We start from the raw sequence: 70,503 nt of genomic DNA, 5'->3' as shown, positions 1-70,503 counted from the left end.
AGAAGAAGAAGAGTTGGTTCTTATATGCCGCTTTCCCTTACCCAAAGGAGGCTCAAAGGGGCTTACAGATGCCTTCCCTTTCCTCTCCCCACAACAGACACCCTGTGGGGTGGGTGAGGCTGAGAGAGCCCTGACATTCCTGCTCAGTCAGAACAGTTTTATCAGTGCCGTGGCGAGCCCAAGGTCACCCAGCTGGCTGCATGTGGGGGAGCGCAAAATCGAACCCGGCATGCCAGATTAGAAGTCCGCACTCCTATCCATTACACCAAGCTGGCTCTCAGGTGCTGAAAAACTAGGCTCATATGCGAGTATATAGGGTAATTGCTGGAGAGATGGGAACAGGCTGCAATGGGGGGGGGGGACAGGCTCCCACTCTGACCACAGCCCTGAGGGAGGAACAAGGCTCTCTATACCAGGGGTAGTCAAACTGCGGCCCTCCAGATGTCCATGGACTACAATTCCCAGAAGCCCCTGCCAGCATTTGCTGGCAGGGGCTCCTGGGAATTGTAGTCCATGGACATCTGGAGGGCCGCAGTTTGACTACCCCTGCTCTATACCCTCCTGAGCGTATCCCAGGGAGAAGCATCACGATCGAATTTTCTGGCCAGCAAGAAAGGCACGCTGTTGAACCATGACCTCAGGAGAACTATCCAGAAGGACACTGTTGCTTCTGGCCACAGACGAGAGTTATTTTTAAAAATGTCTTCTTGGTCCGTTTATAAGAAATGACAGTGGCCTCATAATGCCCGGGGGGCCATTCCGCAAGGTCCTTTGTCCGCTCAGGACAGCCAAGGGGCCGAAACGCATCCAATCACGGTCAACAATGGTCATTTGGGGTTTTCACCGTGCAACCCCACCGTACATTACTGAGTCTGTGTAATGAACGCAGGAATAGTTTCAAATATCTCTCAAGATGGAATGTTTTTAAGTTGACTAACAGAATGATTGGGCCTACGCACTGAGATCTTGTCAAACTTTAGGCCCTTAATGCAATTCAGTTTGGGTTCCTCCCCGTTGTCTTTTGCCCTGAGCACCTGAGCGGAAGAAAGGACTCAACAGGACCCAAGAGGGGGCTTTCAAAGGACTCCATCCTCCTGTGTTGTCCCTCCCAAGCCAAGCACACTGTATCTTTCCCTTCCGGGATGGGGTGGGTTGCAGTCAGAGACAGGGCCTTTTTGCTGCTGGCACCTTGCATGCAGAATACCTTTTCCCACATGGCTTTCTTATGGGCTGAAATGTTTCTCTTCACCCGGGTTCCTTCAGCTCTATTTTAGTCTGGAAATTAATCCAGGAGTTCAGTCGTTTTGGCCTGAGGCAGGAGAACAGAGTCCAGGGGTGCCTTCCCTTTCTTGGCCCACAACAGGCACCCTGCGAGGCAGGTGGGGTGGAGAAAGCTCTGAGAGAACTGCACTACGAAAATAGTCCTAAGAGAACAGTGACAAGCCCCAGCTGGCTGCACGCGGAAGAAGAGTGGGGAATCAAACCTGTCTCTCCAGATTAGAAGCCGCTGCTCTTAACTACGACACCTGAGTCTTCGGGGAGAGTGGCATATAAATATAATAATAAATAAATAGGCAGACAATTTTGTAAACCACTTCTGTCAAGTTCCTGAAGGGATGGCCTAAGAGAGAGATTTAGAGAGAGGCCTGCCCATCGAGACCTGCCACCCCTGTGAGCCAGCAGGGCCTTCTGTTGTGTTGGGCCCACTCTGGCACCGCACCCAGGGTTGCCAACTCTGGGTTGGACCATTCCAGGAGATCTGGGGGTGGAGCTGGGGAGGGGAGGGGGCTCAGTAGTAGACTCCACCCTCCGAAGCAGCCATTTTGTCCCCAGCGGGACAGATTTCGGTCGCCTGGAGACCCAGTCGTCATTCGGGGAGATCTCCAGGCCACCCCCGGAGGTTGGCAACCCTGCGGAAACAGACTCGCTTCTTTCTGCTTCTCCATCTCCTGCCTCGAACCGCATCGTGTCAGATGGAAACCTGGTTCTGCCCCAGCAAAACGGGCTTCCAGCAGGGGAGCTGAGGCTTCATCGCCGCCACGTAGGCCTGACTCAAAAGAGAAAGCGGAGACTCCCGCAGGGCCTCCAGACGCCCCAAGTGCTCAGCGGCCCCCGGGTGGGAAGGGTCCTGGTTGCCAGGCGTATCTTCCAGAGGGCATCCGAGTGGAGGGTCTAATGGGCCTGCAGGGAGACAGAGACGTGGGCTGTCTGGAACCGGCCTTTTAGCGCGTCTCTCGTGTCCGACCCCTTCCCGGCAAGGTTAGATGAGATTCCCCGGGAAGGGAGAAAGGTTTTCTGCCCAGCCACACACCAGAGACAGAAGCAGGGAGGGAAGGAAGGAATGCAGTTCCATTTGCTTTTGAATGCTTCCCCGTCCGGAAGGAAAGCAGTCTTCTGTAAAAGGAAAAGAAGAAGAGTTGGGTTTCATACCCCGCTTTTCACTGCCCGGAGGAGTCTCAAAAGCCTCTTGCGGTTGCCTTCCCTTCTTCTCCCCACAACAGACACCCTGTGAGGGAGGAGAGGATGAAAGAGCCCTGAGATTACTGAAGAAGAAGAAGAAGAGTTGGTTCTTATATGCCGCTTTTCCCTACCCAAAGGAGTCTCAAAGCGGCTTCCAATCGCCTTCCCTTTCCTCTCCCCACAACCGACACCCTGTGAGGGAGAGGAGGCTGAGAGAGCCCTGAGATTACTGAAGAAGAAGAAGAGTTGGTTCTTATATGCCGCTTTTCTCTACCCGAAGGAGTCTCAAAGCAGCTTTCAATCGCCTTCCCTTTCCTCTCCCCACAACAGACACCCTGTGAGGAAGGGGAGGCTGAGAGAGCCCTGAGATTACTGAAGAAGAAGAAGACTTGGTTCTTAGATGCCACTTTTGTCTACCTGAAGGAGTGTCAAAGTGGCTTCCAATCGCCTTCCCTTCTTCCTTCCCCATAACAGACACCCTGTGAGGGAGGTGGGGCTGACAGAGCTCTGAGAGAACAGGTCTAACAGATCTGTGCCTAGCCCAAGGTCACCCAGCTGGCTGCATGTGGAGGAGTGGGGAATCAAACCTGGTTCACCAGATTAGAAGCCACTGCTCTTAACTGCTACACCAAATTGAGAGAGAGAGAGAGAGAATTTTGTAAACCACTGCTAATACGTTTGTGAAGAGATGGCCATAGAAATGCATCAAGCGAGTCAGAGAGCAAGCCTGCCCCTCTTGAAAAAGGAGGCCAGTTGGGGAGGGGGGGATTGCCTTTCCAAAATTATTGCTCTGCTTTTTAAATCAAGCCTCGCCAGGCAGCTAGATTTGAGTTCAGGAGCAACTTAAAGACCAACCCAAATGTTTTAGGGCATACGCTTTCAACAGTCAAAACTCGCTTCATCAGATACTAACAGGAATGAAGATCTCTGTGTCCTTATATCTCCGTCTGGAGGAAGGAACGATGCAGGTGGTGACCAGCTTGAGGACTGACTTTCTCGGGAGAGAAGGTGGAGGAGGAAAGTCCCATCGAGTCGCAGTCAACTCAGAGCAAACCTGTAGGGAGACCAAGATGAGAGACGTAGCAACCGCCCAATCACTACAGGACCTCCCCTGCTGAGCTTCCAAGACAGGACAAGATCAGGCTAGCCTGAGCTACCCAGGTCACTGTTAAGTGCCTGCCTTTGTGTAGCATCCCAGGACCATGAGAGAAGCCAAGCTGGAAGAGACTGGGCGAGGCTGGGCCACCTGGGCCAAGGCATGAGAAGCCCTGCCTGCCATCCTTCCTCATCCCATCCAAGTGGTCCCCAGAGTCCAGCCTATCCAGGTCAGGTCACCACTGGGGCCACCACCTTTAGAAGGCTGGACTGGCAGGTGAAGCAAGTAAAACTGTGGCCAGTGGGCCAAGATGCCTCAAGATGCCCTTTGGGGCGTGTAGAGTTCTCAACCTCCAGGTGGGGCCTGGAGAGGTCTTAGGATCAGGGCAGATCTCCCGGCGACCAAGATCGGCTCCCCCACGAAAAAGGCTGCCTCAGAGGGCAGACTCCCTGGCCCGAGGAGGCTGCTGAGATCCCTCTCCAAGTTAAAGCCCCAGATCTCCATGAATTTCCTCACCAGAGTATCCGAGGAAGCGCGCGTGCACATGAAAGCTCAGGCCTCGAATAAATCTTTGTTGGTCTTAAAGGTGCTGCTGCTTCAGACCAATATGACGGCCCACTTGAATCTCACCCAGAGATGTCAACCCTAGGGCCTCCTGAGCCCTGAGTCTCTGGGGAGGGTGGTATATAAATAGAATGAATGAATGAATGAATGAATGAATGAATGAATGAAAGGCTGTATCTCGACCCAAGAGGTTAAGGCTGACCCCATTGTCAGGGCCTTCCATCTCGAAGGTTCCCCACCAAGGAAAAGGACAAAGAGGATTCTCTGAGCCCTGGCAGCTGTCCCCCACCACGGCAGAAGCAGCAGCAGCACAAGACCTGAGTTTTTGTACCCCACTTTAGCTTTTGACTATCCGAAGGAGCCTCAAAGCAGCTTGCAATATCCTTCCCTCCCTTCCTTTCCCCACAACAGACACCCTGTGAGGTCAGTGGTGCTGAGAGAGCTCTAAGAGAACTGGGACTGGCCTGAGGTCGCTCAGCCTGTGTGGAGGAAGAGAGGGGAATCAAGCCCAGTTCTCCAGATTGGAGGCTGCCGCTGTTGACCATGACTCCAAGCAGAACAGGTGTGACTCCAGGATTCTGCAATGCCCTCATCCCCCTCCCAAGCAGCTGTTTTCTGCAGGGCAAGTGGTGGATCGGAGCCCAGCTGTAATTCCAGGAAATATCCAGGCACAGCCAAGAGGTTGGCAACAGTGATCCCTGCCTCTCAGACGTACGTTCCCTGCCCCCTCCCACGCTCCTCTGGCTGCAAGAAGGTGACTTCATCCCCCCCCACCCCACCCCCTTTCTTCATTCTCTTTCTATGCAATTGAGACCCCATCAATATTTCATTGGCCTGAAATTCTCCCTCCATTGCACAGGGAGGGAGGGGGAAAAGCTCCCAGTGGCAAGACAGATTGGATCAGCATTTATCTGCGCTACCCAAGTCTGCTCGGGGTGGGGAAAACAGCCAAGCTGCCTTTTTAATCGGCAGAGGCCTGTGGCTTTGAGAGCCAGAGAGCGGCAGCTTGTGCGCCTGGGAGAATGGGGCGGCAGCCTGAAGGGGCAGGGGGTCGATTCTACCTGTCCCTTCCCCCCAAAGCCCCAACAACCTCTCTGCAAGTGGGAAACGGGTGGGGCAGCAAGAAGCATCTTGATGCCTCTCTTTGCTGGCAGGTTTTCTAGCTGCGGGGAGATTTTAACGGAAGGGAGCCTTCCAGAAGGCGATTTTCCACCTGCAGTCTGGCCCGGCCCGGCCCATTCTGTCCTCTGGGGCCTCAGCGCCCTCACACACATGAAGTTGCTTTCTACTGAGCCTGGCCCTCAGATCCTCCAGCTCCGACTGGCAGCTGCTCTCCAGAGTCTCAGGCCAAGGTCTTTCCCATCACCTCCTGCCTGGTGTAGCCAGTTTGGTGTCGTGGTTAAGAGTGGCAGCTTCTAATCTGGTGAGCCGGGTTGAATCCCCCACTCCTCCACAGGCAGCTGGTTGGGTGACCTTGGGGCAGTCCAGTTCTCTTAGAGCTCTCTCACCTACCTCACAGGGTGTCTGTTGTGGGGAGAGGAAAGGAAAGGTGACTGTAAGCCTCTTTGAGACTCCTTCAGGTAGAGAAAATCAGCATCTAACCTCCTCCTCCTCCTCCTCCTCCTCCTCCTCCTCCTCCTCCTCCTCCTCCTCCTCCTTCTTCTTCTTCTTCTTCTTCTTCTTCTTCTTCTTCTTCTTCTTCTTCTTCTTCAGTAATCTCAGGGCTCTCTCAGCCTCACCCACCTCACAGGGTGTCTGTTGTGGGGAGAGGAAAGGGAAGGCGACTGTAAGCTGCTTTGAGACTCCTTCAGGTAGAGAAAATAGGCATATAAGAACCAACTCTTCTTCTCCTTCTTCAGTAATCTCAGGGCTCTCTGAGCATCCCCTCCCTCCCAGGGTGTCTCACAGGAGGCTGGACTAGAGGGACCTTCACTGGTCTGATCCAGCAGGGCTCTTCTGAAGTCCATATATACAGAGCTGTAGTAAAGATTCCCAGTGACAAACTGCTTTGAATGCAAGGTCTCATCTCCTATTATTTTAACTTGTCTCATTTATTCGGTTCCCTTAATCCGGACCCTCCTGGTGCAGAACGCTTGACCAGGGGCCGTGGAGGCTGAAGCAGCAAGCGCTGGATCCTTCCAATGGGGACCCCTGTGCCATCCCCCAATTGCAGTCTGGGTGGCATGGGGCCAGTGGCCCTTCAGGGCAAGGGTCCTCCGGGAACCTTCCCCCGTGCAGTGACGGGCCAATCTGCCCCCCTGCTCATCCAAAAGCAACCTGTGCCCCCCTTTTCCGGAGCCCCCCTGTTCCTTGCCCCCCTCCGCACTTCATGCATTAATAATGGCCACTGATCTGACCCTCCATGGGGGCTTTTTTCCCCGCTGGGCGAAAGGTTGCAGAGTGGAACCCGAGCCCCTTGGACTGGAACCGGCTCGAGTGTTACGGTGCGTCTCAGTTTCCAGGCTGGGCCGGAGCCAAGGGGCATGTGAGCGTGGAGGCCTGGCACACCAGTACCCTGGTCCGGTGGAGAGAGAAGAACGGGCAACAGGCCGGCGTGAAGCTCTGGCGGAGGGGGAAGGTCTTGAAATTCTAGGGGGGCACGAAGATGAGGGGATGGGTTTGGAGCCCCTTCACTGGGAGGAGAGCCTGGAGAGTTAGGGACTTCCCTAACTGTTTGGAAAAGAGACAACGGAGGTGGGAAGACATGAAGGACGTTTTTCAAATAATGCATTTTTTAGGGTGGGGAGCTGACCAAGAGAACTTGCTCTCCTTCTCCCTAAAGACTGGAGAGGATCCGATGAAATGAATGGGCAGTAGGCTCAGGAAGGACCAAAGGGAAGGTGGCTGTTCACAACAGCTGGTTAAAATGTTGAAGGAGCTGCCAGAAGGTGCAGTGATGGCCACCAGAAGAAACAGCTTGAAAGGGGGATTTGACACACTTCTAGGTAGCTGGATGTGTCAACGTGATCTTGGGCTATGTGTGGACTGTAAGCTAATTATGGGCAGACAGTGTGATGTGGCTGTAAAGAGGGCAAATGCAATCTTGAGCTGTATCCACAGAAGCATCATGTCGAAATTGCAAGATGTCACAGTCCCTCTGCATACTGCATTGGCTGGACCTCACCTGGAGTCCAAGAGCAGTTCTGGAGGCCTCACTACAAAAGGACGTGGACAGAATGGAGAGGGGGCAGAAGAGGAGGATCCGGGTCAGGGGACCAAGCTCTGTGAGGAAGGGCTGAGGGACTTGGGGGGGGGGTCTTCAGCCCGGAGAAGAGGAGGCTGAGAGGGGACAGGGTGGCTCTCTTGAAGGATTTGAAAAATGGTCACGTAGTGGAAGACAGGGAAAAGTTCCTGTTGGAAGCAGAGGAGAGGACCTGCGGCCATGGCTTTAAACTACATGGAGGGCTGGCTGGCTGGATACCTATTAGGTAGAAATCAAGGGGGAGAAATTCAGAGTCTGAGTATTTCAGCAGTGGAATGGGCTGCCTAAGGAGGAGGTGGGGAGCTCCCCCTCACTGGGGGTCTTCAAGCAGCGGCTGGACAGATCCTTCTCCTGGATGCTTGAGGCTGACCCTGCCCTGAGCAGGGGGGTGAGACTAGATGGCCTCCATGGCCCCTTCCCACTCTAGGATTCCATGAGTCTAGTTAAGCAGTGGGAGGGGCTGCCTAAGGAGGTGGGAAGCTCAGGCCAGCTGGGGCCATCCAGGCTCTGCTCTGAGTAAGCCAGGGGTCTTTATTCAACCTTCCAAGGTCTCAGGTGAGCCCTTGGTTGTCTGAATGCCGCTTGGTCCAGCCCTGCCGCCGTTTCTTCTGTCCTCGCATCTGTGATCCAGCCGAAACCACCTGGCTTCACCTCACTAAGCCAGTAAGCTGCCTTCACACCTCCCGCTGTTCATTAGACAGGGCTGGACAAAATAACCCAGTTAAGCTCCCCCCCCCCCGCCTCTGCCTTTACGCAACCACGAATTTGGGGCAACCACAGAATGTGTGGATCTTTCTCCTCCTTCCCTGTCCTGGGAGAGAACCGGCCTGTCCAAAGAAGGGTGGCCGACCTAGGAATTCACCGTATAGACCTCTGCACAATTTGCCACTGAGAAACTTTCAGAGAAGGCGCACATGTCTATTACTTCTAATTATGATTGATTTTATGGACACGATCCATCAAGCAGCAAAAATGCCCCGGGTCATTTGCAAAGAGCCGCCTCCAGAGAAGCGCATTTTAACGATCTTAACGTCATTCCATTCCAAAAGGAGGAAATCAGGACGACAGATGGTCAGCAGGCCGTCCAGAGCAGCAGGCTGGCAGTGTGGTGAGGGGTTTACGGGGTCAAACTAGGATCTGGGGAGACCCAGGTTCAAACCCTCCCTCTGTCACGGAGCTCGCTGGGTGATTGGGGGCTGTGCACACTCTTTCTAACCCGCCTCACAGGGTCGTTGTGAGGATAAGATTGGAGGGAAGGAAGGGAGGGAGGGAGGGAAGGGAGGGAGGGATAAGAATGTCCTAGAGCAGGGGTAGTCAAACTGCGGGCCTCCAGATGTCCATGGACTACAATTCCCAGGAGCCCCTGCCAGCATTCGCTGGCAGGGGCTCCTGGGAATTGTAGTCCATGGACATCTGGAGGGCCGCAGTTTGACTACCCCTGTCCTAGAGGAATCAGAGGGCAGTGCGTTTACAACCCACTTGTTAAAATGCTATGAGGAAACACTTCAGAATGAGGCAGTCAAGAGAATGTTGTAAGCCCAAGAACGAAGAAACAGGCATCTATAGGAAGACCTGCAGAATGCCTAGGCGGATGGGGAAGTTTCACACTCGAGCCTTAAACATGAACCAATAAAACCACTGCAAACCCCCCCCCCCAGCCAAGGAGCCACCAGGAACAAGGCCCTGCTCTGGCTGTTGGCCGCGTGAATACAGGAGGGAACGAAGCACACGGCCAGGTGCCTGTGGAGGTCGGAAGACCTTCAAGCCTCCTCAAATCAAGCAGGTATCAGGACTGCATTTCCCCTGGCCGGGATGGCCCAGCCGAGCCTGGCTTCAGAAGCTAGTCAGGGTCAGCCCTGGTCGGGATTTGGAAAGGAGACCATGAAGGAAGCGCAGGGTTGCCCTGCAGAGGCAGGCGAGGGAAGAGGGAATCCTAGAACCATAGAGTTGGAAGGGGACATAGAGGCCATCTAGTCCAACCCCCTGCTCAACGCAGGATCAGCCCTAAGCATCCTAAAGCACCCAAGAAAAGTGTGTATCCAACCTTTGCTTGAAGACTGCCAGTGAGGGGGAGCTCACCACCTCCTTAGGCAGCCTATTCCACTGCTGAACTACTCTGACTGTGAAAAACTTTTTCCTGATATCTAGCCTATATCGTTGTGCTTGTAGTTTAAACCCATTACTGCGTGTCCTCTCCTCTGCAGCCAACAGAAACAGCATCCTGCCCTCCTCCAAGTGACAACCTTTCAGATACTTAAAGAGGGCTATCATGTCCCCTCTCAACCTCCTTTTCTCCAGGCTGAACATTCCCAAGTCCCTCAACCTATCTTCATAGGGCTTGGTCCCTTCCCTTGCCTTGGATGGCCCAGATCCGAGAAGCTGAGGGAGGTGAGCTCTGGTGAGCATTGAGATGGGAGGCTGCTGAGGGAGACCAGGGTGGCTACGCAGAGGCAGGGGAGGGGCAGCCCTCTGGCCCGGAGGACCACCCCGCACAGAACAGCATCTCTCCCCTCTTCCTCCCTCCTCTGTCAAAGGAACCGCCACAGCTGTCCGAAGAGGGGCACAATGCAGGGTCCCTCCCATTTGGGGGGAACGAGGGGCTTGCTGACCCACGTTAGGGAACGTGGGCGTTGCTGTTAACATCTTTAATCCCTTGCCCCTCTGCCCGAACAGCCAACAGCCGGCTCTGCACCTTATAAATATCCCACCGAGCTATGAATTAACAATGGCCCCTGAAACTCTAGCCCCCTCGAAATTCCTTTCCAGGTGTTTTCACCTGAGGAGGGCGGGGAGGGGGCTGACATCTTGGAAGGGGGCCAGCGTCTGTCCTGGACCATGCGGCGGTGCGGCTCAAAGCCCAGAACTGGCCTCACCCAAAAACGTCTCCATCAGCTGCTTGGGATATCAGGGAAGGGGCCAGAATTAGCTGTGCGATGGAGGAGGAGCCCAGTTCATCTGGGGTTTCTTTGCGTCCCTTACAAGCGATGATCCTGGGCTATCTTGCAGAAGGGAGCAAAAAACTCGTTTATCTCCTCCCAGGGGAGGATTCACCAGTGAATATCAGGGCTCCCTCAGCCTCACCCACCTCACAGGGTGTCTGTTGTGGGGAGAGGAAGGGGAAGGGCTCTCTCAGCCTCCCCTCCCTCACAGGGTGTCTGTTGTGGGGAGAGGAAAGGGGAGGAGAATGGAAGCCACTTTGAGACTCCTTTCGGGTAGGGAAAAGCAGCATATAAGAACCAACTCTTCTTCTTCTTCAGTAATATCAGGGCTCTCTCAGCCTCACCCACCTCACAGGGTGTCTGTTGTGGGGAGAGGAAGGGGAAGGCGACTGTAAGCCACTTTGAGACTCCTTCGGGTGGAGAAAAGCAGCATATAAGAACCAACTCTTCTTATTCTTCAGTGATATCAGGGCTCCCTCAGCCTCCCCTCCCTCACAGGGTGTCTGTTGTAGGGAGAGGAAGGGGAAGGCGACTGTAAGCCACTTTGAGACTCCTTCGGGTGGAGAAAAGCAGCATATAAGAACCAACTCTTCTTATTCTTCAGTGATATCAGGGCTCTCTCAGCCTCCCCTCCCTCACAGGGTGTCTGTTGTGGGGAGAGGAAAGGGGAGGAGAATGGAAGCCACTTTGAGACTCCGTCTTGGTAGAGAAAAGCGGCATCTAAGAAGATGGCATCTAAGAAGCGGCATCTAAGAAGTAGAGAAAAGCGGCATCTATCATGATCCTGGGCATGGTACTTTTTGAGTCATCTGGAGGTCATGGATAACAGTAGTGGCCTCTAATTTGGGGTACCCGGTTTGATTCCTCACTCCTCCTCCTCCATCTGCAGCCAGCCAGATGACCTTGGGCCCGCCACAGTTCTCTCACAGCTCTCTCAGCCTCACCTACCTCACAGGGTGTCCTTTGTCAGAAGAGGAACTAGGTTATTTTAAGTCAAAAATGGGGTAGTGAAAATCAGGCTACAACCCTCCCCTCCAAAAAAATCTACTTCATCCTGTAGCTCTGGAGGAATCCTCTTCTTCAAATATTTGCTGAATTCAGGCTGGGAAACAGAGATGCCAACGTCCAGGTGGATCCTGGAGACCTCCCAGTATTCCAACTCGTCAGGCTGCAGAGAGCCCTTCCCCCAGAGGAAAGGGATGCTTTAGAGCAGGGGTAGTCAAACTGCGGCCCTCCAGATGTCCGTGGATTACAATTCCCATGAGCCCCTGCCAGCATTTGCTGGCAGGGGCTCATGGGAATTGTAGTCCACTGACATCTGGAGGGCCGCAGTTTGACAACCCCTGCTTTAGAGGCATCTTGCAAATTACTCTGGGGGTGAATCTGGGTGGCCTTTCATCAGGAGGTAGAACTGGGTGACATGAGCATATCGAGGGCACCCCAACCATAAAGTTGTTGAATCAAGCTGGGGAGAGGATCACACCCTCTGGCAGACCACAAGGGAGTTGGCAGTTCTGTGACTGTTCCTCCTCAACAACAGCCCTGGAGATCAGCTGCTGTAGGGCTGCCCCACAGATCCCCACCTTGGCAAGGGGGCAAGCCAAAAGCTCAGGACTGAATATGTCGAATGCAGCCATGAGGTCTAGCATCATGAACAGATCCTCATCCAAATGATTCTGCGGTTCATTTCTGATCGACTGAGTTACCCTCCCCAGTTCATTTGTGGGGGAACACTGTGTAAAACAAAGGCTTGCATGTTGTTAAGACTGGGGGATATTTGGCCCATAAAAGAACTCCCCCCCCCAATTCTGGGCATTACATTTCCAAAAGGAAGCAGGCCTAAATACAGAGCTGAGTAAATGGAGCTTGACTGCCATCTGCTGGCTATTGGGACTCCTGCAGGTGAACTTTGGGGGCCATTCCGCACCAGGATCTATGTAGCGAATTGGTTGCGGAACGAAAAATCGCCATTTTAAATAGTGGAATTCGTCATTATGCATACCTGCCTTTGTAGTGGGATCCAGTTGCGTTTCTATCGTTTCCCACAGGTTTCTGGTCTCTGTAAAAATCGCTAGCCAGGAAACGATATTGCCGAGCTTTGTCCCGCCCCTGGCCGTCAATCAAACGAGCAGCCAATGGGCGGCCGTTATCATGCTCCCAAAAAGCCCCTTTCCCTTTAAGGCAGGTAAAAAAAAAACATGTTGCAACGAATCTTCGTTGATTCGTTGCAACGGAGAGACCCATCTAGCTAGCAGGTGGTGTTTGAGCTGCCGTTTCATCGTTGCCATGCTCCCCCCGAGTGAAAAAAAAATACCCCCCCCCGCACGGGCGCGATTTTCGGCCGAAAATAGACTGAAAAATAAAGGGAAAATAAACCAGCAAACGGGGCTGTGTGTTGCTTGGTGCTTGGTGACTTAAAACAGCTCCGGAGAGGGACTGAAGCTGCGGAAGCCTCGCTGGGTAAACGAAGGCTCGCTGGTGCGTTGATCTCCGCTCGCTTGGAGAGAAAAAAAATGGCGATCGCTTTGCCGGAAGATCAGAGGAGAGAGCCAGGGGGAGGGACTTTGCAGAAACCGCAACAATGGTAGCGCACAGAACTTTCCCGCTAGTGTTGCAGATTGGTTGCAAGAGTGTAGCGCTTTCCGGAGGGTGAATCCACTTTTTGGGATTTCCCTGAAAACGCTACAATGAAGCGCTTTTTGCGGATCGGTTTCAGGAGTGTGGCAGATTGTCAACGATGTTGTGCATAACAGCAAATTAGTAGCGATTTCAATTTGCAACCATTGTGCAATTTTGAAGAAGTGTGGAATGGCCCTGGGTCTTCCACTGAACTCAAGAACATCAGAGGAGCCCTGCTGGGTCAGGCCAGTGAGGGTCCCTCCAGTCCAGCTTCCCATCTCATGCAGGTACCAGCCAGGTCCTCTGCAGGGCCGTATTCCTAATTTCTACTAATTTAGGCTGGTATTCCTAATTTCTACTCAGCCCCTCTTTCACGCTGAATATTTTTGCACACAAAATACTGTGCAGCCATGTAGGGATCTAACTCCCCTGGCAGAGCATTACGCATGGTGCCATCGCAGTTATGCTGCCTTTGGAATGGGCCTTTCAGTGCATGCGAGCAAGCCTCCCCTTGTCCGTGCTGCAACCAAGGGACAGGTGTGGTTTTCGGTCAGGCTCCAGAAGTTTGCACCCTGCCCTCGACCAAAGATGCTTCTTTTTCAGGGTTTTGTGGGGAAACAGCACCCCCTGGTGGCCGAGGGGGGGCAAACACAGGTATATTTGCACACCTTGAGTGCCCCTCCCCAAAAAAAGGATGGCGTTCCTGGCTGGGGCAGGTTCCCCAGGCCAGGGGTAGTCAACCTGTGGTCCTCCAGATGTTCATGGACTACAATTCCCATGAGCCCCTGGCAGGGGCTCATGGGAATTGTAGTCCATGAACATCTGGAGGACCACAGGTTGACTACCCCTGCCCCAGGTGACTCCTTGGGGGGCACAATGCGGGAGGAGACTGGCATCCTCAGCTGGGCCCATGCCACCATCGGATATGCCTTCGAGGGGGAAGTGCTCAATACACCTGGCTAGGGGAAATAAAACACCATGAGCAGGACTTGGGTGCCCACCCAGCATGGTCTACCCCATTTTACTGTCATCAGTGCTGACATCTGGACAGACTCCAGTTGTTTCACTGCAGGGAGAGGACTTTTAGCATTTTTACCACCGTCTTATAGAGTCACAGAGGTCTTAGCGGTAGGAATTGTTTTTCGGTTTGTTGTGATCATTGTGGCTTTAGGGAGTTGGATATTGTATGATTATGAGATTGTGAACCGCCAATAAATGATGAGACCGGGACATTTCAAATCTCCCTTTGGAGGAAGAGGAGTCAGGGTTTATTATACCTAGGGCCGGATTTTCCTATAGGCTAACTGGGCTTCAGCCTAGGGCAGGGGTAGTCAAACTGCGGCCCTCCAGATGTCCATGGACTACAATTCCCAGGAGCCCCTGCCAGCGAATGCTGGCAGGGGCTCCTGGGAATTGTAGTCCATGGACATCTGGAGGGCCGCAGTTTGACTACCCCTGCCCTAGGGCCTATATTCCACATTTGTAATAAAGGTTAGTACCAATCACAACATGTTTCATTTAACATATTGATATATATCACAGTAATGATGTATTTTATTATCTCTCATGTCATTTACAAACTTAAAAATGGGAGGTGACAGGGCCACATAAGTGGAATAGCCTAGGGCCTCTTTTCGTGTAAATCTGGCCCTGTTTATACCCCACTTTTCACTGCCCAAAGGAGTCTCAAAGAAACTTCCAATCGCCTTCCCTTTCCTCTCCCCACAACAGACACCCTGTGAGGGCGGTGAGGCTGAGAGAGCCCTGAGATTACTGAAGAAGAAGAAGAGTTGGTTCTTATATTCCACTTTTCTCTACCCGAAGGAGTCTCAAAGCGGCTTATATTTGCCTTCCCTTTCCTCTCTCCACAACAGACACCCTGTGAATTAAGTGAGGCTGAGAGAGCTCTAAGAGAACTGGACGGCCTCAAGGTCACCCAACCAGCTGCCTGTGGAGGAGTGGGGGATCAAACCTGGCTCACCAGATTAGAAGCCAACGCTCTTAACCTTTGCATGGCTTTTCTTCTTGTGTGAGCTGAGTGATTCTCACGTTACTTGCAACCCATTTACTGCCCACATCGATCCAGGTGCTGATCCAGGTGCTGAATTCGTTTCGTAGGCTGAGCAAACATACGCAGGTTCATTCTTACGAACAGGTGGGCAAATAGGCACACAGGGGGCACCTGCATTTACTAAGATGTAACTTTTAAAACGCTATTTATATAAAAAAAACAAAATCACAAAGTTACAAAATCGGTTTGCCGAATGCCAGCTCTTATCTGGAGAAAGAAAAACATGAAAACGTCATCCTTCAATTGAGGGTCATCTTGGCGGATTTAGGCAGGCGGATCGGCTGAAAGTCTGCCCAGGCCTCAACCAGGCAGGCCCTTCGAAACTGCTGAGGTTTCCGCAGGTCCTTGAGCTCGCCAGGCAGAGCGTCCCTCCAGGCCGGAGCCATGGACAAAACAGTCCTGGCCCTGGTTGAGGCTGATTGGATTGCTTTCGGTCTAGGGATCCTGAGCGCTCTTTGCAGGATGTCATCGGTTGGGCGGTCCCAGACTGTTTAAGGCAGCTGTCCCCAACCCCCAGTCCAGGGACCGGTACTGGTCTGTAGATCAGTTGGTACCGGGCCATGGCTCCTTGTCCTCCTCCCCAGCTGCTGCCTCGGGGGCTGCCCTGCCACTCTGCTGCCAGCTCACCTTTGGTGCTCTCCGGTGGCCGCCATGGCTGGGGCTCCCCATCGGCAGCGCCCCCCCAGTGGGCAGCGGGAAGTCAGGGGCGCCGGCAGGAAAGCAAGTGGAGCAGGGGCTCAGGCGGCGGTGATGTCCCTCGGCAAAAGACTACCCCCCCCTCAGGCCTCAGTAAAATGGTCAAGCGTTGACCGGTCCCCGGTGATAAAAAGGTTGGGGACCACTGGCCTAAGGCTTAGAAGGTTAGAGCTTGATCCAGATTTCAATCTGGAGCCACAGCAAAGCTTTGAGAGCACAGGTCAAGCGTGAGCCTGGGAACACCTTGGGAATTCCAAAATGGGATAACCATAGCCCCCAAATGGCTGCTGCGGGATTTTAAGGACTTACCCACCTCTTGACTCATGGTGGGGCTGAGGCAGGAGACATGCAGAGGTGGCTTTGCTATCACCTGCCTCTGCGAGGAGACCCTGGACCTCCCTGGAGGTCTCCCGTCTAAATGCCGACTATATCTGACCCTGTTTAGCCTCTGGCAGGCCAGAGACCTTCTGGACCAACTGCAATGATTTGCAGCGTGAGTTTTCTGTGCAGAACTCACTTCCTCAGATACGGCAGGAAGAAAGAAAATCACATACCTCATTTTAAAGGGGTGAATAAGTTCCTCACTTTTATCTAAAGAAAATGCACTCTGATTCACAGAAGTTGATGCAGGGATAGAATAATAGAATAATGAGAGTTGGAAGGGGCCTCATGGGTCATCTAGTCTAGATGGAGAACCCACCACCTCCAGAGGAAGCCTGCTCCACTGAGAAACCACTCTGTCTGGAACTTCTTCCAGAGGTTGAGAGGGAATTTAGAATCACAGAGTTGGGAGGAACCTCCTGGGTCATCTAGTCCAACCCCCTGCACTATGCAGGACACTCACAACCCTTTCGCTCACCCACTGTCACCTGCCACCCCCTTGAGCCTTCACAGAATCAGCCTCTCCGTCAGATGGCTCTCCAGCCTCTGCTTAAAAATCTCCAAAGATGGAGAACCCACCACCTCCCGAGGAAGCCTGTTCCACCGAGAAACCACTCTGTCAGGAACTTCTTCCAGTTGTTTAGACAGGATTTCTTTGGAATTAATTTCATTCTCCGGGTTCTGGCCCATACCTCCAAAGCAAGAGAGAACAACTCTGCTCCATCCTCTGCATGACAGCCTTTTAAAGACTTGAAGATGGTTCTCAGATCCCCTTTTCAGTCGTCTCCTCTCCAGGCTAAACAGCCCAAGCTCCCCCAACCTTTCTTCCTATGCCTTGGTGCTTTGTTGCCTTCCTCTCCTTTTCTCTCCTGCTTTGCTTTGCTAGAACTGACGAACACAGCTGCCTCTGGACCTAGGGAATGGCTTTCAAAGCATTTAACCAGCATGTGGAAGTTACCCCCCCCCAGGCCTGGCTTTCTCCATCTCCCCTTTCTCCCTGACCCCTCCTGTGGCATCTCCAAAGCAAGGACCAGCTGTCAATCACCAGGGGCACATCAGCTGTGCCCCTACAGATGCACTGGGTCAAGGTGATAAGAAAGGGAAACCTTTTAACCTAGGAAGCCTTTTAAGCAGAACACCCATGTGGTGTAGCACTTAAAGAGTGGCAGCCTCTAAACCTGGAGAACCAGGTTCAATTCCCCACTCTTCCTCTTGGGTGACCTTGGCCCATGCAGTTCTCTCAGAGCTCTCAGCTCTGCCTACCTCACAGGGCATCTGCTGTGGGGAGAGGACGTGTTGGACAATTGCAAGCTGCCCTGAGACTCCTTCGGGTAAAAAGAAAAGCCAACCCCAGCTCTCTTAAAACCCCAAGACCTCCTCTCAGCAGGTCAAATATCAGTCGAGGGCCCAAGGTATATACATCTTTTATTTTAAAAAAAGTTGTACAGTTTCTTTTAATTATACACAACTATTTTGAGAGGTTATAGTTCTTAGAAGAGGCATCTGCTTTGGCGCCAGACATGCCCACTACATCATCACAATGCAAAGAGAGGAGGAGGAGGGGGGGGCAGAGGAGGGGGGGGAGCGCTCAGGCTCCAGGGGAAGGGCCGGACGAGCCCCTGTGGTTGGTTGTTTTCTTAAAAAATCTTCTCTAGTATTCACACAATATGTACCAAATACAGTCAGTAAAATAAATGGCCATTTCTCATGCGGCACAGAGGAAATCACCGAGTGCCAGCAAAACTCAAGACGAGCAAGAGGAAGCCAAAAAAGAAGAAGAAAAAAAATAGAGATATTTTTATATATATATATATATATATATATTATATTTATAAAACAAAGTCCCCAATCGACTGCCCGCCCCCCAGGGTGGTAGGCTGGTGGGGCTGCCAGCGTCACCCACGAACACTCCCAGAGCCAAGTCTCCCGACAGAACCCGCCCGGCAGCCAGGGGCTGGAAGCTACCCCCGGCCCAAGATGAGAGGTCTCCCCCGTGCCTTTCGCTGCAAACAAATCCCCCCCCCTTTTGCTGTGACGGTCGGAGAACGCCAAGTGACGGCATACACAAGTGATTCTGCGCAGGTGACCGTGAGCCTTGTCAATACGCTCGAAGCAGGGCCGGTGCCAAGGTGTGGATGTGACCCTCCCAGGCGGTAGACTTCCCGTCTCTGTGACCTGTCGGCGCTCGCCAGGGTGCTCCAACCAGCGCCCGGCGCGTCTTAGGTGACCTTGGCTCATGCAACGGAGAAAGAGCTGGTAGAGAGGCTCGGAGGCCAGCAAGGAGGAAAGGGGACAAGGAATCCGTGGGCTCCGTTGGTTAATGAGACGTCAAAGGGGCTGGATGCCGTGGGTCAAGTGGAAGGTTCCCCATCCCCAAAGGAAGATTTTTTTTGGGGGGGGGGGTCGAGACGCAGCATAGGGTGAAAACACCTTGGGCGAGACTCCCCGGGGAGAAATGGGGAGCGACTTCAGAAACCAGAGTTTTGGAACCTGCAGCAGTGGGTCGGATGTCTAACCAGAGCGTTGGCTTTTTCTCATTCAGCTGGTTAAGGTGGGAGTGCAGCAAATGTGTGAACGAGGAAAACTTCACAACCACAGGGGGGTTGGGGTTAATGTGGGCCGGGGAAGAGAGTGTCGGGGGTGGGGGGGGAATGGCTGTAAGAGCAGATCGTGGGCACACCAATCCGTGGGAAAGACACAAGGCCACAAAACTGATCCGAGACTGTTCAGCTCTGGGGTCTTTTTGCCGGGGGGGGGGCAGATCTGCAGCAAATTAAGCTGCTGGGGTCCAAGTGCGAAGCTTGGAGAAGCTGCCACCGGGCCACGTCTCGTCCCAGCCTGCTGTTGCTTCCCCTGAGCCCTTCAAATCAACAGCTCAGCTGAAAAGCGACAGGCTGGGCCGTTGCTGCTGGGGATGTGCAGAGAGGAGAGGAGTCGCTTTGGGGCAGAATGGGTCACGGCTCGAGTCTCTGCTGGACATTTCTTTTGCAAGCTTAAATCCAAAATTGTGTGCGTTTGGGGAAGGGCTGCGTCAAGAAACGGGGACATCCGATCACGCTTTTGGACTGACTTTTTTTTTTTTTTTTGTAAGTTACCTGAATGAAGAAAAAGGAATTAGAATGCTAATGGTTTTTATACACAATACTGAAAAAATACAATTTATTTAGTTTAAACCGGTATCGCCACCATCACACCACCGCCACCTCGGCGCTTACGTCGAGGATCATGGCTCAGCGCAGGGCGCCCACGGGGACCCGTGGCAGGAGCCCAGTCCTCACTCCCCCCACCCTACCCAGTCAAACCACGGTACACCTTTGTAAGTCCAACTCCCTGGCAAGCCCTGCCAGCTCAAGCAGAGGAGTTCTGCTCTGCAGTTAACCACAAGCCCTCCTGGTGCTGCTTTTTTAATGAGAAAGAAAGGAAAGAGCTTCACTTTTTTGGGTGGTTTTGTTTTTTTGCTTCATGCCTGTAATTCCGATTCTTGGTATGCTTCTTGCTTTATTAAAGGAAAATAATCATGCCAAATGAAAAGTCTACTTTACATAAAGGTGTTTCCAAAAGGAAGAGGGGAGGAAAAGGCAAATTGATTAATGCTTTCGGATTATACTCTTTGCCTCCCCCCGCCCCGCCCCACCCCGCCCCTCTTCAAAGAGGAAAACAGAGAGGGAGACGATGACAGCGCATTGAGCGGAGAGCAACATTCCGTGTTCTGTTCAAGCCGACCGCCGGTTCAATTCCAGGCTGAGCCCCAAAACTCCCTCCACTTCCCTCCCTCCAAGCACACCCCGCGCAAAAAACATCTATCAGAAGAAAAGAAGCAACAATCCAGACTGGAAATCCAGCATCTCTTGCAGGGTGTTTTTGCAACATTCAAGTATCACCAAACATCTCAGGTAGGCAATTTTGATAATCATTCAGTGGGAAGAGGAAGGAGAGGGAGAAGAACCTTCGTGTGTCCAAAAGACACCAGAATAAAACCTTTTTCCAATCTGAAGCATCTTTCGAGTCTGCAGACATCAGCAATGTCCCATCGGCACAGACGTCACCTCTGCCCCCCTGGCCATCAGATTCGCCTCGATTGTCTGGTTGTACCACCTCGCAGGAAGGGCGCTAGTGCCCTGCTGGAGAACACGTGAGCCAACGGAGTTGTGAGCGGCGGCCCAAGGAGCCGACAGGACTGGCTGGGGGGCTCTGAGCCCTCGAGAAGACCCTCTCTGGCAGGAGACAGCTTGCAAAGCAAAGACATCAGTGGGGGGATTTTTTTTTTTTAAAGAGAATTTCCGGCATTTTCAAAACTGGGATCAAAACGAGTTGGACATGATGAACCTCCAGGCAAACTGAGCCAACCCTGGAGAGTAGTGACTTGGTGTCCTTTCAAAAGAAGGAGGGGAAAAAAATATTATCCTAATCCAGACCAATCAGGTGACTTTATGGCCTCGGGGCGAGTATTTAAAGGTTCCCCCAGCAAGCCAGACTAAGTACAACACGCCTCGGAGGCAAGTCCGTGCAGAAAATGCACCGAGAATCCAAGCCAGTTTGCAAAAACGAATTGTTGGCGTCGATCTGAAAGGGCCTCTTCGATTTCTCGGCCTAATCGCTCCAGGACACGTTCCTCCCCCCCATGTTTCCTCTCCGTTCCGAAAGGGCCGTTCCATTTCTCCATCCGGGGGTGGTTGCTGTCTTTGGAACCCTCCGTTTCAACAAAACAAAACAAAACAAAAAAACAGGCAGAAGGGGACCTCAAGACCTTCCCTAGCAAAGCGGCTCTTGAAGGCGGACGAGTGGATTTAAGCTCGCGGTGGATTCTGTGAGAGTGGGAGGGTGTTAAGTGCATGCGCCTGGGTTGCGTTAACAGCTACCGGAGTGGAATGTGGGAGATGCACAACAATGCACTTTTCGGGTTCTGAGAAATGACCAAGAAATCAAGATCTAAAGGGTGATATATATATATGTATATATATCTCAATGCTATTATTCATAAAAACCTTGTTTAGTAATAAAAAATTGCTTTTTTGTTTAAATATGAATATTATTGTCTGCTTCTCAGCTTGTGGTTAAGGAAGCCATAGTCTCTCTGAAAAGCAGGGGCACCTTGTTTACTACAACTCCATATCCTGGGCCTCGTCTTCTGAAAAGTCAGACATGGAGCTCTCCGAAGAGCTGTCCCCGGTGCCTTCTTCCTGCTCTTTGAGTGCTTCCTCTGTTGCATATTTCTGAATGTATTCTGGAGAAGAAAGAGAGAAAAGAAGAGTTTTACAGCTGGCAGACGTCTTGGCAGCCACTCAACGAAGGGGTCCAAGACTCGAGGTCCAAACTGCTTTTAAAGTTAGGGCAGCTCAGCGGTGGGAGTGGCTTGCTGGGGGACGGGGCGAGCTCCCCCTCCCAGCTAGCCTTAGCAGCGGCCGGACCTAGACCCTGTCAGGGATGCTTGAGGCTGAGGCTGCACGGAGCAGGAGGCTGGAAGGGATGCCCTTGCCGACTCTATGCTCCTGGCAGCTTTGGTTGCTTGTGGGTTCCCACCCCTGGGGGAGCAACTCCAGCCAAGCCCCACCCCAGCAATTCCTTGGGTCTCCAAGCAATCTCAAAGTCACACCTGCCCTGCCTAAGGGCCTACCACCCTGCCCCGCCAAAAGAGCCAAGACCTGGCTGGGGCTCATAACAAAACCCCTGTGGGAGCAAGACCAGTGGTTCGTCAAGTCCAGCCTCCTGTTTCACACAGTGGCCAGCCAATTCCTCTGAGAAGCCAAGGCCTTCCTAAGGACATCTGAAGAGCCCTGCTGGATCAGACAAGGGGGGGGGGTCCCTCCAGTCCAGCCTCTCATCTCACCCAGGGGCCAGCCAGTTCCTCTGGAGGGCCAGCCACAGGGCAGAGAGGCCGAGGCCTTCCCCTGAGAAGAACCTCAGAAGAGCCCTGCTGGGTCAGGCCAGGGAGGGTCCCTCCAGTCCAGCCTCCCGTCTCACCCAGAGGCCAGCCACAGGGCAGAGAGGCCGAGGCCTTCATAAGAACACTGGAAGACCCCTGCTGGGTCAGACCAGATTACAGTTTCTCTCTAGACTACAGCATTCCTCTGGACGGCCAACAGGGCAGAGAGGCTGCGGCCTTCATAAGAACATCACGAGAGCCCTGCTGGGGTTAGACCAGTAGCGGTCCATCTAGTCCAGCCTCCTGCTTCACTCAGTGGCAAACCAGTTACTCTGGAGTGCCAACCACAGGGCAGAGAGGCCATGGCCTTCCTAAGGACACCAGAAGGGGGACGATGGGCACTTTGAAGTGAAGCTGTTTTTTAACCTGATTTGGACTGACTCCAATTAAAATCAAAACAGGAGAAGTAAGGGCTGGCCCCCACCTCCACACATTGCTCTGTATCTTGCTTTTTTCTCCCCTTCTTGTTTTCTTTTCCCCCTTTTTCTATGGGATTACTCTGCTGGATTATTACACTTATACTGAACAAACAAGCTGTTGGATCTTTGGGGACTGCCTAACTTTTCCCCATAAAATTAAGTTCTTAGGAGCAGAACCAGCAACAAAGGAGAAATTCCTGTCTTCAACTATTTATTGCTTTCTCTCTCCTCTGGGCAAAGAAAGCCGATTTATACTCCTCAAAGAGATAAATCTCCGGAACGGTCTCCTAATTAATCTTCTCTCTTTCTCTCTCTCTCTCTCTCTCTCTCTCTCTCTCTCTTTCTGTGTGTGTGTGTGTGGGAATCTTTGCTCTGCCTTGAACTATATTTTGCTGTTTCTAAGGGGCTTTCAGTGAGTGAGCAACCCTCAGACTTGGAATACTTGTAATAAATAAGCCTTTGGCCAACGGGCTTTGTATTATATCGGGAATACATTGGAATACTGGGCTGTTGAACTGCTGGAAGCAGAGTGGCACATTGTTTTATGGGATGGGTGACTAAAAAGCGCCCCTGAGTGTCTGCAACGTCTGGGGAAGCCTTGACGGCTCGGAGAAAGACCCTGAGGGCTGCCTAACTATTTGGCTTCAAAGACCTCCGACAGCTGGACAGTTTACAACCATTTGGTTAAAAGGCAAGTAATAATTCAAAAATTCAAATAATTCATCCGAGAGGGGAGGTCTAGAAATCCCTAAATGAATTTTTTTTAAAAAAATAAATGAAAATAAAACTATATGCCTATGGATTAATCTGTAGTATTTACTGTCTGAAGTAACTGAATAAACCTGCATTGTGGAAATAAGAACTTATCTAATGGGCAAGTTCCCCTGGTTTGCTGCATCTCTCCCCCTCCCCCCCCCCCACATATTTTCTTCTTTTTTGTTGCAGCAGTCCAGTCTCTGTGCCAATTACTGAATGAGCTACAAAAGACTCCAATTGCAAACTGTCTTTAACAAACCCCTTTTCTATTTTTTTCCTTTTCACCTCTATTTTTTAAAAAACCTTTGAAACCTATAGATCCTGGGTGTTTTTGGGTCCCTTTTAGATTTTCTTTTTTGCTTTTTTTAAAAACACCCTCCCCCTTCATTCCCCCTCCCCCTTATTTATCTTAGCCTTTAGAAGAGTGTGTTATCTGCTGATAGTGCCCATACAAAACGAAGGGAGCTCTGTATCCAATAGCATTCAGTCGCCACCTTGGATCTTCCCACCACAGGTGGGCCTTCTGGGAGCTCACCTTTGCCTTCCTCGAGCAAGCTACGGTATGCTCTAGTTGAGAAATGTCTGCTGGAGGACCCAAAACGACTCCCGACATACAAGAAAAAGGGCCTTACCTTTAATTTTCTGTTTGTATTCTTCTGGTCGGTGAAGGTACATGGCTGCCGCGTCACCATTAAGGGGGTCTATGGGGTTGGGGTAGGCCAGCAACTGGGGCAGGAACGACTCAAATATATTGGTGAGATCTGGGAAGAAGCAACAGAGAAGAAACACGTGAGGGAAATGTAAAGGCCTGTCAGTATTCTCCCACGGTGACTACCACTGATGCGAGGGCCTCTCTTGAGCGCCAGAGGGCAAGGAGCTAGACTGCCTTTCCCTGGACTGTCTACAATTCAAGTTAAGATGCCACCAAGGCAGAGGGAGTTATAGAAGAAGAGAAGTAGGTTTTTATACCCCACTTTTCTCTACCCAAAGGAGTCTCGAAGCAGGTTACGATCGCCTTCTCTCCCTCTCCCCACAACAGAAACCCTACGAGTTAGGCAGGACCAAGAGAGCTCTGAGAGAACTATGGGCCAAGGTCGCCCAGCTGGCTGCAGGTGGAGGAGTGGGAAATCAAGCCCAGTTCTCCAGGTAAGAGTCTGCCATTTCTAACCACTATACCATGCACAGGAAGGGACTCGCATTTGGGCATCTGGCTACAAAATGGAGGAAGAAAACTGTGGACGATTCTGTTAGCTCTACAGAAATGGAAGGGTTTGTGAATATAACCTCATCTGTAGAAATAAAAAAGAGGAGTGGATTCTTCTTAGAATCATAGAGTTGGAAGGGGCCACACAGGCCATCTAGTCCAACCCCCTGCTCAATGCAGGATCAGCCCTAAGCATCCTAAAGCATCCAAGAAAAGTGTATCCAACCTCTGCTTGAAGACTCCCAGTGAGGGGGAGCTCACCACCTCCTTAGGCAGCCTATTCCACTGCTGAACTACTCTGACTGTGAAAATTTTTTAATGATATCTAGCCTATATCATCGTACTTGTAGTTTAAACCCATTACTTCTGCTGCAGTCCTGCCAACCGTGTGAATTTATTTCAGAGACGTGGAAATATGCTTTGTGGAAGGTGCGTGTCTCCTGTCCCATTTGATCGGGGCAGCACAAGAAGTCTTATTGACGGAAACAAAGATCACAAACTGCTCAAGAGCTACGAGGCAAGCTGGCCTAATTACTTACTCATTTCACAAAATTATTGCCCGACCTGCCCTCCTCGCAGCCCCAAGGCACCCCCCCAAAGCCGTGACTCACAGAACTCACCATAGAGGGCTGTCCAAGTCTGGTTAATGACATCTAGACATACTGTTCCTGACCTGAAAAGTGGGGAGAAACACACACACACAGAAAGGGAGACTGTCAGTTTATGATTATGTGATGCTGAAGTGGCACGGCAGCTGACAGTGAGCATGCAAAAGTCCCCAGTTCAAACCGTGCCCTCTGCTGTGAGGCTAGTACTGCTCTGTTGACGTTCTTACTTATCCTAAGCGGAAGGTTCTGAAGTTCCAATCTAGGCAGATTATATATTATTCTAGACCGGCAGGCCATGAGAACAACCACGGCCTATGTTTAAACTTCTTTAAATGGCTGTCCTGCGAATTACGGCTCATCTCAGCTAACTGCAAGGGGAGGCGGGGAGGTGTTTTCAGGTGTGTCTAAAACCCCAGAGAGTTCCAGCATGGGAACCGAGGATGCACCTTACAGTATGGGCGCGCACACACACCCCTCCCGAGTATGAGGGTTCTCAAGAGCAGGACAATGAGGAGAAGGTTCCCTCCTGGCAGGGGGCTCATGGCCTCTGTGAAGCAGGAAGATCCCCACCTTGGACAGCCTTGCGGACGCATGAAAACATCAAATGCATCCCAAGCATTTCAACACTCATCCCCTGCATGTCCCAAGAGACCTCTGAACTCAGATTTACAGAACTGCACACAGAGACCCCGCCCCAAATACAGAGCCTTTAGCACAGCAAGCTGCAAATTACTTACGCTTCGTCAATGTTGGGATGGAAAATTTTATTCATGAATCCTGCACAAAAGAGAAAGGATGGGCATTAACAGTACTCGGGTCCCCATTGTCATTCATAAACGTGCTTAATGTTATACGAGGGCAGGTATAATGAAAAACATCGTGAGAAATGAAATGCAGTCATCCACACAAGAACTTCAGAATAACCCTGCTGGATCAGACCAGTGGGAAACCATCGAGTCCAGCATCCCGTCTCATACAATGGCCAACCAGTTCCTCTGGGGGCAACAAGAGGGCAGAGAGGAAGAGGCCTTCATAAGAACATCAGAAGAGCCCTGCTGGGTCAGGCCAGGGAGGGTCTCGCCAGTCCAGCCTCCCGTCTCACCCAGGGGCCAGCCAGTTCCTCTGCAGGGCCAGCCACAGGGCAGAGAGGCCGAGGCCTTCCCCTGAGAAGACCCTCAGAAGAGCCCTGCTGGGTCAGGCCAGGGTGGGTCCCTCCGGTCCAGCCTCCCGTCTCACCCAGGGGCCAGCCAGTCCCTCTGCAGGGCCAGCCACAGGGCAGAGAGGCCGAGGCCTTCCCCTTAGAAGACCCTCAGAAGAGCCCTGCTGGGTCAGGCCAGGGAGGGTCCCTCCAGTCCAGCCTCCCGTCTCCCCCAGGGGCCAGCCAGTTCCTCTGCAGGGCCAGCCACAGGGCAGGGAGGCCTTTATAAGAACATCAGAAGAGCCCTGCTGCATCAGATCTGTGGTCCTCAAGTCCACACAGTGGCCAACCGAAGTGCCAAGCACTGAACATGGGACCTCCTGCATGCAGACTATGCTCTCTTCTACAAAGCTCCCAGAAGAGCCAAAGAGTTACCAACACCTGCTGCGCCAGATCACCAGGTGCCAACAGCAAATGAACTCTGGAGGATAAAAATGCACTTTGCACAATGGAAATAAGACTCTGTGGTCTAGCAAGCCAAGTCTTAAAGAGTCTCCAGGCTACATAAGGAAAGACAAGATTTATAAGCCTGGCTCAAAGTCACCCAGTAAATTTGAGGCTTAAATGCAGATCTTCTTGCCTGTAACCCCAAGTGCGGATCTCAGTACAGGCCTCGAGATACAATACAGCAGGGGCTCATGGTAATTGTAGTCCAAGGACACCTGGAGAGCCACAGTGTGGCCACCCCTTCTATACGGTGTGTTCTGTGCTGCCAAGAGGCTTCTGTCCTCTTTCTCACAGCCTTGCGCGGGTCTTGCAAGCTGTGAGGGCCATTGTCTTCTGTCCATTTCCCGTGGGGTCTGCCCCTTTTCCTGCTGCCTTCCACTTCCCCCAGTATTATCACCTTTCCTGGCGAATCCTGCCTTCTCGTAATGTGGCCAAAACAGATGACCTGGGCCACCCAGGGCAGGCCCCACACGCCAAGCAAGACAGAAATAGCTCCTCGCTTGGGAGTCACCGAACAGACATTTACTGGGGAGTGACACGGGGAGTGGAGTCAGCTCCCTGCCTGGCGTTTTTGTGCTGACAAGTTCAACTTTGCCCAGCCCCAAAGAATAGCCAGGCTGGCTTCTCACGCACAGACAGCTCTGGGGGACCAAGGGTTCAGCTGCAGTCACCCCGCACTGCTCTGCCCACTCCTGCGATGTACTTTGTTCATATCCTCCCCACTGGAGGAAGGGGGCTGGGGGTCAGAGGCAGAGCCTCTGCTTGGTAGGCAGAAGGTCCCTGGTTCAATCCCTGGAAGCATCTCCAGATAAAAGGACCAGGCAGGAGGGGATGGGGAAAACCTTGATCTGGGACCCTGGCTCAGTGGCAGAGCCTCTGCTTGGCAGGCTGAAGGACCCAGGTTCAAACCCAGCATCTCCAGTTTAAAAAGAACCAAGCAAGAGGTGACACGAATGACCTCGGTCTCAGACCCTAGACAACTGCTGTCAGTCAGACAATACTGACCTTGGTGCACCAGGGGGCCTAATTCAGTAGAAGACAGATTCACATAGAGCCCCAAAGCCTGATCCCTCAACCAGAGATGCTGGGGATTGAACCAGAGACCTTCTGTGTGCCAACAAGCAGAGCCACTTTGATTGAGCTGTAGCCCCTCCCATGTGGCTGCCTTCTACTGAATCACACCCTTGGTCCATCCCGGTCAGTATCGCCTACTCAGGCCGGCAGCCGCTCTCTGGGCTCTCAGGCGGAGGTCTTTCCCTTCACCTCCCGCCTGCTCCTTTTTAACTCCGCTTCTGTCATCGATACTGTCCCTTGGCCACTGTGACGCTTCCACAGATACCTGTCCTGAGAAGCTGCTCAGTGCCTCTTGCATAGCTTCCACTTACGACGAGCCTGTAAGGTGGGACATGCCGAGATGTCCCAGCAACCAGACCAAGACTGTCATGATGGAGTGAGGAAATAAACCCGGCTCGCCAGGCTAGAAGTTGGCGCTCCTAAGCACTGCACCAAGCCTGTTATGTCCCCGTGGGCCACCATCCGGGCAGGAGAGTGGCAGAGACTGATGTGGATTCCTTGGCTCAGTGATGGAGCATCTGCTTGGCATTTTGGCATCTTGCCTTTTTACTACCCGAAGGAGTCTCAAAGCAGCTGGCAATCACCTGCCTACTTTCCTCTCCCCACCACAGCTTCTGCGCTGGACCCTGACTCGTTCTTCTGCTTGACATCTAAAGGCGTGGGGACACCCCTTCATGTCCCGCAGATGCATGAGACACACTGAATGGCGGCTGCAGGGTGGTAAGGCCCCATGGGGAATGTGCCAAGCTCGGAAACTGAATGCTATATTCAAAAAAATAATGCCGAGGCCTCAGCAAGAGTTTGGAAGAACCTGGAAAAGGAATGGTAGCCCCTCTGCCTCCCTCTAAACCAGGGGTAGACAAATTGCGGCCCTCCAGAACGCTGGCAGGGGCTGATGGGGATTGTGGTCCATGGACATCTGGAGGGCCACAGTTTGACTCCCCCTGTGGATCCTGATTGCATCTGGCATGCCAAGAATTATCCCTTTGTTGCCCTCGACTGGCCGGTGTGGGATGAAGCAATAAGCAGAGTGGATGTTCTAAAGCCAGGGGTCCCCCACACAGTGCCTACTGAGACCATTTGTGGTAGCCACCAAATGTTTTTAAAAAGTGGATGGGGCTTGCTGATAGGCTGTGCTGGCTTTTAAGACCGCTGCTTTGACAACAGCAGTCACCAGAGCCCAAGAACCTTCCCTGTGTGACTGAAGGAAGCTGTATCAGCTGTTCCGTGGCCGGCTCTGCCTTCTGTGGCAGCTCCCACCACGCTATGGTGGAATTCCAAAGGGGCCCACAGGCTCTAAAAGGTCAAGGCTTCAGAGAAAGGCTTCCAAGTCTACAGCGGGCTCTTCTTCCAACATAACCTGGGGGTGCAGGTGCACAATATCCCTGCAAAGGAGCCTAGGCTTACAAAAGCACTAAGCTGTGCCTCAAAAGCAAAAACGGTTGTGAAGAAGCAAGCCGGCTGGAAACAGCATACGGCCTCTCTGCAACAGGCTATTTTAAGTAATGCAAACAGACCAGGTCTGCTGACTCAAATCGGGGGGAGGGGGACAGAGGGGCTGCGTGCCCAAGCCTCTTAACCGCTACGTATCCAGCAAGAGGCTCCCATTCCTTAGATGGAAGACTCCGCGGAAGAATCTCCAGGGGCCGAGGGGTAAAACCTACCCTTCGTAGGCAAACTGCCAGGTCGCTACAGAATCAGCAGACATAGAGAGGTAGCCCTGTCAGTCTGCAGTGAAAAGCAAGATTCAAGTCTAAAAGCAAGATTAGAGACCAACTATATATATTGGGGGGGGGGGGGAGAGGAATATGAGCTTTTAAGAGCTATTATTTCCACCCAAATCTTGTCTCTAAGGCAGGGGTAGTCAAACTGCGGCCCTCCAGATGTCCATGGACTACAATTTCCCAGGAGCCCCTGCCAGCGAATGCTGGCAGGGGCTCCTGGGAATTGTAGTCCATGGACATCTGGAGGGCCGCAGTTTGACTACCCCTGCTCTAAGGTACTCCTGAATCTGAATTTAGCTGCTGTAAGTACTTCGTTTTTTTACTGAACTTGAGAGGTAAAAAGTGGGACATTATTCCAACCCCCCACCCCTGCCGCCAAGAGGTTGTGTGATTCAAAAGCTGCCTCGACATGGGTGTGAGAGCCAGTGTAGTGGTCTACAGCAGTGGCCTCTAATCTAGAAAACCACGTTTGATCCCCCACTCCTTCTCCACATGTGCCCAGTGGGGTGACCTTGGGCCAGTCATAGTTCTCTCCGAGCTCTCTCAGCCCCACCTCCCTCACAGGGTGTCTCTAGTGGGGAGAGGAAGGGTAAGCAGTTGTCAGCCGCTTTGAGACACCTGAGGCCTGCTGGGTGACCTTGGGCCAGTCACAGTTCTCTCAGAACTCTCTCAGCCCCACCTCCCTCAGAGGGTGTTTGTTGTGGGAAAGGCAGGACAAGTGATTGTCAGCCGCTCTGAGACACATGAGGCCTGCTGGGTGACTTGGGGCCAGAAACAGGCTCCTTTGAGCCTCCTTTGTGCAGTGAAAAACAGGATATAAAAAACACACTCTTCTTCTAATGCAGTTTCCCAGGCCTAAAAAGCACAACACATAACACAGAGACAAGAAACCAGATCTAGGGTACAGCCACGATTTCTCACCTGGAAGCAGAGGGCAAATTTACAGCTAGGCCAACAGGTTGTCATTGGTTCCCACAAGGAATAAAGTAAAGGCCTTGGGGGTGAGGAAGCTACTGCAGTAAAGTGGGGAAAAAAACTAGTGACCCATCCCCTACCAGGAGGGGACTCACAAAACGCAATGTTCCGAAAAGGGGAAAAGAAGGTGGCACCTCAGGGCTGCAGGCTAGATCCCCCAGAGGAGACTTAAGGGAAAGATTGTTGTGCTAGGAAGTGCCACTGCTAGAAGAACAGGCCTGCAGCTCCTCACTCAGTCTCTCTACCCCAAACTAACCCAGGCTTCAAGGAGGACTGACCCTTCCACACCTCCAGCAGATGCATTTCTGCCTTTATTTATGTTTAGACTTTTGTCCCACCCTTTCTCAAAAAGACGCTTTACCTCCTAACCTTCGCATACACATTGCACCTGGGCTTAATAAAAGGTCCAGTAGCACCTTTAAGGCCAACAAAGATTTATTCAAGGCGTGAGCTTTCAAGGGCAAGCACTCTTCGTGAGACTAAGAACTGACCATCATGACAGTAGGAATATATAAGCAAAAGTTAATCTTGGTACATTAGTAAACTGTGTCCCATCATCTAAAACAAGATTAACTTTTGCTTATATATTCCTACTGTCATGATGGTCAGTTTTTAGTCTGAGGAAGAGTGCTTGCCCTCGAAAGCTCACGCCCTGAATAAATCTTTGTTGGTCTTAAAGGTGCTCCTGGACTCTGATTTTATTGTGCTGCTTCAGACCAACACGGCTACTCATTTGAATCTACACCTGGGCTTGTTTGTGACTTTTGTTCCTGCCTGCCAGCTTTTGTCCACTAGGGGGCAGTCACACCCCATTATTTCGCTTCTCCCAAAGGTAGAAACTTTATGGGGAGAGGAATTTCTTTTGCTGAAATTGACTTTTCCAGAGAGACACACTGGACTCCTTTTATTCTCATTTTTCCCTTTCAAAAGAGGACTTCCTCTTCCATTTCTCTCTGGAGCAAAATCAACACCCCCGTTTGTAACATCAGCCCTTTGCAGTTATTTTGCATCACACGCCTTTTATTTCGTGTATACCTCCAGAAGCTCTAAGCCAGGGGTAGTCAAACTGCGGCCCTCCAGATGTCCATGGACTACAATTCCCAGGGGCCCCTGCCAGCGAATGCTGCTCTAAGCCTTTGGATCCCCCAAACTGATTAGAAACTGACTCCAACATTTCTAAGGAGAAGGAAAAGAATGGATTGCTGGACTTCAAGAAGAGGAATTCAAGAGAAAAAGGAGGTAAAGAGGAATTCAAGAGAATATCCTTTAACAGCCCTTATACCTGGACAGGAAGTGGGGGATAGAAATAGGGTATGGGGAAAGCGTTCTCCATTCGTGACATCTGGCGTCTCCGGACATCTTTGTGCACTTGTGTGTGTGTGTGTGGGGGGAATCCTGACATTCTACACCCTCCTCAAACCCACAGGTGCTCCCACTGACAATAGGCAATCATTTTGCCAAAGAACTGCCTCTGCTCCTTGTGAATGAGAGAGAAAACAAATTCTGCATCATTCTCAAGAAAAAAAAAAAACTGCCCCATCCCCATGGAAGGATTTATTTGTGAGATAAGTCTGCATCAAGGGCCTGGAACTTAAGTCTGGTGGCTGAGTTGACAAGGATTTCTGCATCCGCTCGGAGAAAAGCAGGTAACTACCAGATGCCCACAATATTCTGATTGAGGACATACACCACGCTCACGGCAACGAGGCAGCGGCGTGCCCCACACAAGAGAGCTACAAGCCAATATTTGCGAAACATGCATTCCCCACCAGCCGTTTACGGCCCCGTTACCTATAGATGGTGATTTGAAGGGGTATTTGTCAGGAAGGTCCACTCTAACTTTCCACACGCCACCTTCGTAGGGTGCTGCAGATGGGGGAGAGAGGGGGGAAAATGGCGTTAAGTTCCGTAGGCCAAAACACTGATGGAAATTTGCCAAGCGTATCGGCTTGGGCGGGCCCCGAAGACGAACCGCACCAAAGGATGCCGGAGCGGTCTGAGACGGGACATTTCTTTGAGCCCTTGCAGAATTCCCCGCTCATTTTAGTGGGGACGTCACTAGAGCACTTCCCAGGGGTTGAATCCCAAAGAAATGTGACGTCTCGAGGTACTCTGTGGCAGAGGTAGTCAACCTGTGGTCCTCCAGATGTCCGTGGACTACAATTCCCATGAGCCCCTGCCAGCAAACGCTGGCAGGAGATCCTGGGAATTGTAGTCCATGAACATCTAGAGGACCACAGGTTGACTACCCCTGCTCTGTGGTACCTCTTAAGGAACAGAGCATTTTTGCTGGACGCGCACAGAATCATGCGCTGAAGCAGCCACTGAGTTCCCAGCTCCACATCATCTTTGCAACAGATTTAGAAGGAACTCAGATGTGCTTTGATTAAACTCTGGAGGAGAATAAACAGAACCCAAGAGGAATAAAAGGTTGGCTGCACAGCTGCCCTGAATTCTGCCCAAATTACCATCTACGCTTGTGGAGAGTCACCACCTGGACACCACCTATCAGGACGGGGAGAGGCTCTTGGTTCTTCTAATCCAAAGGTCCCCAACACGGTGCCTGCAGGCACCACAGTCCCCAATAACATGTCCTGGTGTCCACCAAGTATTTTTAAGAAGTGGGTCCAGGTGTGGCCTTTGGCCAGCAGGGCTTCTGATTGGTTACTGGAGATCCAATCAGCTGGACAGATTAAAATGTTCTTTCAGCGCCGGCTGCCAACAGAGCCTCTGGTTTTATTCTCTGTAACTCCCCTTTCCTAGCATATATTTCAAAGCTCCCCTCATTCCTCCTGGCCCTCAGGCTTCCTGCAGCAACTGTTTTGTGGTTCTGTCTCCACCACTCCGTGTCGGAATGGCAAAGGTGCACACCGCGTGAAAACGGTTGGGGACACCTGTTCTCATGTGCTTTAGGATGCCTAGGGCTGATCCTGCGTTGAGCAGGGGGTTGGACTAGATGGCCTGTATGGCCCCTTCCAGTTCTATGATTCTAATCCTTCCCAATATTTCCCAGAACGCCTAATTTACGCTTTCCCCTACTGTCCCTTTTGTACATAAAAACGACCCCTCAAATGTGTTTTTATTGGAATCCCCAGTAGGTAAAAACAATTCTATGTTTGCAGTGACTTGTTTTGATGAATAAAAGTTTAAAACATTGCAGACCAACCAGGGAGGGGGACAGAAAGGACTGAGAGGAACTTTACAGTAAGAATGTCTTTCCCAAAAGATCTCCACACCAAGAGCCATTGACCTAGTGACCCGGTTTCAGCAGCATTAGGCAGGAAATGTACTAAGTTTGGGAGATGCCTGCTGAGGAATTGGGCTATCTGGCAATCAGCCAGATCACTTCGGCATGAAATTGGGGTCACAGTGGGTAGGCAGGTAGTTGTGAGTGTCCTGCATTGTGCAGGGGGCTGGACTAGATGACCCTGGAGGTCATCTGTGATTGACACGGCCACATCAATATCAAGAGGCATGGGACTTGAGCATATGAGAAGCCAGACCTCTGCCCCAAGAAAAGTGGCACTCTGAAATGTAAGATAAAGAAAACAACAAAGGGAGGGAATGAGCGATGTGCAATGGATTAGACCTCTATTGATGACTCCTCATTATGGTGACTAAAGAATCATAGAGTTGGAAGGGGCCATAAAGGCCATCTAGTCCAACCCCCTGCTCAACACAGGATTAGCCCAAAGCATCCTAAAGCAAGGATAAAGGATAAATCCTAAAGGAAGCCTTCACGTTCAGAGGCACTAAACCTCTGGATCCCAGTGCCAGGAGGCAACCTCAGGGGAAGCCCTTGACCGCTGTTGGCCATCCAGAGGAACGGCTAGCCACTGTGTGAGACAGGTTGTTGGACTAGATGGCCCAGGGGTCTGATCCGGCTGGGCTCCTCTGTTCTTAGGAACAGCTGTCTGGAAATGCAGCACGTAGCTTTTCTAAATATTAAACAAAAATGAAAAGAAGCACAGTGTACTTGTTCTAGTTGCATTCGTTTCAGCTGCATTTGGACAGCATAATAAATTGGACTTCAGGCAAACGCTGAGTAGTTTGCTAGGTTTAAGTAAGAAATCTCAGATGTAAATAAATCAACTGCTTCTTCAAAAAGATACTGCACAGTTTTCTGCTTCTCCTCCTATGGCTTCCTGCGGGGTGGGCACACCCGCCTTCTACTGTCTAGTCAACCAACTGTGGCTTGTGAATTCAGATTTACAAGGAGCAGAAACCACAAGGAGCAGAAACCCTGGCTGACAGCTCAGCTTGTAATCCCACCTTGTTGTGCACTTAGGCGCCACTTAACTAATTCAAGTTCACCAGGTTGTGTTCACAACTAGTCGATCAAGACTGAAGTAACATTCGAATGCCCCCTTAATTTCAAAAAGAGAAGGTTCAAGGGGGTGGCAGATGACAGTGGGTGAGCGATAGGGTTGTGAGTGTCCTGCATGGTGCAGCGGGCTGGACTAGATGACCCAGGAGGTCCCTTCCAACTCTATGATTCTGTGAATGGGGACTAAAAGGTTGCACCAAAAACTTCATGAACATGAATGAACTATCGTGTCTAAACATGTATGGGCAGAATGCCAAACTGATTAGTCTGGGGCAAGGGAGCAGATTGTTAAACACAGCTGAGATATTCAACTGGATGGATTTGCATTCACGCTCTTAAAACGGCACTAAACTTAAATGCACAGAGGTCATTGACGGTTTTGGAAATGACGGACAAAGTACTTACTTCCTTGTGGTCCATAGAACTTCACTACAAATTCGTTAAGTCCTCCAAGGATCGTGACTTCATGTTTGCTCTCAATACTAATGCATCAAAGTCAAGGGAAAATTTTGTGGGGATTGAGCCAGCTTCCCGGAAACGTCTAAAAGCCAAGAGTATTAGGAGTGCTCAAGACAAATCATGAATAATCCTTCCACCAATGAGGCCCATTCCAAACATATTTTGAGGTTATGGCCCATCATTTGAGCATTTGGCAGGCAAAATATAGCAAACATGCAGCTGGGTATATACCAGACCCATAACTTGCAACCGGTTTACCCTCAGGTGTTTTTTGTTGCAGACTTGCAGCCTTTGTAGGATGTTTGCTTGAGCTCACTGTAAAAACGACAACTAGCAAACAGGAAGCATTTTGAACAGCGACAAACATGCCAGATAACCTACGGATAAATGCAAACATGTTCTGGGGGGGAGAAATGCAACCACACTGAATAAAAATTCACTGGTGCCCTGGCAAAACCCAGGCTGCTTCTACAGATGCACAGTTCACTTAAGAGGCGCACAAATTTCCTGACTGACCACAGTTGGATACTCACTCTTCTCCTTTCTCAGATGTTTACCAAGGTGGTATAGCTTTCCTAACCTCCTGTGAGAGGGAGTGGGGTACGCTCCCCCTTTTAGTAAATAGCCATGCAAACCTTGTTTTTGTGTTAAGTCACTCCCGATTTGTGGTGACTATGAATTAAGCCCCTCCAAAATGTCCTGTCCTTACCAGCTTTGCTCAGGGCCCTCGTGGCTTCCTGTTGGGTCTTCCTCTTTTCCTGCGGCCTTCAACATTTCCTAGCACGATTCCTCCCCCCCCTCCCCACCCTCCCGGTGACTCTTATGTTCTCATAATGTGACTAAGGTACAATAGCCTGACTTCAACAATCCTTACTCCTAGGGAGAATTCCGGCTTGCTTGGCCCTAGAATCCACTGATTTGTCTTTTGGGTAGTACACAGGATCCGTAAAACACCACTTTAAAACAAATCAACTGCCTTCCTGTCAGATTTCTTTACCGTCCAGCTTCCACATCCACGCACGGGGGAGGGGGGGAATATTGTGGAATTAATTATCTCGATCTTGATCTCCAATCTGTCAGGCCCACGATGATCCAAATTCTTACAAATGTTGCTGCCTCCCCCGGAGATCTCAGCACTTCCCACAAAGTTAAGTTTTAGGAAACAACTTTAGCGGTTCTGCTCGTTCTACATACAAGACAATATTAGCTTCTGTGTTTTCCCTGCTAAGGTATGTTTCCATTGGGGGGGGGGGGGGGCTTTGATCTAAGCACAGAGGTCTAACCGTGATTGGCTAATGCCTTCTGTGTCGAGGGTGCCAAAGGCTTTTAGGACCTAGAAAGAGTTCACTCTTTTTGTCAACTTTGTGTGCTAGTGAGCATTTAGCCGCCTAATGGGCTTCTACAAAACAACTACAGAAATCCAGAGAGAGAGAGAGATTTACACAAACATTTAAACACAAAGGAAAAAACAAACACTCAAACTGCCTACAGAAGAAAACGGACCATAAACAGAACTGGTGTGATGTTGGTGAGCCTACAGAATTCCTTTGCCCTCAAGCAAGTGGTCAAAAGAGACTTCTGCTAAAGCAGAGATTATGCCAAATCTGAAACCATGCATGACACAATAGACATGTTATTTTCCAAAGAGGGCAGCTGCTGATTTCATTTTGGAAAGGGGGGTGGGGGAACAGCAGGGATCAGAATTCAGACACATGCATTTTTCAGAAGGACCATAAGACTGATCTGAGCTGGCAGGCTGCATGTTAAGGCACCAGGACTGGGACTTCTGACATTACTTGGGAGGAAAAAAACAACCCTATCCTGTCCCGTGCCTTTGGGATGAGGCACCCTGAGCATCTAACATGCATGTAGTACCCCCAAACAATCCTGTACCCCACTAGTTTTTGAACAGAAGACCAAAAGCTCTACTTTTTCATTCAAGACAAAAAGCGCCAATCTCCGCTCCGATGCTGCAGGACACCAAACTGCATTTGGCTCTTAAAGCTACATTTGAGTCCAGCCCCCACCTAAGAGACCAACAAAATTTTCAGGAAACAAACTTTGAAAAGTCAAAGGCCCCTATGCCAGAAACAAGTCGGAAACCCCCAATGAAAGAAGCTTTGACTCTCAAAAGCTCATGCCCTCAGAATCACTTTGGGCCTGCTACACTTGAGTCCAGTGGTCTCTCTGAGCCTTTCTCAGTAGGGGGGAAAATCAGAGGAAACACTGCTCAAGCCTAGCTCTTCCATTGGTACACTCTAAAAGGCTCCCCCAAGTACCATCTCTAAAAAAAGCCATGCTAGTTACCCCAGTGTTAAAGCATGTGGTTGACCCTGTAGAGCAGGGGTAGTCAACCTGTGGTCCTCCAGATGTTCATGGACTACAATTCCCAGGAGCCCCTGCCAGCATTTGCTGGCAGGGGCTCCTGGGAATTGTAGTCCATGAACATCTGGAGGACCACAGGTTGACTACCCCTGCTGTAGAGGACAGACACCTGAACATCCAAAATATTTTCCAAGTCTTGGCCCGCTTCACTGTATCTTACGCACTAAACAGTCAATCTGTCCAATTAAGGTTATATTTTGGGCAAGCTTTTAGCAGCCTGGTTTAGATCCAGAAATGTCCTTAACAGACCCAAGAAGAGTTAACTGACTTTTATAAGGTGGCACTTGTTTGCTCACCTGTTTGTGGGGAGGGGGGGTGTCAAGCTATCCCGACTGCTCATAAGCCAAAGGAGGGCTACAAAGATGGTGTGAGATTTGGAGACCAAGTCGTATGAGGAAAGATTGAGGGAGCTTGGTCTGTTTCACCTGGATGAAGAGGTGACTAAGAGGTGATATGAAAACCATCTTCAAGGGCTTTCATATAGAAGATGGAGCAGAGTTGTTTTCTGTTGCCCCAGAGGGTCAGACCAGAACCAATTAAAGCGCACAGCCTTAATAGTAGAATATGCTAGAGACTTTTGCTGCTAGTCACCAGAATAAAAGCTTTTTGTGGGCACCAGGAGACTGCATTTGCCCCTAATCTTGACATACTTCCATCACTGTGTTTTCCCCCCAGGATTGAATCCAAACAAATGATAACCTTAGAAATTTAGCTTGTTATTCCTGCAGTGTCCTTGAATCTGTCAACATCTTCTAATTTACTGCTTGACCTCAGCTAACATGGGTGGACAGGTAAATTGGGTGTGTACACACGTACGCTTACACCTTGAAAAGAACTTTGTTGGTCTCAAAGGTGCCCTTCATTCTGTTGCTTCAGACCAACATAGTGACCGCCCACCTGAAATTATACCACGGAGTTACACAGACTGAGCGTGCTCCAAAACCATCTGCAGAGAGGGTACAATGCAGCTACTGTTCCCCATGAAGCCTGCACATACGTCCTTTTGTCCCACTACAGTCTCCGGTAAAACAGGTCCTGTAGGATTTTTAAAGTAATGGGAGAAGAAACTGCAAAAGCATGTTTTGCCCAGAGAGACGGAAGTGAGTCCCATAGGTCAGCCTGGGTCCTTGGTGCCATTTCCGGCTCTTTAAAAATACACTTCCAAATGGCCTTCTTTGTGTGTCACTTCATGCTGCTCCCCCCTCCCCAATTCAGGGCTGTAGGGGTTCAGCATCTGAGCCAGACTTTCACCCTAAAATATGCTTCCAGCCCCAGAGCATAGGCAAAGGCCTTTTGCCCTCAGAGATGGAGGAAGGTGAACAAGCCCAGTGACAAGGGCAAACACCATACAAGTGCAGACTTTATGCCTCCCCTGGTCAAGCTGCACTTTGGCTGCTCTTTTCTCGGCTGCCTGTGGCCTCCCCAGTGGAGCTATGAACTCTTCTCCGGCTGCTCCTGTTTTCAGCTGGCTCCCTTGCTGGTGGGTGCAGGACAGCTGCACAGAAGGCCTTTGGCTGTTCCCACTTGGAAAAGTGTGTCTGTCTATGTGTGTGTGTGTGTGGGGGGGTAACTGGTATGGAGGGCTGAGCTGGCAACCAGCATTTGGGGTCCCTGGCCAACCGCCCACCCACGCTATCAAGTAAGGGCAGGTGAAAGGCAAAGCCAGAAGGCATCAAACATCTGGAACTGGGTGCAGCCGGCAAGAAGAATGGCATGGGGGTTGAACTTTGCAGGCAACAGGTACGGGGCCAGACAAGGCTGCTTTCCACTAATTGGGAGCGGGGGTGGGGGAGAATACAGAGAGCTTCATGGACAAGCATTGATTAAAATGAAGCGGCCTCGAATAACCTCTGGGTCAGGCAAACGGCAGAGCCTGAATTAAGTCGGTGTTATCTCAGTGCCGTAAACAAGTCCAAAACCGAACGGAAGGAAAGGGACGTTTCTACTTAGAGGAGGGCCCTCCTGGCCGAGCCGAAAAGCTTCCCCCGCAGCCTGCATGTGGCACCCCCACCCCCACCCCCACCCCACCGCAGTCCGGGCCTCCACGGCTTCTGCCAAGCACACTGAAGTAGTTATTTGGGAGAGGCAGGAAGCTGGCACCACAAGCGCCTGAGCTTCCTAGGGAGAACTGTTCCTGAACTTCCAAGGTTGCAAGGAACGCTGACATCGGCACCTTCGCTGCTGCCTCCCTCCCCCCCCCCTCCTTGGAAGGCGTGTCCCTCGAGGGGAACACTCCAGAAAATCCAAAACGCAACAAAAACAGGGAGACGAGCGAGGGTTTGTGACTCAGAGGGAACAAGAGGTCCTGCGAACATCTGATCCAAATGCCTGGGGGGGTGGGGAGGGGGGGCCGTTATGGCTGCCAACACAGACCGAACAACAACATTGTCCATGCCATAGTTGGGCAGGCCGAGGACGGCCCCGCTCTGCCCGCCACAAGAGACAGGAAACACCTGCTAAGTAAATTCTGTCGCACCGAGACCCGGTTCGGACGGAGCAAGAGGCTGGAAGAGAACGGCTGTACACTCAAAACGACTGGAGATAACGTCCTGGGGGAAATGCTTTGAATACAACTCGGTGGCTGCTAGAACAACCCCACAAGGTAGGCCAGAACTAGTCCCCCTAATGTAGAAACCTAGAAGACAAGAGGCATGCTTAAGGGCGCCAAGGGGAGTCAGCAGCAGAGTGGACAACCGGGCCGGAGTTTTCTCTGCCCATACAGCCGCCGTGCCGTCCTCACTTGGGCTTCTCTGATTCTTCATGCTTTTAGCCTCTTTGTCGACACAAGACGCCACCAGCTACACAGGTCATACTGAACTGCAACCCGCAAGCGCACCAAATCCCCAATATAACCCTCCATGCAAATATAGAAGCCAAGCCCGGAGAGGCCTATTCCTAGAGCCACTGACCTGTACAGATCATTAACCCGGGACGTTAGCTCAGCTAGGAGCCTGCCAAGACATTGTGAGGCCTAATCCTTTCCTCGCGGTTTCATGTAATCGATACCCGGCAGGTGTGATCTCCGGCACGGACAGGTCGCAAGGTTTCCCAGAAAAGTCAGCCCGGCCACGTTTCCCACCCGCCCGCAACTCTCCCCACCCCGTGACCAATCTAAAAGCGAGCCCTCTTAGGCTATGACTGAAACTTGGGAGTCTGTGAGCTCCTCATCCGAGGATGGTCAGCAGACGACCCGCAAGCCTAGCTATAAGAATCCGGACAGCCAAAAGCGGAGTCAAGGCAAAGGAGATGGCAATTAAGATAATTTCACTGTGAACTTTGCATGCGGAGACCCACCTCGGTCAGGAAATTAGCAGACTGTCCACACAAGATTTCAACCTGCCATTTGGAAGGCGCAGAAAATTGGTCCCTAAGGCAGGGATTCCCCAACCTGTTCCAGCCACTAAGGGAGGACAAAGGCCAAATGGCTACCGCAGCGGTCAGCCATGAAATACCAGAGAATGAGGTGATGGGTGACCGTAACAAAGGTTCCTCAACGTTTCGGGTAGATGCTTCTTCATCCAAAGAGTAGCTGACTACAAGCACAGAGAGCTTCAAGAGGGGATGGACAGATGTATGGAACAGAGGTCCACCTGTGACCCTGATCTAAAAGGGACAGAGGAAGACTCTGGGGCAGTACTGCTCAGTATCCTCGGTGCTTTTTATTTTTTTGAGGGGGAGAGGCACAGTGGGAGGGCTTCTGGCGTTCTGCCTCACTGGTGGATCCCCTGACGGGTTTTGGCCACTGTGTGACCCAGAGTGTTAGACTGGAGGGGCCACTGGCCTGATCCAACATGGCTTCTCTTAGCTTCTTAACCTTTGTTGAACAAAACACCAGTTTATTTATTGAACGTTTATACCGCCGCTCCCAGCAATGCTGGCTCGCGGAAGTTCACAAAAAATCATATAACAATTCCAAGCACCATAAAACCCCCATCATAAAAATTAATCCCCTAAATATCCTTTTAAAAACCGCGTAACAATAAAATGGCGGCACAGTAAGGTAAAGGTCTCCCCTGTGCAAGCACCGGGTCATGTCTGACCCTTGGGGTGATGCCCTCCAGCGTTTTCATGGCAGACTCAATACGGGGTGGTTTGCCAGGGCCTTCCCCAGTCATTACCATTTTAACCTCCAGCAGCAAGCTGGGTACTCATTTTACCGACCTCGGAAGGATGGAAGGCTGAGTCAACCTTGAGCCAGCTGCTGGGATCGAACTCCCAGTCTCATGGTCAGAGCTTCAGAGTGCACGTCGGCTGCCTTACCACCCTGCGCCACAAGAGGAAGCACAGTACAATTCCTAAAAACTCCTCCCCCCAACATTTCAAGCAATTGGCATCAAATTGGACATTAACGACTGGTGATGAAACCAGGGGGTAGGTTACCTAAAGTCTCCAGGACAGATCTAGTACCTATCCTGATGACCCATTCTCATGACCCGGTGCCTACAAAACCCCGGCCTCCACCAAATGTTCAATGAACAGATAGCTTTTAACTGCTGTCTTGTTTACACACAGAAATAGGCATTCATATTAAGCTAGTGACCAAGAAATTGTTCATCTGGCTTCATTTTACGAGCATCTAATGGGGGGAAATACTCAAATACTTTGGCCACCTCATGAGAAGGAAGGACTCCCTGGAGAAGAGCCTAATGCTGGGAGCGATCGAGGGCAAAAGAAGAAGGGGACGACAGAGAATGAGGTGGCTGGATGGAGTCACGGAAGCAGTAGGTGCAAACTTAAATGGACTCCGGGGAATGGTAGAGGACAGGAAGGCCTGGAGGATCATTGTCCATGGGGTCGCGATGGGTCGGACACAACTTCGCAACTAACAACAACAACAACAACAACGGGGGGGGGGGAATTCTTCCTTTTGGATATCCCTTTACAAACGCTCCTTTCTTGGAAGCCCACCCATTTTGAACTTGCAGTGTTGTTTTGACAAGGAGAAGAGGTACAGAAGAGCTGTGGAGAGCTCCTCACACATGTGAGAGATTCGGGTCCATTTCTGAGAAGAACAGAAGTGGGTTTTGAAGAGTGAACAGAATTTTAGGCAGGGACGCCATTATCGGCTTCCAAAGGAATTATAAAAATGTTAAGAGCTGGGAAGGTCCAAAGACCTCAGCAGAAAAAACCCGTTAGGCACATTAAGCATTTTAGACATGCCGCCTAAACACGTTAAGTAAGACTGAAATTCCCTCTGTGTTTTTAAACTATCACCCTACTATTTACACAGGCAAGGTACTACATGGAGAGATCCTGTCTGCATCAGACTGTAAACAACAAACACTCAAGAAGTCCGCTTTGGCGTCATTAACTTTCTAAAAACACTCCCCCCCCCACCCCGATCCACTTTGGGGACCCCTGATCCACTGTGAAGAGAACGCTGCCCTACCAGACAAGGACCCTGTAAAGATTCTGGGGGGTGATGCATACAGGATGCGTTACGAGCCTTAAACAACACTGCTGTAGAGAAGGGTGGTCAAACTGCGGCCCTCCAGAGGTCCATGGACTACAATTCCCATGAGCCCATGGATATCTGGAGGGCCGCAGTCTGACTACCCCTGCTGTAGAGCGTCAACACCGCCTCGCAGCAATCACATAACTGGAAGTCAGAACACCAGAACATATCCTGGAGACAATTAGCTCCAGCAGGCCTCGGTAATCCCTAACAGGTACACAAGTCCTCTGCCAGCCGATTTTAATTATTTGTTGCAGCTTTTCTCCTGGCCTCCGGCCAAGAGCTCTGCGCTCCGAGCCAGGTACCTGGGGCTCCGGGGCAGATGCTCATCCCAACGCTGGCTGGTCGGAGATTGGCAGAGACAAGGTCGAGGGGCAGCTCCAAATCACCCCCTGCGACTTGCGCCGAATTCACGAGCGCCGGGCTAAGTGCTGCATGGTGTGCACCGACAGGAGATGGTGTCTGCAGGACGTCTTCTGCATCATTCCCAACATGGCTCCTTTTGCTTGGAGATGCTCAGGATCGAAAGCGGGACCCTGGTCAGTCAAAGCAGGCCCTCTGCTATGGAGCCACAGCCAGGGTGGTATTGTGGTTAAAGGGGGGGGGGGCAGTCTCTAATCCGGAGAGCCAAATTTGATTAACAGAATCCTAGAGTTGGAAGGGGCCATCCAGACCATCTAGTCCAACCCCCTGCTCAACGCAGGATCAGCCCAAAGCATCCTAAAGCATCCAAGAAAAGTGTGTATCCAACCTTTGCTTGAAGACTGCCAGTGAGGGAGAGCTCACCACCTCCTTAGGCAGCCCATTCCACGGCTGATCCACTCTTGACTTTGAAAAACTGGAAAAAAAAATTCTGATGACTTTGCCTCCTTACCGCCAATGTATGCAGTTTTAAAAACAAGAATTCAGTGAAGGCTAAGTCTTTTAGACTAGCAGTTCAACCTTAACGGGCCAAGTCCCACCAACTACAACGGGGATTATTTTCTAGGAAGGATTCCATAAGGCTAAAATTTATACATTAAAAGTCCCCTTTCATGCCCAGACAGCCAGCATGGTGCAGTGGATGCAGAAGGCCTCAGTCTCCATGCCCTGTTGCTGGCTCTCCAAACTAATTGCTTGGCCGCTGTGTCAGGCAGAGTGCTGGACTAGATGGACCCTCACTGGTCTGATCCGACAGGGCCCTTCTGATGTCCTTCTGAAGGCCTCGGCCTCGCTGCCCTGTGGCTGGCCCCTGTGTGAGACGGGATGCTGGACTGAATGGACCCTTGTTTTTCTGATCCAGCAGGGCTCTTCTGAAGGCCTCAGACCTGTTGTTGGCCCTCCAGACGTTCTTAGGCTGAACTCTGACCTGGAAGATTCAGATCTGAATACCCTCTTCCTTCCAGAGAAGCTCGCTGGACAACCTCCGGACAGCCAAACTCTCATCCTAACTCATCCCATAAGGCTGCTGTGAGACTAAAACGGAGACGAAAAGAGTTGCTTCGGGTCCCCATTGGGGAGATAAGGGGCGGTATAAAGTAAAAAAACAAAACAAAACAGCACTCAGTGGGATGGGGGAAAACAATTGTGAGTGCCTTAATCCAGGGGTAGTCAACCTGTGGTCCTCCAGATGTCCATGGACTACAATTCCCATGAGCCCCTGCCAGCGGACGCTGGCAGGGGCTCCTGGGAATTGTAGTCCATGGACATCTGGAGGACCACAGGTTGACTACCCCTGCCTTAATCTACATCTGTCACCTTTCAAACAAAAGGCCTCCACCTCCCCACCACCCATTATCCCAGTGGCCTTTTACGCCTTCTCTGCTCTGGGATCCTCCCTGGGGTTTCCACCACGGTGTCTGAGCACTTGAGCCATTCCGGGCTGTGTGCTAACGAGCCCCCAATTCCCTGACTTATCAACAACTAGGCAAGTCCCTCCCTGCAGTTCTTGTCAACTGATGAGAAGCTTCCAAGGATCCCGGCTGCTACAGACAGCCCAGCAAGAGAAGGCGCATAACGATCCAAGGAGCCGAAAAAGACAGCCGATTTCATCAATTTTTTTTTTTAAAAGGAGGCGGCGGAAAGGGAACGACCGTTTCCAGCCCAAGACTTGGGCAAGCCTGCCAAGGCTTCTGGGCACCGGAGTTCAAGAGCCGCGCTGGAAAAGGTTCTCAGGAGGTCTGCCAAGCCAAAAATGTGGCCGGAACACGACTGCTACGGGGTAAAAGGGGAAGGAACTTCATGCTGAGCAACTGCAGTCTTCCAGAGAAGTCCCCAGACAGAAAACCCGTGCGGAAACACCCATGGACGATGGAATGCATGAGACTGGTTGAAAGAATCCCAGGAACAGCAGATGGAGACAAAGCTGTGTAAATGAGAGGCTGGAGACACAGCCTGACCGCAGGGCTTAAAATGGGTTTAAGAGTCACGCCCGTCTCCCCAGGGGACCGCAGTGCTGAGAGGAGGGGGCACGCACTGGGAACTTCTAGGCAATTCTCAGCTTCTTACTCCACCACAATCCCCAAAATAAGTTCAGGGGGAAACTGTGACGGTGAGTCATAAAACCCCTACAATTTTGAGGACAGACAGGGCTTTGAGCAAGGGACCGCCGAATGAACCTGCCTGACTACCGTGGTTGCCTTCTGAGATAAGGCCATGAGAAGGCCTTCTTGGTCATGGTCGGTCTGGATCTCTCTTTCCCAGGGAGATCTGTCCCCTTCTGTTGCTGTCTTCCACCACTGCATGAAGACAGATTTGTCTGGCCCTCCCTCAAGGACTCTTCTTTTCCTAACCAATATTTTTGTGTATTTTACACCTGTCTTTAACTCGGCTTCTTAAATTGTTTCCATGATGTACGTGGGTTGTGGAATATGTACCCCATTTTTGACAAGTTAAGGTGCTTCAGTGGCCCTTCTGAGGTCAGAAAGATGGGACACAAAATTTTCCAATCCTGTCCGGCTTCATTTAGTTGTCTGATGCTCTGGCCGGGGTCCATTTTGATCGTGTGTCGCACCGTCTTCTCCGTCCGCCTGGTTTCCCTTTACTAATGACAAGTCCTAGCACAAGCGTCCTCTCCAGTGAGTGGGATCGCATGACGTGGCCAAAGTTAGTGAGCCGGAGTTCCGGGATTTTACGCTACCAGAGATATAGCGGGCTTTATGCGCTGTGGCATTTCCTTCTTCATGATTTTTGCTGCCCATGAAATCCGCAGAAGCCTTCTCCAGCACCGGAGTTCAAACGAATCAACTCTCATCTTATTTTTTCACTGTCCAACTTTCACCACAAGTGGCTCCTGGAAATATGATAGATCGGACTAATCTCCACTAGGTAGTCAGGCTTATGGCCTTGCTTTTCCAAGTTCGGTTCAAGCTCGTCATCGCTGAACGACCCAGAGCAATCTGACGTTTTATTTCCATGCTGCAATCGCCACTCAAATAGATTTGTGATCCAAGACAAATGAATTTTTGAACTCACACGATTTCTTCCCCATCAATTGTTATTGTGACATGTATGTTGTTGTTTTTTAGCAGTGGTCGTTATCTTTGGCTTTTTAATGCTTAAGAAAAGGCCGGACTTCTTGCTTTCTTCTGTCTGGCATACTGACTGCCTAATGCGCCAGCAGGTGTCCTGCTGAGTTTCTTGCAGCTGGGAGCTGGATGGGCCTTGCAGTTCCTGAGACAGTTAATTCTGGGGGACGCCAGCATCCATGCAAAGAGAACTGGCTCCTTGCAGGACTTGGGCCTGGTGCCCAAGTGGAAAATTGGGGTCTCTCCCAATTTGTTACTGGTCCCACCCATCAAGAAGGCCAGACCCTGGATAAGATCTTTGGGGCGGGGATACATGTTAGTCCGGTGCAGTCAGCTAGAGTGCCTTTATGGGATAGAGGCACTATAAAAATCCAATAAATAATAAAATAATTGCCGGACCATTTTGTCCTTAAGGCTCAGATCGATGCCCTGCTCCTCCCCTGTATAGGCAGAGAGCTGATTTATGTTTGCCCAAAGAAGAGGCGCTGAAAGCACGCCATAAAGGCATACAATGGCCTAGCTACACAAATACCAGAGTATACTCACACTCAGTAATACAGCCAAGTGCCTGTCAACAGGGGCTTTCCATCTTCCTTGCTAACGAAATAGAGCGCGATCCAAGAAGGGAAAAAAAAACAGGAAAGGAAGAAGCCAGGTTCTTCTTGGTGCCTTCAGCTCTCCTTATCCAGATCACAGAAAAGGAAAACTTGTCTAGTCAGTACAGAAAGCCACGTCACGCCCAGGAGAGCCGTGGCAAATGCAGCCACCTTTTGTGAATTAGGGTCCCCTTTTATTACCCCGCATGGCAGTGGGTCTGCTAAAAACACGGCTGCGGGAAAGCACAAAGATTAACAGGTGTAAAGAAAGCAGTTACCTAGCAACTACTGCACCATTAGCAGCCCGGAGCCGGAGCAGCGGCAGCAATACCCCCCCCCCCCCAATTTCCACCGCGTCGCAGAATTGTGCAAACTGAAAAGTCTGCCTCGGAAAGGAAATTCACTCAAGGGCTTCACGGGGCCCTGGGGAGAGAGATCCGAGTTAGAGCCCGCGAGACCTGGGCTCATAAAGAATGCAGCCTACTCTCCATCGTCCACCTGGGGTCTTTCAGCCAGAACAGCCAAAAATGGAAGCTTCTCTCGCTGGCTTCCAGGGCTGACAAAGAGAGAAGAGTCGCTTCCGCTTCAAGCACGGATCAGCAGGAGTCAGCAGCAAGCCAACAAGTTCCACTGCACATGCTACACGTCTGATCTGTGACGCGAGGATCGAGAGAGGCCTACCTCACAGGGATCAGCAAGAGAGGACCAGTGCAATTTTGCAAACTACGCATGCTGCACAAGTTAGAAAGGGGGGACTGTGGCTCAGGGGCAGAACTTCTGCTCAGGGCGCATTAGGTCCTGGGTTCAATCCCTGGCATCCCCAGTTCTAACAAAAGGACCAGGCTGTGGGTGATGTGTAAGACCCCCGCCCCTGCTAGCCTGAGCACACAGTACTGACTTCGATGGGCCGAGGGTCTGCCTCAGTATCAGGCAGTTGCATGTTTATATGAGGCTATGATGGCAGTCACATTTGAGGGCCAAACACCTGAAGTCATGCACGGAGGAGGCATGACTTTTAAGAAATAAGAACATCAGAAGAACCCTGCTGGATCAGATCAGGGAGGGTCCATCTAGTCAAGCTTCTCATGTCACCCAGTGGCCAAGCAGTTCCTCTGCAGGGCCAGCCACAGGGCAGGGAGGCCGAGGCCTTCCCCTGAGAAGACTCTCAGAAGAGCCCTGCTGGGTCAGACCAGGGAGGGTCCCTCCAGTCCAGCCTCCCGTCTCACCCAGGGGCCAGGCAGTTCCTCTGCAGGGCCAGCCACAGGCAGAGAGGCCGAGGCCTTCCCCTGAGAAGACCCTCAGAAGAGCCCTGCTGGGTCAGGCCAGGGAGGGTCCCTCCAGTCCAGCCTCCCGTCTCACCCAGGGGCCAGCCAGTTCCTCTGCAGGGCCAGCCACAGGGCAGAGAGGCCAAGGCCTTCCCCTGAGAAGACCCTCAGAAGAGCCCTGCTGGGTCAGGCCAGGGAGGGTCCCTCCAGAGCAGCCTCCCATCTCACCCAGGGGCCAGCCAGTTCCTCTGCAGGGCCAGCCACAGGGCAGAGAGGCCGAGGCCTTCCCCTGAGAAGACCCTCAGAAGAGCCCTGCTGGGCCAGGCCAGGGAGGGTCCCTCCAGTCCAGCCTCCCGTCTCACCCAGGGGCCAGTCAGGGGTGCAGGGCCAGCCACAGGGCAGAGAGGCCGAGGCCTTCCCCTGAGAAGACCCTCAGAAGAGCCCTGCTGGGCCAGGCCAGGGAGGGTCCCTCCAGTCCAGCCTCCCGTCTCACCCAGGGGCCAGCCAGTTCCTCTGCAGGGCCAGCCACAGGGCAGAGAGGCCGAGGCCTTCCCCTGAGAAGACCCTCAGAAGAGCCCTGCTGGGTCAGGCCAGGGAGGGTCCCTCCAGTCCAGCCTCCCGTCTCACCCAGGGGCCAGCCAGTTCCTCTGCCGGGCCAGCCACAGGGCAGAGAGGCCGAGGCCTTCCCCTGAGAAGACCCTCAGAAGAGCCCTGCTGGGTCAGGCCAGGGAGGGTCCCTCCAGTCCAGCATCCTGTCTCTCAAAGGGGCCAGCCAGTTCCTCTGCAGGGCCAGCCACAGGGCAGAGAAGCCAAGGCCTTCCCCTGAGAAGACCCTCAGAAGAGCCCTGCTGGGTCAGGCCAGGGAGGGTCCCTCCAGTCCAGCCTCCCGTCTCCCCCAGGGGCCAGCCACTTCCTCTGCAGGGCCAGCCACAGGGCAGAGAGGCTGAGGCCTTCCCCTGAGAAGACCCTCAGAAGAGCCCTGCTGGGTCAGGCCAGGGAGGGTCCCTCCAGTCCAGCCTCCCGTCTCACCCAGGGGCCAGCCAGTTCCTCTGTAGGGCCAGCCACAGGGCAGAGAGGCCGAGGCCTTCCCCTGAGAAGACCCTCAGAAGAGCCCTGCTGGGTCAGGCCAGGGAGGGTCCGTCCGGTCCAGCCTCCCGTCTCACCCAGGGGCCAGCCAGTTCCTCTGCAGGGCCAGCCACAGGGCAGGGAGGCCGAGGCCTTCCCCTGAGAACACCCTCAGAAGAGCCCTGCTGGGTCAGGCCAGGGAGGGTCCCTCCAGTCCAGCCTCCCGTCTCACCCAGGGGCCAGCCAGTTCCTCTGGAGGTCCGAACACAGAGCACGAAGGCCAAAACCTTTCCCCGAGGCTGCCTCCTGGCCCTGGGATTCAGAGGCTGACTGCTCCTAAACATGGAAGGTCCTTTTAGTCATAATAATGGCTAGCAGCCAAATATATGCCAAGACCACACTTTCTAGATTTTGTGACCCGCAACATGCTTTCGCCATTCAAGTGGACCTCAAAATATCCATTTAAGAGCAAAACTGGACCAAAAAAATGAAGTTTCAACCTGCGTTTTCCTGTTGCAGAGTTCCAGGCTGTGCATGCTTATGGGAGAGCCGTTTGACCCTCTTCTCCCAGGCAGGGCATGAAAACAGAACATCCAGTCCCTCGACAAGAGCGGCATACGGTTTCTCCGAGATCGCTACAGAAATACGTTGTTCATTAACAACACAGGGGCTGCGCTTGGCAGCTAGGAGTCTTTTTTTAACCCTTTGTCCGTTTGTTAGTACAGGACGTTTTTTAAAAATTAAAAACAGAAGGGTACAGATGGAAAGGACCTCAAGGGTCACCAATCTCCTACACCACGCAGGAAAGTGGCAGCTACCTACTGTACCCCTGTACCCCCTTGCCCCAAGTCCCCCTTGCTTTATGCCCGAAGGAAGGCAACCCCCCCCCCCCAGACTACCTGGGTCCATCTGGCCAGGAGGAAAATTCCTCCTGGACCCCAAAGGGGTGGTTGCCAATTCCTGGGCATAGAAGAGCCAAACATTGCTCTTGACCTGCCCATTCTTTCTTTAAAAGATTTCTTAGTGGCATTTCTACCTTGCACAACTCAAAGCAGCTTATGACATAAATAAAACACTGTTTATTTAAAAAAACACCTGAAGAATCCAACTGAAAAATCCCCAATAAGGACGGTCACTAAACACAAACTAAAATTAGTCAAACTAATTTAGAGGAGAGTGGCACCTTTAAGACCCACAAAGTTTTATTCTAGATATGAGCTTTCAAATTCAAACTGCTGCTTTTCCCCATTTATCTCTGGAATTTGTTAACCATTTTCATAATGCTGTATGTTAATTTACTCTCACACTTTGCCTGTAAGTCTGAACTGATTACTTCCATTCCATGACATTGTATCTGGGGAAGTGGGCAGGTACACAAAAGCTCATGCCTTGAACAAAACTTGGTCGGTTTTAGAAGAAGAAGAAGAGTTGGTTCTTATATGCCGCTTTTCCCTACCCGAAGGAGGCTCAAAGCGGCTTACAGTCATCTTCCCTTTCCTCTCCCCACAACAAGCACCCTGTGAGGGAGGGGAGGCTGAGAGAGCCCTGAGATTACTGAAGAAGAAGAAGAAGATTAGTTCTTATATGCCGCTTTTCCCTACCCGAAGGAGTCTCAAAGTGGCTTCCATTCGCCTTCCCTTTCCTCTCCCCACAACAGACACCCTGTGAGGGAGGGGAGGCTGAGAGACCCCTGAGATTACTGAAGAAGAAGAAGAAGAAGAAGATTAGTTCTTATATGCTGCTTTTCTCTACCCAAAGGAGTCTCAAAGCGGCTTACAGTCGCCTTCCCTTTCCTCTCCCCACAACAGACACCCTGTGGGGTGGGTGAGGCTGAGAGAGCCCTGAGATTACTCAAGAAGAAGAAGAAGAGTTGGTTATTATATGCCGCTTTTCCCTACCCGAAGGAGTCTCAAAGCAGCTTCCAATCACCTTCCCTTTCCTCTCCCCACAACAGACACCCTGTGAGGTGGGTGAGGCTGAGAGAGCCCTGATATCACTGCCCTGTCAGAACAGTTTTATCAGAGCCATGGCGAGCCCAAGGTCACCCAGCTGGCTGCATGTGGGGGAGTGCAGAATCGAACCCGGCATGCCAGATTAGAAGTCCGCACTCCTAACCACTACACCAAACTGGCTGTCTTTAAAGGTGTCCCTGTTGGACTCTAAAATTTGTTCTGGAGCTTCAGACGAACACGGCTACCCACTTGAATCTAAATTAGTCAAAAGCAGTGGCACAGCAGTTAAGAGTGGCTGCCTCTAATCTCAAGAGCTGGGATTGATTCCCAGCTCCTCCATGTGCAGCCAGGTGGGTGACCTTGGGCCAGTCCCAGTTCTCTCAGGGCTGTTCTTCCAGAGCGGTTCTCTCAGAGCTCTCCCTCCTTCACAGGGTGTCTGTTGTGGAGAGATAAAAGGGAAAGGTGATTGTAAGCTGCTTTAGGACTCCCTTGGGTGGTGATAAGTGTGGAATAAAAAAAAACCCCAGCTCCTCTTCGAAATAAAATGGTCCCTAGGGAGTCTGTTCCAGAACTATGGAGCCACCACTGGAAAAGCCCCCACTCATGCACCGGAGACACAAGCTTCTTTGATCGGCTGGTCAGTCAGGTGAGCCTCTCCCTGTGATATTGTTACGAGTACATTTTGTTCACGGCCACCCCAAACTAAAAAACAAGTTGTGACCACTGCATGGCACGCACGTGCGGATGTTTGCCGCTTTTTCAAAGCAGCCAGAGCCAGGGAGATTCAATATGGGCCAAGATTCTACCCAACCCGTGCATGCAGTCTCGGGACGTTACTTGTGAGGAACCCAGCAAACAGCAGGCCTCCTTTCCAACTGGCCAGCTCCCACGGCTGCGGCCAAATAGTACCAGGGAGTTGGGCAATACACAGCTAGCCAGACTGAAGCCAGCTACTGCTCCTGTCAACGCAAGACAGACGGACCAGAAGAAGTCGCTCTGCTCTCTCTTGGGCTGCTTTATTAGCCCCACAAACATGTCGCATTTGGGCTCCGTAAACTGGAATTCTCTGCATGCTGCAGTCTCTCACTTCTTGCCTAACAAAGGAAGAGGGGCCTGGTAGACTCTAAAGCTAAGCACGCTCCTAAAAGCAACGTTTTCCACCCGAGCCAAGCGCTGCGAGATTCGCTAGGAGCAGGATCCAGCCTGGAGTCCACTCCCACCAATTAAGGAGAGCCGGGGGCACGCAGCACTTGAAAGAAGCTGTTCTGGCGACAGGGTTTGCAGATTAATGATCAACTTGAGGCCCCCAATTACCACTGGCCGGAACAATGGTTCAGCTCACCAGGCCTGGCAGATGTACTAGGGCACCCACAAGGAGGGGAGTCTTATTTCCACCCACCGGCCCCCCTCAGGACTCTTTTGCCCAGCCTCCAGTGGCTCAGACACCTCACCCCACTGCAACCACCGAGCGGCGTCCCTAATTTATTAACTGGCATCAGTGCTGGGACTGGCAGGGCAACCAAGGCATTTCCGCAGCAGTCTGCTGTGAGCAAGAGCCTTACCCAAACCACTCCAGCGTCATTGTGCGAGCCATGGGAAAAGCCGCCATAATAGCAACAGGGCAGGAACACAAGAAAACTTCCAATGTGCCACTTGCATGAATAGGCCTTTCAAAGGCCTCTCGCTCTTTCTTTTAGCAAGCTCGGCTATGTGTTCCCCTCCTTCCCCAACACCACCACTTTTCATGCTCTGGATGCAGCAGCATTAGCAAGAAGCGAAGCCCATGTGCTTTTGCACGTTGTCTTTGGGCATGATGGGTTTCTAAAGTTTCACAGGATGGAGAAATGGGAACTAAAAAGCCCGGGGGAGAGGGAAAGAATCATAGAATCATAGAGTTAGAAGGGGCCATACAGGCCATCTAGTCCAACCCCCTGCTCAATGCAGGATCAGCCTGAAGCATCCTAAAGCATCCAACAAAAATGTGTATCCAACCTTTGCTTGAAGACTGCCAGTGAGGGGGAGCTCACCACCTCCTTAGGCAGCCTATTCCACTGCTGAACTGCTTTGAAGATAGATCCAAGCAGGTAGCCGTGTTGGTCTGAAGTAGCACAACAAAATCAGAGTCCGATAGCGCCTTTAAGACCAATAAAGATTTATTCAAGACGTGAGCTTTCGAGGGCATGCACTCTGTGCATGCACTCGGATGCTCCCACCTTGAATAAATTTTTGCTGGTCTTAAAGGTGCTAACGGACTCTGGTTTTGTTGCACTCTGAAGATAGATGGCTTGCCCTAAGCACTTCTGGAACCGTAGGAAAAACTGATCTTAGAGCCAATCGGGTTTGCATACATACAAGGCGGGGCCTTCTCAAGAAACGGCAATTCCCGAGGCCTCCCAGCACCAACCCTCGGAGGGAGGGGGAGGTCGATTCTGCTGCAAGAGGTCATCCAGCACGGCTGACTTTGAGAGCTTTGCAGGCTTAGAGAAGCTGGCCGTCCGCCTGGCAAAGAAAAATAACGGCTGTAATTGGCGTGCAAGCTATAAGCGGCACAACAGGGTGAAAGGGAGCTCACACAAACACACTCCCCTGCCTTACCTTTTGGTTAAAAAGCACTTTCAAAACACACACGCACACACGCAGAAGGCAGCAGTCCGCAGGGACCGTTTAATCAATAAGACTTAGTTAAAGTACAACTGACGCCAAATGGATCTATTTAATTCTGGTTTGGTCTCGTGCAGTTCCCCAGAGCTGGGCACAAATACCAAGGCTCACTGTGGAGAGCTTCTCGCCACTTTTAATTGCTGCTCTCAACCAAGGCCATGAATTCAAACTCCGCTGCCAGTTCTCAGGGGCTCCACCCTCCATCTGGCCCATCCAGAACAAGTGGACTAGATGGATCCTCACTGGCCTGACCGAGCAGGGCTTTTCTGAATGCTTCAGCCTCTCTGACAAGTACTCGGTCCTCCAAAAGAACTGGCTGACCCCTGGGTGAGCTGGGAGGCTGGACTAGAGGGACCCTCACTGGCCTGACCCAACAGGGCTCTTCCGATGTTCTTATGAAGGCCTCAGCCTCTAAGCCCGGTTCCTGGCCCTCCAGAGGAACTGGTTGACCACTGTGTGAGACAACTGTAGGCTGGACCGGATGGGCCCTAGCAAGCCTGATCCAGCAAGGATTTTCTTACATTCTTAAGAATGAACACCTGAGAATTTATTCACAACCACCTCTCTTTGGTAAACACACGCCCTAAGCCACACGACACACAGTCATTCCGTGGCTCTCTCTGCCACAGGAAACTGATGATGGGTAGCTGTGTTAGTCTGCAGGAGTGGAAAGCAGCCAGAATCCAGGAGCACCTTAAAGACTAGGAACATTCGTGGCAGCGGAGGAACATTCGGGAATCAAAGGCTTTCACGGCCAGAGTCAACTGGCTGTTGTGGGTTTTCCAGCTGGGGGGTCTTAGTGTCTGACGTTTCAACCAGTGGTACATCTATTCCAGCATCCTAAGAACACTAGAAGAGCCCTGCTGAGCCAGACCAGGGAGGCCCATCCAGTCCAGCCTCCTGTCTCACCCAGGGGCCAGCCAGTTCCTCTGCAGGGCCAGTCACAGGGCAGAGAGGCCGAGGCCTTCCCCTGAGAAGACCCTCAGAAGAGCCCTGCTGGGTCAGGCCAGGGAGAGTCCCTCCAGTCCAGCCTCCCGTCTCACCCAGGGGCCAGCCAGTTCCTCTGCAGGGCCAGCCACAGGGCAGAGAGGCCGAGGCCTTCCCCTGAGAAGACCCTCAGAAAGCCCTGCTGGGCCAGGCCAGGGAGGGTCCCTCCAGTCCAGCCTCCCGTCTCACCCAGGGGCCAGCCAGTTCCTCTGCAGGGCCAGCCACAGGGCAGGGAGGCCGAGGCCTTCCCCTGAGAAGACCCTCAGAAGAGCCCTGCTGGGTCAGGCCAGGGAGGGTCCCTCCAGTCCAGCCTCCTGTCTCCCCCAGGGGCCAGCCAGTTCCTCTGCAGGGCCAGCCACAGGGCAGGGAGGCCGAGGCCTTCCCCTGAGAAGATCCTCAGAAGAGCCCTGCTGGGTCAGGCCAGGGAGGGTCCCTCCAGTCCAGCCTCCCGTCTCACCCAGGGGCCAGCCAGTTCCTCTGCAGGGCCAGCCACAGGGCAGAGAGGCCGAGGCCTTCCCCTGAGAAGACCCTCAGAAGAGCCCTGCTGGGCCAGGCCAGGCCAGGGAGAGTCCCTCCAGTCCAGCCTCCCGTCTCACCCAGGGGCCAGCCAGTTCCTCTGCAGGGCCAGCCACAGAGCAGAGAGGCCGAGGCCTTCCTCTGATGTTGTCTCCTGGCTCCGAGATTCACCATGGCTAGTAGCAGCTGACAGACCTCTCCAATCCCCATCACCGGGTCCTCTGGCAGCGAATTGCACAAGGTAATCAATCCTTATACTAAAGATTTTCCTTGGGTTGGTCCTGAACCTACTGCCCATCAGCTACACTGGACTCCCTTGAGTTCTAGCACTCGGGGAGTGGGAGAAAAATTTTCTCTTTATCAACTCTCTCCACCCCATTCACTCTGTCTCCTATGCCACACGGGCCCTTAAATGCACTGCAGGAGATTCCGAGAGATATTCTGCAATTGTCCCAATCATGCAGAGCTCAGGCAAAGATCAAATCTCATTGGAAAGGCAAGCACCACCTTGGAAAGGTCAGGATGGAGCACGTGGCTTCAGTGGGGCCACGGGGTTCCCAAAGACACAGAGGAAGGAAATGCAAAGAACAAACTGACTGTTGCAATCAATCCCAGCAGAGAGGAAGACCCACTTCCATTTCCTGACAGTGTGTACCTCCCTGCCCATCAGGCGGATGCCTCCATCACATCCTGCATGCGAACTTCCCCAAGTGTCGACTGGCCACAACCACTGACCTAACACTGCAAGGGACGAATCAACGACCAGGGCCACCACAGACACATAGCCTTGCGTCATCCATTTTGCTTCCAATGCCCTGAAAAAATATTAGCTGAATTTGAGGCCAACAAGATTTTCAGGGTATCGGCTTTGGAAAAGTCAACGCTTCCTTTAGTATCTGACAAAGGGAGCTCCAACTCTCTAACTATCATGCCCTGAAAATCTCGTCAGTTTCAAAGGAATCAACATGAACCCAGCTGCTCTGCCGGGGACCAACCCAGCTAGCCTAACCGCATCATTTTAACACTGACCATTCTTAGAATCATAGAGTTGGAAGGGGCCATACAGGCCATCTAGTCCAACCCCCTGCTCTACACAGGATCAGCCCTAAGCATCCTAAAGCATCCAAGAAAAGTGTGTATCCAACCTTTGCTTGAAGACTGCCAATGAGGGGAGCTCACCACCTCCTTAGGCAGCCTATTCCACTGCTGAACTACTCTGTGAAATTTTTTCCCTGATATCTAGCCTATATTGTTGTACTTGTAGTTTAAACCCATTACTGTGTGTCCTCTCCTCTGCATCCAACAGAAACAGCATCCCGCCCTCCTCCAAGTGACAACCTTTCAAATACTTAAAGAGGGCTATCATGTCCCCTCTCAACCTCCTTTTCTCCAGGCTGAACATTCCCAAGTCCCTCAACCTATCTTCATAGGGCTTGGTCCCTTGGCCCCAGATCCTCATCCCTCTCCTCTGTACCCTTTCAATTTTATCTACGTCCTTCTTGAAGTGAGGCCTCCAGAACTGGTTTATTGCTGAACCGATTGGCTAACCGGGCTGGACTGTTGCCATGCAACTGCTTCCGAGTGGCCAATCCCATGGTTGGTTGGTTTTTTAACTAACGGATGTCCTTTATACACTTATTTGGAAATCTGATTAATGAGTTAGTTGCACAAGTTCAAGTCAAGCTTCCAGCTCTACTAATCAATCAATCTGAATCCCCATCAGATGTACAAATACACACACACACACAATCGAGCACTTACTACTAGGGTTGTGCGCTTCGGCGCAGTTAGTCCACCTTGGCCATCACTGAAGCCCAAAGCAGTGTGTAGGGGCTCAGAGAGGAAGAAGAAGAGTTGGTTCTTATATGCCGCTTTTCTCTACCCGAAGGAGTCTCAAAGTAGCTTACAATCCCCTCCCCTTTCCTCTCCCCACAACAGACACCCTGTGAGGTAGGTGAGGCTGAGAGAGTCCAGATATTCCTGCTTGGTCAGAACAGCTTTATCAGTGCCGTGGCGAGCCCAAGGTCACCCAGCTGGCTGCATGTGGGGGAGCGCAGAATGAAACCCGGGTCACCAGATTAGAAGTCCACACTCCTAACCACTACACCAAACTGGCTCTCAGGAGGGGTGGTGGCAGCACTGTGCCGAAGCATATAACCCTACTTACTACAAAGCCAGCCATTCCAAGCTAACTCATGCTAGGCTTGCTCCAACCCCCAAACCATGTTAATGATGTTATAAGTAGATGCAGCGCTCTTTCAAGTCCACATTTGATGCTTCAACAGGCGACGCGATCAAATTGACAAAAGCGAGGAAGGAGGGAGCGAGTTCTGAATCAAAGCCAAGAGCCCTTCCACCCGGGCAGGGGGACTTCTGCACAATCGCGAAAGTTTTTATTTCAGAAAGCAACAAGGTGAGACCCCAGTGGGCTCTCACTGATGCACAGCTGATACCACACAAGCAATTAATCAGCATGCACAGGCAACTCATTAATTGCAGATTAAAAATATGAATGTTTAATCAGAGCTGCCCCTCTGTGAAATGGTGTTCAATGCTCACCCTATCAGTGTAGACAGAAAGCTCTCGCTACTCAGACAACAAAGGTTTGCCGTATTATACAGGATTTCCCTGCCTCTGACCGGGAAGAATTATTTAAATTAAAAATACAGCACCCCCCCCACTTGGGTCTGGCCACATTTCTGCAAGTAAAATCAATCACACAATCAATTAAAGCTGTTTTAGTTGGGCTAATAGCCTGATGAGATAGATTCCAGCTATCATTCTTTAAAAAGAAAAAAAAAATTCCTCAGAGTGTGATACATAGATTTTGGCAGACTATTAGTTAACAGGCATTCCAAATTTTTGTGATTCTCTACCGCTAAGCACGCTCACCATTTTTCTTTTGCAAATAAAAATAAAAATAAATAAAAAACTAGAGTGCAAAGAATGAGTCACACAAAAGACAGGCGAAAGGAGCAAATGAAACTATCCTATACTAAATCAGACTCTCATTCGATCAAGGCCAGTATTGTCTTACTCAGGCTGGCAGCTGCTCTCCCGGGTCTCAGGGGGAGGTCTTTCCCCTCACCAACTACTGGAGATGCCTGGGATTGAACCTGGGACCTTCTGCAGGCCAAACAGTGGTTCTACAGTTGAACCACAGCACACCCACACAACCCGTGATGGGGGAAAACACAATCATTCTAAACAATTCAACTGTGGCCAAGCTTCCAGAGGAAAAAGGGACTTCTGGCCCAGCTTTGCACGTGATCGGAAAGGAAGACCAAACGCACAGGACAGGAGTGTTCCACCAGGTTTCCAACTCAGCAGTTCCAATTGGGGAGGCTTCCAGAAGCAACCGTCCTATTGCAACCCATGTCTAATTCACAGCAGGTCAACACTTCCCCATCCACTGGCTGGTGAGGCCATTACAACCCTCTGGCACAGCCTTCTGCAACTTTTTCACCGTTGAGAAACTTCTGAAATATTCTTCAGGCTTTGGGAAACCCCAGAAATGGCACGGTTGTGCAGAACATGGTTGGGAAACGTACCTGTGCAAACGCTCAAGCAGGGCCCCTCCCGGCCATTCATGGGGGGAGGGCAGGTTGACATCATCATCATCATTTTTTATTATTATTATTTCTTAGATTTATCCCTCACCTCTCCCTGGAGGCCCAAGGCGAGTCACAATCATATAAAAATCCCACTAAGACCATATAATGCCACTAAAACCATATAAAGGAGATCAGGGCTATGACAGAACTTGAAGAGTTCCGCAGGGCCTGCAAAAGGGAGCTCCTCCACCAGGCATTTGGTTGAGGTTGACCCAGACCAAAGGGTAGTCAAACTGCGGCCCTCCAGATGTCCATGGACTACAATTCCCAGAATTGTAGCTCCTGGGAATTGTAGTCCATGGACATCTGGAGGGCCGCAGTTTGACTACCCCTGACCCAGACCATCGCTTCCAATAGGCCCTCAGCCCCCCCCCCCCATTGTAACTAGTCTTCCTGGCACACTGGGTCCCGGTGGGAGTTGAGCTGAGGCTCCTTTGCGGTTCATGTTATTGCTGTTGTCATGTTGGGGTTTTTGTTGTTGTACTGTTGCTGTTGTCACACGTGTCCCTCATGTTGTATGTATCTGTTTCCTGTTCCCTGTAAACCGCCCCGAGCCTTCGGGGAAGGGCGGTATATTAATATAAATATAAGTAAATAAATAATAAAACATAAAAACATATCATATACAATTCCCCACATAGTAAAACAAGATGCGGCAAAAACACAACTCATATATACAGTACCCTTTAATAACCCACTATGGGTGGGGGGGGAGACAGAGGGTGCCAATATGGACTACCTGACTGCCACTGTAAGAGGGGCCAGACTGTCCACGTGGCCCAGCTTCATCCCACGACCTGGAGGAAGAGCCCCGTTTTGCAGGCCCTGCGGAATGCTGAAAGATCCCACAAGGCCCGCACCTCCTCAGGAAGCTCATTCCACGAGCTCAGGGCCAGGACTGAAAAGGCCCTGGCCCTGGGAATGACCAATAAGTTCATACCCGCAGAGTGTAAGGCCCTGCGGGGGGCATAGGGCAACAGGCGGTCCCTCAGATACACTGGGCCCAGATTGCATAAGGCCTTAACAAGGTCAAAACCAAAATCTTGAACCGGATCCGGAAAATAACCGGCAACCAGTGCAGCTGCCTCAGCACAGGCTGGATATGGGCTCTCCAAGATGTACCTGTGAGGACCCTGGCAGCTGCATTCTGACCATATATAGTCGAATCACCTGATAAACATTCAACAAATATTATATAGAAAGATATATTATTTAATTAACGCCCACCCATTCAGGAAATCTTTCCAGGGCTGTCAAGAAACTCCAGGGCTTCATGAAACCCTGCTTTCGTATGCTGGTGCCTTCAAAATGGAGAAATGCGTCTTGAAGTTACATCCCTCGAAGGTGGGAAATGCTCCTGTATAAAGGCGCTGCTGGGAGCCTTTCGAGCGAACAATCTAAGTTGGGAAATGCTTTGTTTGGGATAGACATTAGTTACGGTGCAATTATCAAATGATATTTTAAGATTATTTTATCGATTTTATTTACATCTCACCTTTCTCCCCATTGGGGACCCAACCTGGCCCACGGGGTTCTCCTCTCCTCCATTTTGTCCTTTGTGAAGGAGTTTAGGCCGAGCGCATGTGATCAGCTTGAGGTCACCCACAGCAGAGAAGGAATTCGAACCTGGGTCTCCCAGATCCTTTCCTCACATATCAGCCGCTACACCATGCTGACTGTAACTGGTTTATTAATTTTATATCGGACATTTATTGGATCCTTCTTCACTACATTGAGATTCCGAGGACTGTAGGGATCAAAGCTGGTAGAAACTGAAAAGGGACACAGACATACAGCACCGGTCGAGGGGGGGGGGGGATCCAGGCAGAGGCCGCCCCGAGAAGACAAACCTGCCTCTTGAGTGCACATACAGACTCATTCCTGAACAAGGCTGCTAGTGACAGAAGAACAGCTGGTTCGTTGTTGCTTTTTACTACCCAAAGGAGTCTCAAAGAGGCTTACAATTCCCTTTCCTACCTCTCCCCAAAACAGACAATCTCTAAGGGAGGTGAGAGATCTCTGAGCTGGCTGCATGTAGAGAATCAAGCCCAGTTCTAAAGATCAGAGGCCGCCATTCTTAACTATCCCCTCTCTCTCTCTGGCTGGCTGTTTTGACGGTCGTTGCTTCACAGAGTCACCATAACTTGAGAGTACCTAAACACACACACACTAAGGAGGTGAGGAGCTGCCCCTCAGGGGTAGGCTTCAAGCAGCAGCTGGACAGATACTTAGAATGGAGGCTCATCCTGCATTGAGCACTAAACAGCTTGCATGGCTCCTTCCATGATTCTACACACGACACCCACGCACCAAGAAAACTGGGCTGGGATCCTTCTCCCTGAGAAGCTAGTTTTCTACGTAAGGGGGGGAACTGGAGTGCGGGGAACTGGATGGAGCCCCAATATCCAGTCTGATGTGGTGCAGGCCTAGTTCAGGCATGGCATTAATAATGTACCACAAAGCCAAGCAGTGGCCTGAACATGATTTGCAGGGTAAAGTACAGATCCTAGCTTTGCTGTTGCATCCCAAACCGGCAAAATCAGTCACACATCATTTCGGCGGGCAAGGGGGACAGAAGCACCGAGGATTTACGCAAACGAGCCAAAAGTTGCCTCAGGGCTCCTCCAAGCCACGGTTTGCCGCTGCAGCTGGCCACTGTTGGGCGAAGCCAGCCTCACTGTGTAGACAGGAGGCTGCTTGCAACCCTGTACCTACTTCCTGGGAAGCTGGCCCTGAACTGAACTGAGCTTGACTTTGAGAGAAAAGTTGATGGGTCTGGTCCACGCCTGCACAAACCACAGCTGGGCTCAACTTCCAGCTCTCATCCGCAATGCATGTCTGGGCTACATTCTAAAATGCAACAGAAACACGATGCGTTGTTATTATTATCACTCCCGGTTTACAAGCCGGGAAAGAGTCGCTTTGGTGCTCTTGTGTGTTTTAATAATAGTCGTTTTATTTACACTGTAAGCCGCCTTAAGTCAAAGATAGAAAGGCGGCTAACAGAAGTTTTAAATAAGTCAACGGATAAACAAATAGCCGAGAGGTCAGGTCGGGGACAAGGCTATCTAGCAAATCTGCGGCAGAAGCAAAATGGGAACACAGCTCTTATTTTTATTTATTTATTTATATTTATTATATACCGCCCTCCCCCGAAGGCCCAGGGCGGTTTACAGGGAACAGGAAATAGACACAGATAACATGAGGTAACAAGTGTGACAACAGCACAACAGCAATAACACTACAACAACAATAACTCCAACATGACAACAGCAATGATAATCTGATAGAACTGAAAAGGAGCCTCAGGTCAACTCTTACTGGGACCCAGTGCGTTAGGCAGATTAGTGGTGGCCATATTAGGAGTGGGGGGGGGGCTTGGGGGCCAATTGGAAGCAATGGTCCGGGTCAACCTCAACCAAATGCCTGGTGGAGGAGCTCCCTGTTGAAGGCCCTGCAGAACTGTTTGGGTTCTGACAGGGCCCTGATCTCCTCTGGGAGCTCGTTCCACCAGGTGTGAGCCAGGACACCTGGAGGACTACTCCAGGACCCAAGCACCTGAGCCCAACACATATGCAACTGCTCAACAGTGTCTCATCGCACTTTGTTTGCATAGTTCTTAAAATCTACTGCAGCCCCCTCTTGTCACAATACAGGTTGCACAGCGCAGGGTGAGGAAAGGTCGCAGCAGAGCCTGCAAGAAGTTTTGCTGGGGGTGGCTTTCCCTCCTGCAGTCGCACGTCACACCAGGCAAGGCTCAAGTCAAAAGCTTTCTTTTAAACAGGAGATTAACCACAGATAGGGGGGAGAGAATGACACAAGGCAATAACACAAGGCAATGACAGGGATTTGTTTCTCCTCCAGCATGCATGTGTCATGCATCCAGGAGACCCGAAGATTGCCTGGCTGCCAGGCAAGAGATGTTCGGAGGTGGCATGAACATCACCTACCTCCTGTGCCATGGCCTCGGTATTTCTTGGAGGTCTTCCAAGTGCTTGCCAGGGCCGACTCTGCTTAGCTTCTGAGATTGGACGGGATCGGGTTTGCCTGAGCTTTCCAAGTTGGGTAATGATGGGGATTTATCTATTTAAATCATATATTAGCCGCCTTTATACCTTAGAGAAACTCGGCCGCTTTTAATACATAAACTACGTGACTTAAAAATCAATAACTCAAAACTGCCAGCAGGGAGAAACACAGAAATTAATCTAATGCTATTCCGAGTATGTGTTGTCAGCTGCCCCCTGGAGAGCGAGGGAGCCAGGTGGACTTCCCTGGGGAGATAGTTTCATATCTGTGGGGCTGCCACTGAAAAGGCCCTGTGCCACGTACCACCAAGACCCATCTTCTTTGTTCAATGGGACAGTCAAAAGGATCTCTCTTTCTGTGGCCTTAGTTCCCAGGCAGGAATGTCCAGGAAACAATGGTTCTTCAGAGACGAGAAGGATCTCCTGAAATCCCAGCTCCAGTGCTCCACAAAACCTGTTCCTGGTGGCCAAAACCAACCTTTGGCTTGTCCTGTTTACCAATTCTTTGAGGCTGGTTGAAGCAGTCATTGTCACATCCCTCCATGGGATCATGTGGTCATTATGAGCAAAATGCCATGCATTTCACCCAGGGCTTCCCTGTTTTGCGGACATCTCAACGTCATGCCACCTTTCTTTGTGGAGTCCTGGACTTGAACCTGGTGACCTTGCCCGTTTGCACCAGAAGTACACTTGGTACATTTTTAAACAGGAACCTTGTGGCACCCAGTATTTATTCCAGTAGAAGCTTCCGGGCTTAGAACTCACCAAATGGTTCCACAAAAGCTCCAGCAAGGGAAAGAAAGGTGCTTGGCTTTTTAGGGGCCGGAAATCTGCCATTTGTTCTTGCCACAGATGAACAGACAAACACTGCTAGCCTGCTGAATAACCACTGACAAATTCTGATACGCTTTCAACAAATGAAATCATAGACTCATGGAGTTGGAAGGGACCTCCTGGGTCATCTAGTCCAGCCCCCTGCACTGTGCAGGACACTCACAACCCGATCGCTCATCCAACTGTCACCTGCCACCCCCTTGAGCTTTCACAGAATCAGCCTCTCCGTCAGATGGCTCTCCAGCCTCTGTTTTAAAATCTCCAAAGATGGAGAACCCACCACCTCCTGAGGAAGCCTATTCCACTGAGGAACTGCTCTAACCGTCAGGAACTTCTTCCAGATGTTTAGATGGAATTTCTTTTGCATTAATTTCATCCCATTGAAATCTAAGCCCACTCACTGTTCAGTAAAAACCTACACTGTCCCCATACTCAAAAGGCAGCCTTACAATAAAACCGGCTAGCTACTAATGCTGGCTAGCCCTTTCACCCCAGAACTCAGAAGTTAAGCAAGGTTGGATCGAATTAGTACTTGGTTGGGAGACAACCAAGGAAGCGCAGGGTCTCTTCTGTGCAAAGGCAGGCAATGGCCAACCACTGCAGGATATCGTCAGCCCCAGCTAGTGCTTGGGGTGAGAGAGCACCAAGGAAGCCCAGGCAGAGGCAAGCAATGGCAAACTGCCTCTGACCATCTCTTGCTTTGAAAACTATGGAGCTGTTGTAAGTCAGCAGCAGCCTCGCAGCACTTCCCGCCCCCAGGGAGGGTTCAGACTGGAGCAGTCAACTCCTCCTGAGGGCTGCAGCCCTCTCAAGTTACAGCATTGTTTTGACCCAAACTTAAGACCCACCCCAAACTGACTGCTGACTTTGGAGGAGGAGGACTTAACCCCCGCCCTGCTTGGTGGGCTGGCACAAGGCTTCCGATCAACACAAGAGAGAAATCAACAACATTCTCCCCCTGGCGGGACCTTTCCCCTTCTTCTGCAGACCCTTGACCCGGCCGCAGCTCGGCCAGGCCTGGCTCTCCGAGGGCTGCCCGGCGGGCCTCTCCCCCTTCCCCAGCCTCCTGTATATAAACACGCTCCATCAGCTGTTCGGGCTGCTCCGCCCAAGCCTCGGTTTCCGGGTAGTAACAGAACAGCCAATCAGTTGACACGGAGGCTCGGCCTGGAGGCCTCTTGCCCGCAAAAGCTTTTCCAAAACAAGCCGTCCCCGGGTCCTCCTGGAACAAGAAGGGAAGCCAAGCGCCGTGCATGGAGGGCAGGAAGGGGTCCGACCCACTTGAGGGCCAGATCCCATTTCTCACAAACCTCTGATGGGGGGGAGGATTTAGAACTTTAAAGTTTCCAAGAGCTCAGAGTTTGGCTGCAAATGGTGTCGAGACAGGTGAAGAGAGAAAACTTAAGTTACTTAACTCTGCAAAGCAAGAGAGGAAGCCAACAAGAAGCAGAGTGCGTCCGGGTGTGTGTTCATGGGGGGGGGGGAGAACAAGGCCGGGACTGTGATTCCCCCAACAAGGCTGGAACAAAAAGCGCACAGAGCTGAGCCAGGCTCCTCCGAAAATTCGCCCGACGCTTAGGGACGCCTCCCCAAAAGCCGGATGGACTCAGTCTCAGGTTGCCACCAAGGCGAGGCTTTCTCCTCTTTTGAACAAGTGAACACGTGAACGGCTCGGTCATGTAACACAAGAGGATCGCCAGCCGGCCTCTCCCTCTCCGCCCTGGGATATGTGTACACAAGGCACAGACATGCCGAGAGATTAAAAATAGGAAAGGGAGGGGAGGAGGGGAAGCGCGACACCACCTCCCCACCAAACCTGTCAGAGAAGTACGCAGGCAAGCGCCACGACGCCCAGCGAGGGCCACCCCCTTGGCCTTCCCCAGCCGCCCCACGTCTCAAAGTTAGGCAGGCACAAGTTTGCGGGCTACGAATCCAATGACAGAGCAGGAGCCGTTCAAAAGGAAGGAGAGGCCGCAGGAAGGAGACCGCGAGTGACTGTGGCTTCCCCAAGCTGCCCTCCTTGATCCGGAGAGCTCTCAACCCAGAGAACGAAGGCCGTCTCCAGAGGCAGCCAGCCAGCCTCACAAGCCGGAGAGAAGGAGGTGGTGCAGCTAACGCTGAGGCCTACCCAGCTGGAGCGGTGACTGTACAGAGACGAAACCAGGCCACAAACAAAAAGAGAGAGAGAGAGACAGACCGACCTATATGGTCATGGTGTGTGCAGACAGGACAGACGGGTCCCACCTCACTTAAAATGCCCAGAATTATAATAAGCGCTCAGGTTAAAGAGCATTAAGGAGGACGACGACACTGCCGGTTTCTTTTGTCAAGATTAGAAGGAGCCAGCAGCTCAGCAGAGCTGGGGAGACGAACGCCAGACGTACTTGGTCTCTCCCCCCCCCCATCAAATTAAGCTGCAATCACCACCACCAACAAGCCGAATCAAAGTCATTTTAAACACACACACAAAACCCAGCTCTTTGTCTCTGGAAACGCTGTGATCTTTCAACAGGCCAGCGACCAAATGAAAAGCAAGGGGGGGAGGGCAAAGAGAGGAAAGGATAGGTTAGGTCACGGTGGGCCTCGGTCTTTCCATAATCCAGGGGCCTTTTTTAAATTTATACATAATGAGAATCTCGAGGGGAGGGGGTCTGGCCGAACAGCTGGAGTTCGAACCTTCCGTCAAGGGGGGGGGGGGAAACGAACCATTAAATGAAGTTTTACATTCAAGGGACTATGGCAGGGGGAAAGCAATACAAGCCAGAGATAAAAACAGCTTTGATTCCAGAGAAATCACAAACCACTTCCTAATGGTTAAAAGCAATGTTCTGAAAAACAACAGGGTGATATTGGTTTAATAAACACACCGACAACTACCGGGGGGGGGGGTTGCCAACTCACCAGGGCCTGTCCGAACGACAGCCACCAGGTCTAACCTAAAGAAGTCGGATTATCACTGGAAGCTATTTGTAACCTCCTCCCCCCCCCCTTTTGGCCACGACACAGTTAATTTCCTCTCAATTCAATTCTCCTGGGGGAGGTTAACGTGTTCAATAAACATCTCCTAATGTATTTCTGTGGCCTACACCAACACCGGCCCACCCGGCCTCCCTCCTACCACCTGATAAACAGAACTATTAATAAAACAATTCTCACCAGTAAATGCATTGCAATACTTTGGAGATCCCCCCCCGCATATTTCAACACACAAAAGGGACAATTCTATTAAGGGGCAAGAGTAAAGTATACTTTGGAAAGCAAAAACAGGTTCTTCAAAAAGGGGCAAACCCCCCCCCCCCAAGATCTACAGAGAACTGAAGTGTTACATAAACAAAACCAATAACAAGGGGAGAGAGAGGAGAAGGGAAAAAAGGGGGGGTTTCCTACCCACGTCATCTACATTACTGTCCAGGTACCCCCTCCTCAGTTAATTCCCCCACAAAAGGTTAGTACTAAAATCTTCCCAAATACCACACTAGACCTAAAACTGAGTCAATAGTAGCACACCAGCAGCAGCTGATCACAAGACTGTTATCGTCAACAACAACCCCCCCCCTCCAACTAAATCTGCCCTACGCTCTCCCCCCCCCCACGTTCATTCCTGTGCAGGGGGGGGAGGAGAGAAAGCGAACACATAAAAGGGGGTTATTATTATTCAAAGACTGTCACAATACCTGAAAGGGGGGGGGGACATAAAGGATACAGGCAGAAAGGAAGAGTGGACCCCCCCCATACAAATCTCCTTACTGGAGAAGGAATTCTGCTGCGATTCCTCTGTTTAGAGAAGGCAAGGGGGGTGACCCCCAAGAGAGTCTGGCTCCAGAAGCAGGCAGGCAAAATTATGCCCCCCCACCCCCATTTCCTTCAGGGAGAAGCCAACAAGGAAAGGCAGCTGTTGTTCGGGGAAGGTGGCTGTAATAGGTGGGGCCCCATTATTTGCTCAAACTTAGCCGTTCCTTTACAAGCAGCATCTCCCCAATTATTTTTACGAAATATGGGGGAGCAGGTAGACACAAGGAGGTGCTCAAGGAGTTCGGGGGGGTGGGGGAGCAGATTCGCATAATGTCTGCACAAAGCCCTAAAGGCCTGGATTGTACATAACAACCACCACCCCCCCACCAACAAAAAATTAATCCTCCCTGGCTGGGAAGGAGAAGTTTCCAAATAGCTCTAACCCTAATCCTTGTTGCAAGGGGGCTTCATCTCCGGATTGGGGGGGGGGGGAGGGAAGGTGTTTCACCCCGAACTTATAGGCCTGAAATTAAGGCCTGGCTCCGATGGCTTTTGTGCACTGGGGGGGGGGGCTGCTTTGTCCAGATGTGGGGCATCTGTCCCCCTTTTTTGTCTAAATCAGTGGGTCTCTTTGGACACCCCCCCCCCCCCCGATTTCTTAACAGCACGGCTGTTTTTCTTCCCCTGGGCCTGGAGAGATGTTGTTACTCCACTTCAAGGTGGGGGAAAGCTGGAATTAATTCCCCCCCTTGTCAAGGGGGTTGGTTGCCATTCTTCAGGAGGGGACTTCTCTTCCACTCCAATTATCGGGGGGGGGGGGCAGCAATCGCTCTCCCTGCTGCCATTTCTAAGCATTTTAGCTGGGAGGGGGGGGGGGGGAAATGAACCTTTCTGCTTTTAACAAACAAGCGGAGTCCAGCTTCTCTAACGATTGGGGGGGGGGCTTCTTTTCTCTGCCCCAGTCAATCCATTCTTTTCTTCCACCTGCAACTCTAAAGAGGGGGGGGGCTGTTCCTATTAGAATAACAACCCCGGGGTGTCCCCCCCCATGCAAGAAATCTGCCCACTTCCTCCCATTCCTGGGCGAGGGGGGGGGGCACAGCTGAGCCACCCTGACTCCTCCTGAAGTCCTGTTTACCAATCCAGAGGGGGCCATTTTCTCTCTTCCCTCTCCCCCCCCCCACCTGCTCTTCAACCCCTCTCTCTGAAGGGGGGGGGTCATTCAGCGATGCCCCCGGATTCCAACAGGGGGCGGGCTCCTTTCTCTGCCTGCCCCCCCCTTAAACACCCCCCAGCCCCCCCCCCGGTCCGTCTGTCCGTTCAGGGAAGGATACAGCTTGACCACGTCGGTGTCCATCCGCCTCTTGCCCGGGCTGGGGGAGGACATGGTGCCCCCCCGGCCGGCGGCCCCTCCCGGGCTGGCTCTCGCGCGGCCTCCCTTGTCCTGTCAGGACCCCTTTGGCGGTGGGGGGAGGGGGGCCGCTTCGAGGGGGGGGTCCGAGCCCCGCTCTGCGCCTGCGCGGAGGCCTCCCCCAGGCGGCTGCGGCCCCTCCCTTCCCGAGCCGGCTCTTCCTGCCCGGCGGGCTCCGGCCCCCCCTCCTCTCTCTCTCTCGCTGCTCCTGCAGCTGCTGCTGCCGCCGCGGCTCCGACTCCGGCTTCTCCTGCTGCTGCTGCTGCGCCCGCCCGCCTCAGCCTCCAGACCCCCCTGCGCTTCCTGCGCCCTCCCGCTCCCCAATTGCTGCTCCTGCTCTGCTCGCTGCCTCCGAAGCTTCTCCTCTGGACCCCTGACGTCACCCACAGTGACCTCACCGCCCAGGCCGCGCCTTATTGGCCCGCTGCGCCGGTGACGCGGGGAGCGTCACGCCGCCGGCGCCGCCCCCTCGCGCGGCGCGACGGGAGTTGTAGTTTGCCTCCCCTGAGGCGAAGTCGAAAATGAGAGGGGGGGGGGAGTGAGGCTTGTAGGCCTAGAGTATTCTCCCCCCCCCCCAAGTGGTGGCTCTCCTCATGAGGAGACCGTGTGGAAATGGAGGCGCAACTGTGTGAAACTTGTTATGGTTAGGGTTGGAACAACAACAAAAAAGAGGGCGACTGAGCATGTGCAGAGGGCCTCTCACTTCCTCCTGTGTCTGGGGGAAGGCTTTAAACTGAGCCTCTGTTTTGGGAAAGGAAAGGTCCACATTATATATTGATTTGGTTCCTTTTTTCAGCACGCTCCTCCCCGATGGGGACCCAAAGTGGTCTACCTCATTCTGTCCTCCGTTTTATCTTCACAACAACCACCCTGTGAGGTAGGCTAGCTCGAAAGAGAGTGACTGTCCCAAGGTCACCCTGCGAGCTTCCATGGCACAAGTGTGGATTCGAACCCAAGACTCCCGGATACAAGTGGCTGATTTCTAACTCATCTCTCAATTCAGTAGCGCCTTGAAGCTCCTGTATTTTGAACTTGCAGGAACCCAAAAGAAATTTGGAGTTTCACGTTTGTTGTGGCAACCTGCACGCCCACCCTGGGACAACTTGTCCAACCTTGGCCATCAAAGCCTAAAGCAAGTTGCCGATCGTACTCTCGCAGCCTAACCTGCCTCGCAGGGTTGTTGTGGGGGTAAAATGGAGGAAAGAAAAATAACGTAAGCCAATTTGGGTTCCTGTTAGGGGAGGAAAGGTAGAAACTAAATAAACATACATATTAGCAGAGCTTTGAATGATCACAAGTGCTGCAGAAGTCTAATTTGTGTGGGATTTCATCATTTCAATGGCTATTAGTCAAC

The 70,503-nt window shown here is 51.6% G+C and overlaps 1 protein-coding gene across 1 annotated transcript; it reads right to left on the bottom strand.

Moving 5' to 3' along the window:
* Positions 1-17,435: 17,435 nt before the first annotated feature.
* Positions 17,436-69,504, bottom strand: UBE2H (ubiquitin conjugating enzyme E2 H). Its single transcript, XM_077340403.1, has 7 exons — positions 69,073-69,504; positions 35,089-35,165; positions 32,148-32,222; positions 25,676-25,715; positions 24,951-25,003; positions 23,759-23,887; positions 17,436-21,252 (listed from the first exon to the last, which is right to left on the bottom strand). The coding sequence occupies exons 1-7, from the start codon at positions 69,123-69,125 to the stop codon at positions 21,128-21,130; spliced, it is 552 nt and encodes a 183-aa protein (XP_077196518.1). The 5' UTR covers positions 69,126-69,504; the 3' UTR covers positions 17,436-21,127.
* Between the last annotated feature and the right edge of the window lie 999 nt (positions 69,505-70,503).

The sequence above is a fragment of the Paroedura picta genome, chromosome 5 (assembly GCF_049243985.1).
Source record: "Paroedura picta isolate Pp20150507F chromosome 5, Ppicta_v3.0, whole genome shotgun sequence".
Lineage (NCBI taxonomy): Eukaryota > Metazoa > Chordata > Lepidosauria > Squamata > Gekkonidae > Paroedura > Paroedura picta.
This window is presented reverse-complemented; position numbering and strand designations above follow the sequence as displayed.

Coding starts and splice junctions, on each gene's coding strand:
- UBE2H (XM_077340403.1), bottom strand. CDS start 69,125: ATGTCCTCCCCCAGCCCGGGCAAGAGGCGGATGGACACCGACGTGGTC. Junction 25,716..32,147: donor CTTCAAATCACCATCTATAG/GTAACGGGGCCG, acceptor TCTTTTGTGCAG/GATTCATGAATAAAATTTTC. Junction 25,004..25,675: donor CATCCCAACATTGACGAAGC/GTAAGTAATTTG, acceptor CCCACTTTTCAG/GTCAGGAACAGTATGTCTAG.